The sequence below is a fragment of the Arachis hypogaea genome, chromosome 13 (assembly GCF_003086295.3).
Source record: "Arachis hypogaea cultivar Tifrunner chromosome 13, arahy.Tifrunner.gnm2.J5K5, whole genome shotgun sequence".
NCBI lineage: Eukaryota > Viridiplantae > Streptophyta > Magnoliopsida > Fabales > Fabaceae > Arachis > Arachis hypogaea.
The window spans coordinates 84,789,770-84,861,858 of NC_092048.1; the positions used below are offsets into that span (position 1 = coordinate 84,789,770).

The window sequence follows — 72,089 nt, forward strand, 5'->3', positions numbered from 1 at the left end:
CCCAAATATTCTAATGACAACCATGTACAATATTTTTTCAGTTAACACTAAACATATATTGAACCAATTTCAATATTACATATTAAAAAGGTAATATAATAGTTTATAGACTCAAGGAAATGAATGTTCATCTTCATCTTCTTTAGAAGTTGATCTATGATTTATTATCCTTTAACTAATTACTATGTTGACGGACCAGAATACCCTAAAAAAGTTTCTAAATGACTATCATCATGGTTTAAGAATATTGGACTAAGAATAACCATCTCATTTATAGGAAAATAAATATACGTCCCAATGCATCAACGTATATTACTTACATTGTTAGACTATTCACCTTTCACGTCACAAGGATTGAGAAGTTTGTCAATTGAATGCGTGGAATTGTCGTCGGTGAACGAAGATGAGGCATGGCAAACCGGTCCAACCAAATTGGACTCCATTGAAGTGGTTGTGAGAGGTGACGTACGTATGAAACGGCAACCGCAAATCTCTCCTGTATTCGGATGGATCTATCGGAGATGAAGAGGCGATGATGGTGGACGCAGTGGATTGCGGGGGGCTGCCCGGTGCGCGGGTTTGTGGGCTGTGAGAAAAAAAATTTTAGGCGAACAGCAGGCTGCTCAAACGTTGACGTAGAGGTAGGCGGCGTCGGCGATGACTAGTGTCCAGAGCGGTAACAGTCCAGCGAAAATACGAGAGAATCAATGGCTAGTTGAAGAAACACAATTCACCAATAAAAAACACGCCGTTAGAAATTAATTAATCATGCAATTACTTAAATTTAGGATTAGTTTATTTTTTTTAATTTTATTATTTACATTGTTGAACAATGTTATTGTGTATCTATACTTTTTCATAATTATTTTAAACAGGGAGAGTAGCAATATGAATCTTTCGTTTTAGAATACTGTTTAAAAAAAAAAAAGAGATACAAACAAACGAATAAAGCAGAAGACATAAATCTTATCCACATGTTTATTTGGTTCTTGCGCACTGGATCACTTATTTTATATCTGTATCAATTGTATTATCCATTGTAAGAAACGTGAAAGACATTATTTGAAAGAGTTGATAGTTAACTTGGTTTTTGAAGGTACATCCTATTTTAATTTAACTTTTAAAATTTTAATTTATTTAATTTAATTTCTTAATTTAATATTTATAATTTTCGTTAGTTCTTAATTTTATTTTTGTTACAAAATTATTAATGGAGTGTTAAGATAGACTGACAATTATCATATTAAACTTTCTAACGATTATTTGACGTAATAGTTAAATAAAATTAAGACTTTAAATACTTTTACAAAATGACAACTTAAGAAAAAACAGTTTCAATTATTACTTCAGATAATTATTAGGAAGTCTAGTACACAGGTGTCAGTCCATATCTGCATGTTAACGGTTTTGTGATAAAAACAAAGTTAGAAACTAATGTGAGTCACAAAAGTTAAGTTAAGGAACCAAATTGAGTAAATCAAAACTTTAGGAATTAAATTGAGATGCGAATGTAATTTCAAAAACTAATCTAAGTATTATCTCCTATTATTTAAATTAAAATATCTAATTCAAAATTCTTTAAAAATTGATATGAACTATTACTCTAAAATAATTAAGTTACAAGATATTTAGGCCTAACGGATTCTTTTGCTAGATATTTACCAATACTACAAATAAAGATCTTTTGCAAGTAAATGTATGACTATGATTGAAATACTAAGATATTATATATGAAAATTTGTTTGATTGTAAAGATAGTTATAAAAACAAAAATTCGATAAATACTAAGATATCTATCATTGTATTTCCGAATCCAAACGCTATTATATATAGTCCAATTTTTGGCTTCTCTACCATACATTCATAGCTACAAAACATGGAAAAGAGAGTGGCAATCATTGGGGCAGGAACGAGTGGCCTTCTTGCCTGCAAATACACTCTTGAAAAAGGGTTTAATCCAATTGTCTTTGAAGCTGAGGAAGGTGTTGGAGGCCTATGGAGGCATACAATAGAGTTTACAAAGCTTCAAACCACCATTTCAACCTACCAATTCTCTGATTTTTCATGGCATTCTTTTGCGAAAGAAGAAAGCCCAAATAGCCAGCAAATGTTACATTATCTTAACTCTTATGCTCAACATTTTTCCCTCTTTCCTTACATTAAGTTCAACTCAAAGGTCATGGAGGTAGAGTATGTAGGAGAGTCTAGTGAAGAAATGGAGATATGGGAATTATGGGGTGGTAATGGTAGGCCCTTTTTCTCTAAGGGAACATGGCATATTGCAGTCCAAGATACCAAGAACTTCTCCAGAGAGGTATGTGGATAAATAGTTTTTATATTCTAGTTTAATGTTTTTTTTTTATTTTTTGACGAAAGTAAATATGAATTTTATTGAATTATAAACAATACAATTATAGAAATAGGGATTTGAAATAAGAAATGAGTGTTATCTAACATTCTAAAGTGAAAAGCTTAATCAATTTGAGTTGATCTAGTAATTAGCTTATTAATTTACTTAAGCAGGTATTAGGGATTTAAATCGCGCCTTATGTATGTAGCAATAATCTATTGGCCATTAATCAATTCTTAAATAAAATTTAGATTTACAACAAATTAGTTGTTAGATTGCCATATTGGTATACCATGAGAAACCAAAAAGTAAAAAACTTAAATAAGTTTAGAACAAATTAAGTTAAATTTGGGAAAGAAGCAATTACTTCAAGTGATTCCCGAATTAAGCAGCCTCTACAACCTCTCTGTCCGTGATTAAAGACAAGGCGGTTTCTAGCTTTCGAAATGTTCCAGCAAAGTAAGGTAAACAGAGAAAGTTTACGCTCACCTTCCATCTCCTGTACAAGTTGCGTCTTTGCCTCTAGCCATCATTGGCCAAATAGAGGTGTGATTTTGTGCATCAGGCAAGACACTCAGTGGATTAGAGAGGCAATGCAGGGTTGATTCCTCCTCTGTTTAGCATCAAGTGCAGTTACATGCCACTAGTGTGGCTGGGAATCGTTAGCGAATGAGTTAGAGAATGGGAAGCCTCTCATGTAGTGCCCTCCACACGAAGATCTTGCTCTTGTTTGGATTCTTCAAACTCCGAACACACTTCGAGATTGGTTTTTCCTACATGATAGTGGGACAAAGCTATAGAGACATGATGGAAAAAAAAAAAAAAAAAGAACGAAAGAACTATTTAGTAATTAAATGCATTATCATACTTCCCACTTTTGTCCAAAGACCGAACCAAGCCAACTCATAGTCGCCATTAATTGGAGCTATGGCTCGGATTCGTAGGCCAATCACAGGCAAAAATAAGTTCTGTATTAAGTATTGGTTCCATGAATGCCCGTCAGCAGATAAATCCTCCACCCAGTAGACTTGAGTAGCTTCATTTGTGTTCCTTGGAAAAGTGGGAGCTTGTTTGAAAATCCATGAAACAATTAAAATTCTTTTTTTTTTTAATTTTGGAACAAGTAAAAAGGAATAACTTGATTTTCTTTGAGAATTTTTATTTTTATTTTCTTATTTATAAATCAGATAAAAAAATTAATTTTAAAATTAATTTTCACATTAAAGAATTTAATATGTCAAATATAAAAAATATTTCTATTTATATATTTTAATAATAAATAGATATTTAATAAAATATTTTTATCAAGAATAAAATTATAAAAGAAAAAAAATTAACTCATTTAAGAGTTATTCCAAACTAAAGAATTGAATTCTATTCTATTAATATGATAAAGTCATTTTAAATCATAAAATTGAGTATCAAATAGAACCAAATTATATTCTTAAAAAATAGAATTCTTTTCTCACTACAAATAGTTCTAACAAATATTGTCAATGGATTCTCGAGTACAAAAAGAGCTTGATAAAGTTAGTGCAACAACAAACTTGGAGACCCAACCTCAACAGAAGAATGATGGCTCTGCGGTGCAAGTCCACAAGGAGACACTTGGAGACAGGGGTCCATCAACGTGAGGTAGAATGATTAAACATTCCAATTATTTAATTTATTTTTTATGAATTGTGACTATTTAAATATTATTAGTTGGAATGTTAGGGGGCGTCAAATAAGATGTCTCGGGTGCACTGTAAGGAGTTGGTACGAAAATTTCAACTAACTTTTTTTATTTTGGTGGAAACTCATATTGGGTTTGAAACTATGAAAGAATTTTGGGAGAGATTAGGCTATTATCCTGTAGGGATTGTAGATGCTGTTGGACACAAGGGAGGAATTTGGTTCCTCTCTGCTAATTTAAAATTTTCTTGTAAAATTCTTTGAGCTATGAATCAATGTGTAACTTTGGAAATTGATGGTGGTGGGCGAAGATAGATCTGCAGTGCGGTTTATGGCAGCCCTCAAGCCACTAATAGAGTAGAATTATGGAGTCATCTGCTTGATATTGGTTTGTGCATTCAGGACCCGTAGGTGGTGGTTGGGAATTTTAATGATATTTTGAGTGTTCATGAGGTGAAGGGGGGGTAATTTCTATTCAAATCACAGTAGTATCTTTGCAAGTACTCTAGATTCTTGTGGTCTTTTTGATCTAACAACCTCTGGAAGACGGTTTACTTGGTTCCGTAAAATTCAAGGAAACAAAGAAATTGCAAAGAGATTGGATAGAGCTTGTTGTACTACAGAATGGCGCCTTCTTTTTCCAGAAGCTTTTGTTGAAGTTCTCAGTCGTTCCCACTCTGATCATTGTCCCCTACTTATCCGATGTCAAGGAGTTCCTATCAAGAAAGGAAACCAGCCTTTTAGATTCCAAACGGCATGGGCAACGCATCCTGATTACAAGGCCATTGTTCAGAAATATTGGGATAGTACAGACTTTGGCATCCATAGGAAGTTGTTGGGGGTCCAAGAAGTTTCGTTGGAATTCAACTCTACGGTCTTCGGCAATATTTTTATTAAAAAGAGGGAATTGGAGAGTTATTTGAATCGTATTCAACGGAAAATGGAAGCTGACGATGATCCGATTCTGAAGCACAAAGAGGAAGAATTGAGAGCTGAGTATAATATAGTTTTAGCCCAGGAAGAATTGCTTTGGTACCAGAAGTCAAGAGATCAATGGGTTCGGTATGGTGATAGAAATACTAGCTTTTTCCATATGCAAACCATCCTTAGAAGAAAATCTAACAAGGTTCATGGGTTGCTAGTCAATGATGGGTCTTGGTCTGATGATCCGGAAGTTTTGCAAAGGGAGGTTGTTCATTTCTTCAAAAATATTTTTTGTTCTACTGAGTCTGTTGAGGTTAATTGCATGGGAGAAATTCCTATGCCATCTCTTAGCCAGGATGCTTGTGATAATTTGTCTAAACCAGTAACAATGTTGGAGGTTAAAGAAGCTCTGGATAATATGAGCTCGTTCAAAGCTCCTGGGCCGGATGGTTTTCAAGTTTTTTTCTTCAAGGAATATTGGGATGTGGTGGGTCATGAGGTATGGCGTACTGTTCAGAAAGCATTCTTAGGGGAGACGTTAAGCTATTATTTGTTGGAAACTTTGATTGTTCTTATCCCTAAGTGCGACCCTCCAACTAGATTGAAGGATTTTCGGCCAATAAGCCTTTGTAATGTAATTTATAAGCTAGTGACTAAAGTGCTGGTTAATAGATTATGACCATTTTTGGATGAGATTGTTAGCCCAACTCAGGGAGGGTTTATTCATGGTAGAGGAGCACCTGATAATATTATTGTTGCCCAAGAAGTTTTTCACTTTCTTAAGCGGACAAAGTCTAGAAAAGGAGCTATGGCTTTTAAGATTGATTTAGAAAAGGCTTATGATAGAGTTGATTGGAATTTTCTTGAGCACACTCTTGAATCTTTCGGCTTTCCTTCTCTAATTATTCGGCTTGTAATGAATTGTGTTCAGGCCTCAAATCTTTCCATCCTTTGGAATGGGAATAGATTGGACAGCTTCCAACCTCGCAGAGGGCTCAGGCAAGGAGATCCAATTTCTCCATATTTATTTGTTTTGTGCATGGAGAGATTGGCGTGCTTCATTTCCAAACAAGTTGACGAGGGTATTTGGGATGGTGTGGCTGTTTCTAGAGGGGGACCTAGAGTTTCTCACTTGATGTTTGCAGATGACCTCTTCCTTTTTTGTAAAGCGAAGAAAAGTCAAGTTCAGAATGTTGTGCACACCTTGGAGTTGTTCTGTAAAGCTTCAGGTATGAAGGTTAACATTGAAAAATCTAAAGCTATTTGTTCTAGAAATATCTCTAATAGAAGGAAGGAAATTTTGTCTGGTGTTTCACATATTCCTTTTACTAGTGACCTAGGCAAATACTTGGGGGTGAACCTTAATCATCCTTGAGCTGCTAGATCTATTTTTTCAGACTCTTTAGAGAAGATCAAGAATAGGCTGGCTAGTTGGAAAGGTCGGCTCCTTAACAGAGCAGGCAGGCTTTGCTTAATTAAATATGTTGCTTCTTCTCTTCCTATTTATCAGATGCAAGTGACTCTTTTTCCTACTTCGATTTGTCAAAAGATTGATTCTGTGCTTAGAAAATTCTTGTGGAAGGGAAAGGTGGGGGAGCGTTGCTTAAATTTGGTCAAGTGGAGCAAAGTTGTCACTCCAAGAAAATATGGAGGCTTGGGAATTAGAGATACTCAATGCGTAAATTTTGCTTTACTCGGAAAGCTTGTTTGGCAATTATTGCATAATAAAGATAAGCTTTGGGTAAGAATTATGTTGGCAAAATATTTATCTGGGAGTTCTTGCTTTTCACCCAAATTTTCTAATAATGTTTCAAGCACTTGGCGAGCGATTTATAAGACAATAGAAAAGCTTCGTGATGGTTTTGATTGGTGTACAGGCAGGATATCTCAATCCTTTTAGTATCATGCTTGGCGACCATGTGGAACGCTAGCTCCTTTGGTTCCTTTTGTGCACATTTCTGATTCTCACTTGAAGTTAGAAGATGTCTGGCACCTTGGGCATTGGCGGTGGGATATTCTTTGCACAATGATTCCGAAAGAAGTTAAACTTGATTTGATGCTCTTTGATCCTATCAAGCAGGCAGGAGATAAAACAGGTTGGTTTTGGACAAACTCAAATACTCTCACCTACTCGACTAAAAGCGGGTATGAATGGCTATTGAAGAAGAAATTTGGCTGGGATGATAATGAAAATTGGCTTTGACTTTGGCGCTTGAGAATACCGGAGAAGATAAAGTGTCTGCTCTGGTTTTACCTCAACAACGGAGTTCCCACAGCTAGTTACCGGTTTCAAAGAGGTATTTCTACTTCTGATTTTTGTCAGAGATGTTATCTTGCTCTAGAAGATATTAACCACTGCTTTAGGACTTGCCAAAAATCTCGTCAGATTTGGATTAACTTAAATTTGGGAATGACCGCTGAGGACTCTAGTTTGGATTTTGTGTCTTGGATTCGTTCTAACCTCAACAAAAATGAGTTTCTCTTTGCAGCGGCCTTTTGGTGAATTTGGAGGGATAGGAACAATGACATCTTCCACCAAGATGATCCATGGAGTAAGGAGAAAATTGTTCACTTAGTTAAACATGTTGCTCGAGATTTCTCTAATGTTGTTATCAACCAAAAACATATTATTCCTTCTTCTTTGAAATATAACTGGGAACCGCCTCCAATGAATGTCTGTAAAGTGAACTGTGATGCAAGCGTTTTTGAAAATGAGCAATTAGCTGGCTTTGGATGTATTATTAGAGACAGCATGGGAATTTGGATAAAAGGTTGTTCTGCTAGTATACCTCTTTCTAGTGTTCTCTATTGTGAGCTTCATGCTATTTGGAGAGGGCTTGTTATGGCTTGGGATTGCGAGTGCAAAGAGGTCATATGTGAAACTGATAATCTTGATGCGTTTCTTCTTGTTTCGCGAGGCACAACCAGCATGATTAGGAATGATTCTGATATGCTTGACAAAATCAAAGAGATGCTCCAGCGCAATTGGACAGCTACTTTAGTGCTCATCCAGCGAACAACAAACAGAGCGGCTGATTTAATGGCTAAGACTGCTGTTTTAAACAAACAGGTGTATCTAGAGTGGTTACTGCCTCCTAATAATTTAGACATTTTATTAGAAAAGAGTATTACTCTTTTTTTTAAGTCTTTTTTCTTTGTGTCAATCACCAAAAAAAAAACTCTAAATGAATAGGATCTAAAAGCCATGGATCTTGAAAAATTCGGATATAAGCTTTCTCCAACACAATTTTTTATCGCCTATTAATCTATTATCTATTATAATATATTAAAAGAGAACTCAAAGTAATATTATGGTGAATGAATGACACGTAAAATTTTAAATTTTATATAAAATTGTCATGTCATTTATTGCAACAAGTCAATAACATAGGGAAAAGCATTATTTACTTAGAAGTACATTTATACTATTATAGAGAATAGCATCTATATAATCAATCTAGCATTAATCTTATAACTTTACGGATTAAATTATCTAATTCTATAAAAAAATATAGTATAAAGATATTAATTTATATCAATAGTCTAAATTCTAATATTGCATATCTTATTTGAAAAAAAATTTATTTAATAAAAATCTTTTTATATATCTATCTATCAATTTATTTATAATGTATAAAAAAAATTAAATAATAACACAATTAACTCTTGACATATTACATGGCTTTTAATATTGTAACATAAACAATTAATGAACTTATCATTTTATAGTTTTCACTTTTTCTATCATCACATTATTTTTTATTCTTCTTTTATAGTGTGTAGCCTTATATTTTATTTTTTTTATTCTTTATTTCTGTGTAAGTTACTCTATACTTTTAGTAGTAATATTATTTTTTTAATAAATATAAATTGATTAATAAAATCGAATATATTCTCTCATTTTATTCTCACTTTTATTCATGTTTATTATATAAATTAACATTCATTTTATACATTTTTTTTTATCTCTTCTCACGTAATCTTATGCCTCACACTCACTCTTTTCTATCTTTGCTAATGTTTTGTATAATTATTTAAAAAATTAGGTTGATTGCCATCATTCTTTATTTTAGTTTGCTAAATAATTTGCTTATTATATATTGGGTGATGCATGCCTAAAACACTATAATATATGATGTTATTATGATGTTTTTAAATCTTTTTTCTATTTTTAATCAAATTATGTTTATCAATTAGATATTATTTTTATCATCTATATATTACTTTTTTTAATAATTTATATTTTAATATTATTTAATTATAATAATAATATTAAAATTTATGATATCATGATTCATGAAAAAATAGATGTTATTTTTAATTATTAAAATATAATATTTATATTTGCATTACATTTAATTTTGCATTATAATATTTAAGTTTGTTAAATATATATTAGATAATAAACTTCTTCAAATATTAAAATGTATAACGTATTTATAATTAAATTTAAATTATTTTTTAAACTTTTGTTATTAAATAATTTTTTATATATAAAATTAGTTTATTTTAGTTCTGTGCGCGTGACGGATTTAAATTTGATATTTTATAAAAAAAAAAAAGAAGTAAAATGTGTCATAAACCTCTTTTTTTGTTGTCATCTTTCTTTTGAATAATCTTAAGAAAAAGTACAAGGAGCCAAGTTTTTATCGGTCAAAAATTGAACAACTTAATTAATAATGATTAATTTTAAATTATTTTTTCAAATTCAAAATTTGATTAATTGACATCAATGACATTTTTGAATAAAAATGTATCCTAATTTATTTTCACTTCCACTCAACATTCACTACACAAAATCACAAATCTTAATCCCTCTTCCCAATACCCCACGCTGCTGCGGTTTTGTCCTCGCGCCGCTAGTGTCGCCGCAGCACCGTCCTTGCGCGCCATCACCGGTCGTCCTTGCATCCTTCTCCGCCACCTCATCTGCCGTTTGCGCAGGAAAGACAGTCACCATCGCGCTTCTACTTCACCCTCTTCGCGTCCCATCGCGACTCCCCATCGGTCGCTCGACGCACCCTTGCAGCTCACGACTCCCCATCGCTCGCCACTCGTACCCCATGACTCTCCATCCGTCGCGACGCAACCACCACCAGGTCCCTATTCGCGAGGCGCGTTCAACTATTCCGATCCATGACGACTCCTCCACTCGTTGTAATACGCCATCGCGAGTCCCCACACTGTCCACGCAACGCCGCCCAAGACGTCGTCATCGGCCACCCTGTGGCTCTTCTTCTCCTCCTCCTATTTGGTTTTGAATGATTTTTTAACTAGTTTTTTATATTTTTTTTTTCTACATTTTGGATAATTCTTTTTATTAGTTTTGGATTATTCTTTTTTTCTATGTTTTGTATGTTTTTTTCTTAGGATTTGGATGATTCTTTTTATTAGTTTTGGATTATTCTTTTTCCTATGTTTTGCATGTTTTTTTTCTTAGGATTTAGATGACTCTTTATCTTATGTTTTGGTACTTTTTATTTTTTGGAGTTTCAAAATTTTTTTTGAAAAAAAGATTTAGTGTTTGCGTAATAAATGATAAAAAATGAATTAGAATAAGTAGAGGCAATTAATAATCATTAATTTTGTATCTTTTTAAAAAAATTTAAATAATTACTAATTGATGATAATTAATATTATTAATTAATATAGAATATAATTCAAAAATATTTATTAGCTTATTATTGACTGGACCCTCTTAATTCTCTAATATTATTGTAATTTTAATTATACAATTAGAATTAGACAAATAACCAACAACTCATGAAAAAGTTGAAAACGTATGTGCTTACGTTCATTCCTTCATCATTATGGAGGGGAAGTAATTGCATGGATAAATGCTAACTGTATATTATTTTACTCTTTTCTTCTAATACCATATTATAATGAAACGTGAAACAATTGGCCTTGGGATCAAAACAAGTAATTACATCCTACTAGCACTTAAAATATTAACAGGCGGCATGTGTATGGTACGGTGTTAAAAATATTTTTTAAATTAAAAGAGTGTGGAAAGATTGAACGCGCAACTATGCTTTAATTTCAACTTTTTGTAGATAAACCTTTTTGTAGCTAAAGGTTGATAAAATGTTGTCTTTGATTTATAACAACGTTTTGGGACTTGAGGCAACGTTTTTGGGGGCTTGCAGATGCAGCCGTTACTTTAGGTCATCGAGGCAACACTTTTTTGGTTTAAAAACAACGTTTTTAAAGACAATTCTTTAAAAACGTCGCTTATTCTTTAAAATAGACAACACTTTTGAGCTGTATTTTAGACAACACTTTACATCTATTTCTTTAGCTGTCATGCTTCATCTACTAGTAAAAAGTATTGCCTCTTCTTTTGAGTATGCAACATGTTAAAGTGTTGTCTATTGTTTAGAATATGTAACACCTTAAAAATATTTATTTGAATTTGCAATCTGTTAAAAGTGTTGCCTATCAATTTGATATGCAACTCTTGAAAGCATTGCTTATTCTTCTAAATATGCAATCCATGTAAGTGTTGCCTTTAAACTAAATATGCAACCATTAAAAAGTTATCTTTTTGGCTAAAATCAAAGGTTGTTTTTGTAGTGAAAATACAAAAGAGACATGTATAATCATTTAATTATTAGATAAATTTATACACAATAAAATTTAGAAAAGAGATAAAACCTCAGCTAAAATTCTTAAGAATTATAGGGACTTGAGATAAGGCATAGTTATCCAAATAAACAAATAAATAAAACTCCTACAATTGCACGAATTCAGACAGCAGAAAATTTTTGCTTAAGTTACAAAGTTCACTTGAGTTGAGTCATTGCCATAAACAACTATCAGCAATAATTAGAGACTCAATTAATAGTAATTAGGTAATTCTGTAAGATGCATGGATCAGTTTCCAAATCTATTTTGTCTTTGTGCAACAATGGAAAGAAGCCTGAGACCCCTTGAGTCCAGATATACTCAATCTCCACAATCCCCCTTGCATTTGTCTTTAACCCAAAGTATTTCCGCTTTTCGCCATCATCAAGCAGATGTCTCCCTAGCCATGCTGGTAAGTCTGTGCAAATATGTAACACATCATCTGCAAATTCAAGATTACAAAGAATTTAGTATCTATTTATGATCAGGATTATCCCCATATATAAGGAAAACAATGTTGTGACTTGTGAAGCCAAAGGTAGCTTACTCTTTTTCCTTTTGGTAATGTAAACATAAACCATTTTCCAGTGAAGATCACCAGCAGTTTTCATCATTATTCATTACTATGTCAAGTCATTTTGCCAACAAAATAATATTGATTTAATACTGGCAGCAGCATTTGTGATTGATGTTCTGTTACCTTTGCGCTGGTATTGTTGCTGGTATTTGACTATTTGTAGTAGCTTTGCCACAAATTTCAATCCCTCCTCTGCCTTTCGTAACAGTGTCACTGCAGCAATATTTCGTACCTCTTTTAATGCTCTTGACTTCAAGGTAGCTGCTCCTCTTAGAGCTGGAAACATTAACAATTAAGATCAGGGTCATCATTACTATCTCTTAGTTCACACTACCCATGCCAACATGAACACAAGACACATTTTGTCCTATGAGGGGCTAATTGACAATGCAACTATACTTTTGTTGATTCTTGACAGTGTCATCAAGGAGTGCAACCTGTTGTAGTTGCAGCTGTAGCGGTAAGAGTAGTGGTATCATCATGAGAGGAGACATTGACAGCTGAGCTAACCACAGAAGCTAGGTGATCTCTCTCATCCCCCATTGCCTCAGCAGCCTCGACGCACTGCATGGCCACAAATGTGGCTGCAGAGGCTATAGCCATGTCAATCTTGGCCATCCTCTCATCCTTGCTTGGTGTATATGAAGCAGCCATTGCAGCCGCAATGGCTGCCACAACAGAAGCCACTGCAACCACTGAGATGGTAGCATGCAGCTGAGCATTGTGAGTTCTTGTTTCTTCTTTCTTCTTTTCCCTTCTGTCTCCCTAGCCATGCTAGTAAGTCAGTGTAAATACCTAGCACAACATCTACAAATTCAAGATTAAAAAGAATTTAGTTAGTATATTACTATCTCAAGGATCATAAATAGAAAGCCTTGGTTCTAAAGCATATGGTCAAACAATACAAACATATTAGAAGGGAAGGCAAAAGACAACATATCCACTTATTACCTCAGTTACTACCACAAGTAACTTGCACATATATCAATGAAGCTTAGTTTTTATTATTGAGATGCATAAAATCTCTTCACAATAACAAAATTATCTTAAAGCTATAATGTTACATTAGAAAATCAAATCAATAATGATCTGACACTTGAGAATCCCACCCATCGCCTCTCTGTGAATCAAATTCTACCTTTGCTGCTTAATCTTGTTCATATTAGCTGCTTAGCCTTGTTCATATTGAGACGATAAAGATTCTTTCATGATCCTGATAACACCAAAAACTATCTTTATGCCTAAGATCAGAATTTCAAAACAGTCGCACAATCACAAAATATAAAGGGGAAACAAACAGTGAACATTGTATTGGTTGTTCTCTTGTCAAACCAATCTTTTCTTCTGTGAAGTTCACATAGTGTCACAAGGGCTTTCTTAACTCATGCTTCATCCTCTTTCTTTTGAAAACAGACAAAGAACAAACACACATAAACATTCCTTTAAATTGTTTAATAAGCACAGCCATCTGAGGACATTACACAGCCAACATAACCAAAAGGTTCAACTCAAATTAAATGACACCTATAGCATTGAAAACAAGACACTTTCAGAGCATGGTTCTTCGCTTTTTTCTTATGCTTCTGTTCATGCACTTAATACTGTGAATTATGTGATCAAATGCCAGCTTCTTCACATCTTGTCACCTAAGGTTTGATGCTCCATGAATAACAGCAGAGTTTTGCCAATATCAACAATCTGCCAAAATTCAAATAAAAAAATTATTACAGCATCACATTTTTCACAATTGCAACAATTCAATTGTCTCCACATTTATGTTTTGACCATTAACATGAATTCAAGTATACTAAGAGTTGAAGAACTTGGCAAGAAACTCCCTTGAACTTGGCAACCAAGTGATATGCTATAATCAAAGCAAAACTGAAAATGCCAAGAAAGTTGGCAATGAATCCTAAGACTTGATCATCAATCATCTCTAACTTCTTGAAGTAGACAAGCAACAGTAAAAGGAGATAAGCAAATCATCAAATACAGATGGTTAACACAATCTTAGATAAATCCACAAACAAATTAAATACAATGCCCAGTATGTGAAAAACTAAACACCAAAAGTGGTAAAATTAACATAATTGAACTCTTTATAAATATGATTCAAACAACTCCATTTGACTATGATATATAAGTCATAACACTAACACATTTTCCCCAATATTCTAAAACTACCAAATTCAAATTTCAAAAACCTTGCCTCACTATTATTATCTATCACCTGTTATGACTTTCTCTTCTTCTTGTAGCATGTTAACTCCACCACCAGAAGAATCTCTTTGAGTTAATGAAGACAAAATAACTAAAACAAGTTAGTTTCAGTTTCATACAATTAAGCCAAACCCAATATAATGGCAACACAGTGATTTAAGTTCTTTTAATAAGAAATTAAAAGAAACACTATAGAGAGAGTTGATAACATATATGATCAAATTCAAATCCAATCTCTCATGAAATAGAAGTAATTAACCATAGAGAGCGTTGATAATATAAATATAAGCATAGAAATGGAGTTTGTATGAGCCATGATTGTACCATTTATTGGACAGCTAAGACAAAAGGAGTTGGATTATAAGTTGGTCAGGTCCACTTCTGCCTGTAATTTTAACCTTAACTAAAACACGTTTAATTTCTGAGATTTTCATTGTCAAAAAATTGCATAAACTTGTACTTCACAAAAATCTCTGCATTAATAAAAATACCTGAAGATTACCATCTGCACTGCCTCCTTGCTCCATTTTGATAATGGCTTGCTGCAACTCCACCTTCCTTTCCTAATATGCATAAAAAAAATGGTTAAGCGATGTAGTGAAATGTCATATTTGCAGAGAAATATGGACAAGGCATGCCAATTAACCCTACCTTTTACTATTTGCCAAATAATCATTCAAATTTCTAATTACCTGTATATCATGAAATTTAGCTTCTTCAACAATCAATTTGGATGTTATTTCTACTACAATATTTGTACTTTTCCTCATATTTCTTGCTTAACAACTCTGCCTGTAAAATAGCAGCAAATAAGAGTTTATTCTTCCAATATCTTAAACCTAAAATTAAATCACATATTTAAAGACAAAAGCAACATACCTCACATTTATCTGTAGATGACCTTTTTGTAATCTAATTGAGTTACATGAAATTCTTGAAACATTAAGGAAAAGATAAACAAGGTCACATTTCTCACTATTTTTGCATAAGTAGCTACTTCTCCCAATTTAGAACATGGAGGAGTAGAGCAAAACTCAGCGCGAGAGAACGAAGAACAAGGTGCGAGCAAAAGAACATAGCGGAGCAGCGCGAATCTCGGCGCGAGCAGAAAAATACGACGGAGCAAAGAAGAACTCAACGCAAGCAGAAGTACACGGCGGAATAGAGTAGGACTAAGCGCGAGTAGAACAACACGGCGGAGCAGAGCTAGCAGAGTAACACAGCATGAGCAGAAGAACATGACAGAGCAGAAGAACACGGTGGAGTAGAGCAGAACTCGTCGGAGAAGAGAGACACGCAGAATGCACGCATCAGTGTTGTGAAATTGGGGAGATTGTGTTAGGATTGGGGTTGGGGATTTTGGGTTATTCATGATTTTGATTCTGAAATGTTAGTAACAGGAATGAACAAGGTTATGAATGCATATGTTGTGCTTCTTAAAATATTTAAAGGGAAGAGCAAAATTTTAATGGAAAATATTGAACTATTTTAGGCAACGATTATAATGAGAAGTCTATTAAAAATTTAAAAGCATCCTTTATGAAGGGTAATATATGAAGACCATAAGCGTTGCTTGATTAATTTACTAAAGTAACACTTTTTACATGTTTTCTAATTGATCAAAGACATTCTTATGACACGTTAGTTAATAAAGAGTTACAATAGCCTTATTTTTTTGCAATAAATTTTAGAAGTTGCTTTTGATCATTTTAGACAACATTTTTTAAGTGTTGTATGTACTACATGTTACAATAGCTCAAAAGTGTTGTAGTGTAAGTAGAGATTGAATGACAAAAACTATTAAAATAAGATTTTAAAAAAATCGAATCCGTCATTAAACTATTCTAACTACTAATTTCTTGGTTTAGAAGTTCAATTGATTTAACCAAAATAACCAATACATATATATATATATATATATATATATATATATATATATATATATATATATATATATATATATAAACCAGGAAATTAGTAGTTAAAATAGTTTGATGATGGATTCGATTTTTTTAAAACCTGGTTTTAGTAGTTTTTGTCATCCAATCCCTACTTAGTTTACTATATATATAATCTTAAAAATATATCGATTAAAAATCAAATATTTTCGACCAAAATTTTATACTTATGTAATTTTATTATCACATAATTTCTAAGACAAATCTCAAATAAAAGAAATTAAAATATTAAATAAAAACTAAAAAATTTGGACCATACCAAAATATCACCTTCTTACAGAAAATCAAAGAATTAATTCCTTCCTAAATTAATATAATGATGCATTGATACTCCAAATCTAGATCTCTCTCTAAATTGACTCAATCTACTCATTAATTTTTTACTGTCATGGTCTTTGTATTTTTATCTTTTATTCTTCTCTAAGATGCATCTTTCTCTCTTTTTCTTTCTCTTTCACTCTCTCTCCACATTATTTACTCTTATCTCATATATTATCACTATAATATTTTTGGTCTATAATAATAGTATAGCTAATAAAAAGAGTGATTATAGATCTATAGTCATCGCTTTTTACTTTAAGTCACGGTTGTTGGCCATAAATCTATGATTACAGATTTTTTTGTCACAGTTATAGCTTTCTACCTAACACTGTAGGTCACTATTTTTAACCGTGACCATAACTTACTCTATGGTCATGCATAAAATCCGTACATAGCTTGCTCTATGGTCACGGTATTTCAAACCATGACCATAAATTAATATATGGTCACACCAACTTTAAATCATGACCATATATAGCTTGATCTATGATCGCGATTTAAGCGTGACCATAGCTTACTCTATGGTCACACTGGTTTTAAATCGTGATGATCATAGTTTTAGCATGATCATAGCTTACTCTATAGTCACGCTATTTTAAAATCGTGACCATAGCCCATGACCATAACTTACTCTATTTTGTGAGATTTTTTTTAAAGCATAATCAAATCAAAAAATTATGATAATCACAAAATAAGTCTAAAAGAGACAAAATCACGTAATCTAAATAACAAAATTTATATTATAAGCTAGATATATTTTTAGTCCAAACAACACATACAAATCAAAATATATTATATTATATCTACTACATGTAACACGCAGTAAAGTTTCGTAACCAAAAAATACAGAAGACATCAAAATATTACATTTAAATAACTAAAGTATATATGAGACCTGTCCCATCTCATATATCTATCAAAAATAATATTCTTCACATCACGTCCTTCTACTAGCAAAAGAAATAAATATTTTAATCATATTCACATTCACATTCCTATACATATAGTACAAGTCTCATATTTGTCTTATTACCCCAATAGGAATCAGTCATTACTAGTTTAACTACTATTTGTATAGCACTAACTTCCAAATCTTTTGCCATATGACTCAATCCAGATAAAAGAGGAGGAATATTTCGTCGCGCCTCATTTGGTGCACTATTTGCATCAAGTGGAGGTTGTTGGACAGCTTCTATTATAACTTGCACTTGTTCTGCACTCATACCAGGATTGACTTGTTGCAACAATGCTTTAACTAAGTTTGTTAAATTATCAAACTTGTAAGTTAAGTTATTTCGATTTTTCTCCATAGTTGAAACCACTTTAGTATGTTGTTATTGCATTTGTTGGATTTGCTTTTCCTTTTTAAGAGAGGATTTTAATTTGTGACTGATCGACCATAGAAACGAACTCTACCATGTCTCTCCTTTCCAAAAATCATTTTAACTACATCATCATCAATGTATCCTGCATCTTTCAGATTTTGAAGATGCTCCTATTACACACAAATAATATCAAAATGAGTTCATGTACCCAAATGCTAAAAAAATAGCTAACATATTTTTTTAGTGTACATTTCTAAGAAACTAAACAATTCACTACAAGAAAAATATTGAGTACCGTCGGATTTACCGGCAGAATAACGAAAATAATTCGCCGGTAACTTGCGGCAGAATTAGTGGTAGAATATGATGGTTAAGATATGAAAATTTGATGTCATTTACTGTCGAAAATTATCCAATGGTAACTTTGGCGTCAAATGCTGAGCCTTCGTGCTGTGTTACCAGCGGAAAAATCCAACGGTAAATCTGACAAAAAAACTTTAGTTTTTTTATTAACCTTTTCCGATGGAAGCGCCAATTTTTTTATTTTATTCTTCAATTTATAATGGATCCTGATAAATAATAATTTATAAAAATAAAAATAGTGAAGGAATAAAATGCTACTAAACTAATTTATCTAAAAATAGTAATTTATATAGGATTTAAAATATCAAATGTAAAGAATAAAAACACGAAAGGAATAAATGTTGCTAAACTAATCAAAACAAAGCCCTAATGACTATGGAGCCTGATACTCTTTGTTGTTATAATTAAAACAAGGCCTGGTCAAGAGTCATCAACCTATCGTCATCCCTACTTGAAATAATGTAATTATATTACAGTCTAATCAAAGTTTGATAAAGAAATACTTAAGATAGAACTAAGGTTAGCGTACGTTGTAATTATATGATCTTACTAAGATAAAGTTTAAACATACAACAAGCTACTAGTTAAACTATATTTAGGTTAACCTTATTCACATTAATAATCTCCTTTCTCTAGTTCATCATTATCTTCTTCTGAGGTAATCTCTTGATCATCGAATGGGTCTTCTTCTTCTTCGTCTCCATCAACCCCCTCTTCTTCTTGAAGATTGTCGTCCTCTAGTGGTAGTGTGTCGTCATTTACCCTAAGATCAATGATGTCGTCATCCATAACAGTCGACGACCTAAAGGTAATCGGATCACGGTATCAACCACTATTTTCGAAAGAGCTGGGTCATCAATTTGGTAAGGTTCCTAACCCTCTGTTCCATCAAACTCAATGCGACCTCTTGGCTTAGTATTAACCACAACCACCCAATTAGACTCGTATGACCACAGATAAAGCAAATAGTATACCTGTTGTGCATTTTGAGGTATAATAAAAGGATCATAGTGCCTATATTTTCTGGTCAAATTTACTTCAGTCATATTGTAGTCCTTGTGCTTTCATTTTCCTTGTGGCAAACTTGAATCATACTATTCATATTTAAACATGCAGACCTTGTACGTAGTGAGAAAAAAATACCCTAATTAAATTATATTGTGTAACACACCATATTAATCAGAATGACTACCGCTTGAATCTCCATGAATCCAGACTCTAGTATTATCTATTTTATTTCCCACCGACCATTGTAAAGAATAGAACCAATATCCATTAACATTATATATCAGGTAGCTTGTGCTCTTATTCTTATGGCCCCAACTAAGTGCAACTAGTTTTCAATCTGTTATGTCAGTTAGATACATTCTGATATATTTAAACATGAAAAATTTATAATTGATTTCTTGTCATCCTAATTTCATATTTTTCAACTCATAACAAATTAAAATTACATAAATTAGGATTTAAGGTTTAACTAATCTATATTTCTTACCCAGTGAGTTACCTGGAGACAGTAACGATGCAAAAAACTTCTTTGATGTGGTGGACTTCATCATGTACGATGTAATGGCAACGACAGTGACCAACTTGGAGGAATGCATTTAGGGTTATAGTTAAAAAAAGGCAAATATAAAATAGGATACAATATAAAGAGGAAGGATGACAACCTACCCAGACGGAGGAAGGAGGCATCTCTGGAGAGCAGCGACGGCGACGACAAAATCGGCAGTGCCACAGCATCACTCCACGCAACACAAGTTGGTGGTGGCAATGACCAGTACACGCGATCTTCGGAGGCTGGTGGTGGTGGCTGGCAATAGTGGAGGGGCTGCCGGAGGTGGTTTGGGGAGGGAGATGGAGACAGAGAGAGAAAGAGAGAGCGTGTTGGTGTGATAGAGAGAGAACTATCTTTCAAAATAAGAGGGAAATGGCGCGTGATTCCAATTTAGGATCAATTTTACCGTCAGATTTACCAACAGATTAGTCGACTAATAACTTCATCGCGTGTGAGAAAACGTAACATTTCACTAAGTAAGATTTATTGGCGGAGACATCCGATGATAAATCCAACGGTACAGAACACGCCAAATTTGCTTTTCTTCCCTCCAAATATTACGAACGTATTTACCGGCAAAAAATCTAGTCCGACGTTAACGTCTTTATCGAAAAAATTTATTGCCTAATCCACTGGCAATACCGACGAATTCATTTTTGCTTGGATCTATTTTCACAATTTTTTTCAGATATGACCTATATTTCATTGCAAAGTAAAAATCCATAGATAGTGTCGTTTAGATTTTGACAACAAATACACATTAGAAACATTAAAGCCAATAAAGTAAGTTTAAAATATCTTACTTTAATTAAATCAAGCCTCCCAAACATGAACTAATTTTCGAAAATGAAGTTTAGGTACAGTCATTGGACAATTTTTTATCATCTCTCTGAATGAATTGTATGGTGTATAGTGATACTTTTTAATGTGTTTCTTAAATTGCTCCCATTACTCTCCAATAGTATCTATCACCCAATGCTAAGCATCACTCGGAATATTATATTTAGACTAAGAAGAAACAAAGAATTTAATTATTTTACCATGCATGCTAAATCCAACAATAAAAAACTTAAAATAGAGAATGATCTACCCATCTTTGCATAATTTAACATTGAAGTTTTAGTCTCACTTGGTATAGCTTGCTAGCTAGTATATAATAATGTGACCAAATTAGAGTTTCTTGCAAGTGTACCCAAGAATAGACTAAACAATTGAACATGTGTGCTTGTTGAACCTATTGGTTTGTTGTTAGACCATGTTAACTCTATCTATCCCTCCATAGCATGAATATGCTTGAGTTGGGTGGGACCATGAGCTCTCTTCTTTTTGTTATCTTCATTGGCTTCTTGTTTTGACCCTCATCTTCATTAGTTGTTATCTTTTTCATTAGCATCTTGCTTTGACCCTCTACTTCAATGCTTGCCATCTTCTTCTTTATTGACATCTTGCTTTGACCATCATCCTTATTATTTATCTTCTTTTTCATTGGCATCTTGACTTGACCATCATCTTCACTAGTTGGCCTCTTTTTGAAAGGTTATATCTTACTTTTTTTCTTCATCTTATTATTGCTATCATCCCCACATGCAGCTAATAGATGTTCCTTTTTCATTTGAAATTGTTTTAGTAATACATAAGCACTTGTGAATTGAACTTTTCTTGAATTTTTTATTGGATTCTTGTTCTTCATAGGACTTCTTTGTGATTCCATTTGGGATAGGGTCATTATCCTTCTTCTTTTGGATTTTCCTTCATTGTTCATCTTGTATCCAAAAAAGAAAAGTCAAATAAAGCATAAAGATAATTCAATTCCAAAAATGGAAAAGTCAAATAAAGTATAAGATAATTCAACTACAAAAAGAGAGATCAAATAAAGCATGAAAATAATTCAATTCCAAAAAAAGAGAAGTCAAATAAAGCATAAAAATAATTCAAACGACTAATTCACATTTTTATGAAGGAGACCGACCTCAACAAAGAGCAACAAGCACAAATCTTTTTTCCTAATCTGTTTACAAGTTTAAATTTTCACAATCCTAGATTCTAATTTTACCTTCTAGCCTAAGTCAAAATGGCCAAGCATTTTCATTTATTAACCACATAATGATGCAAAAGAGATAATAAACTAATCACTAGTACAAATTTTTTTTAAAATTTAAATGAATAAGAGTGAAAGCAAAAAATAACACATTCAATAAATCAAATTCAAGGAATGATCTCAAAGTCGACATCTATATCTTCATAAGACAAATTTAAAGTTTGACCAACATTTTCTTCATCTTAATTTGCATCTATATCTATATTTGTGTATTTTTTACAAATCAATACCAAGAATAATTCATAATATCAAATGAGTTGTGATGAAGACATCTTTAAAATTCTAGCAAAAAAGAAAACAAACAGAAAGCATGGGAACAATAATATAATTGAACAATTTTATTCTAATTTGTAGAGAGCATAAACCTCATTTTCAACAACAAATATAACTATGATAATTTTCACCAACAAAAGATTTAGCTCAAAAGATGATTTACAAATTTACAACAATAAAAAATTTAACTAAGTGATTATTTCAGCAAAACAATAAGAAATTCAAGCTCTAGTGATGATAATCAGTAACAAATTCAACTCACTAATGATTTTCAGCAACAAAAAGATTAGTTAAGTGATATTTTTAGCAACAAAGTCAAATTTTAGCAACAAAATCAACATGCAATGATGAATTACAGCAACAAAAAATTTAGCTAGGTAATTTTTCAATAATACAGCAACAGATTCAAGGTTCTGTGATGATAATTAGTAAACAATTTAAAATAGTGATGATGTTCAACAACAAAAAAAATTAGCTCAGTGATATTTTTAGCAACAAAATTGAGCAAGAAAGAACAGAAAAATTTTTTAAAACTCACTAAATCGGGGATTAGCTGCTGATGTCGACAAGGAAGCTGATGACGAGGCTCGAAGCAAGAAGATGACAACGATGTGCAGGACTTGTTGCTTCTCCCATCGACAACAACGATCGCAGGAAATGCGCGCAACTGAGTGCAAGACGGTAATGAGACAAAGAGCAACGATGAGCTTGAAGGCGAGACTGGAGTCAGTGAGAGACCAAAGATGAGAGAGATTGAGTGATAGAGCAACAGTAAGAGAGATTGAGCTTAGTGAGAGAGTGACAAGACTGAGACACTGAGGGGTCGCCAGGTGGGTACTAGAGGAAGAAGAAGGACCTTGAGGCGGTGACAAAGCGTGACGAGTTTAAGTCCGAAACGGTAAGTAGTGCAACACTAGCATTAGCCATGAGAAAGCTGAGACGACTTGAGGGATAGACTGGCAAGAAAAAGAATCAGCAAGCAAAAAAACGTTGACCAGCATCAAAGGACTAGGGCACTTCGAAGGGAGGGGTGTTGAAACGATGCTGTTTGCAATTTTTTTCATTTTATTTTTATATATTTTTAAATTAATTAGTTAGATTAAAATATGAAATTAAAAAAATAATTAAGACTAAAGTAATCCAATAAAATTATTTTTATTTGTCAAGTTACAAATTAATATCAAATTAAATAGATCTTTTTAGGTCACACAATAAAATTGTGGTCATATATCTCGTTTAGGTTACCGTTTTATAAAATTGTGACTATTGACTCTTTTAGGTCACTCTTTAAAATCGTGATCACAAATCCCTTTAGATCACGCATTAAGATTGTGAACATAGACCCATTTTAGGTCACCGTTTTATAAAATCGTGACTATAGACCTTTTTAGGTCACTCTTTAACAATGTAATCATAGATCACTTTAGGTCGTGCTACGAAACCGTGACTATAGACCCTTTAGGTCACACTTCATACCGTGATCATAGATCCTTTTAGGTCACGTACTAAAACTGTAAACATAGATCCCTTTTAGGCCACCGTTTTAAAAAACTGTGACCATAAATCCTTTTAGGTCACTCTTTGAAACCGTGACCATTAGATCTCTTTAGGTCACGGTTTGAAACCGTGACCATAGACCCCCTTTTAGGTCACTGTTTATAAAATCGTGACCACAAATCCTTTTAGGTCACTCTTTAAAACCGTGATCATAGATCACTTTAAGTCACGCTTCGAAACCGTAACCATAGACCCTTTTAGGTCACCTTTATTTAAAAAAACCATGACCAAAGGTACTTTTGTGTCACATTTTTTAATTGTGACAATAGAAAGCGTGACCTAAAACCTAAAATAATTTTATTGATCTATAGTCACCCTTCAAAACCATGGCCATAGATATCTATGATCAAGGTTTCTCAAAAATAACAGTGGCCAAAGATTTTTTTTAGGTCACGACCAAAAATCGTGACCTAGGAGGTCTATGGTCATAATTTTTAAACCTGATAAAAAAAATCATGGCCATAAACCAAAACTGTTGTAGTGTATGCATCTCACTTTTTTCTCAACATCTCTTATACTTCTGATCTACTTTTTCATTGCATCATTTCTTTTTCTAATTTAACATATTTTTTTTTGCTAAATTGCCCTTATTAAGTAAATTAATATCCCTAACTAATGAGCCTAAATTTTACTTAACTAATGCTAATTAAAGTAATTATCCTAACTAACCCCAAACCTTAAAATTAATCTAATTCAATAAATTAACATTCCTAATTAATTAACCTAAATTGTACCTAACTTATGCTAATTAAGCTAATTAAACTAACTAACTCTAAACCCTGAATTAACCTAATTCACTAATTAGCCCAATTAAAGTTTTTAAAAACAAAATAAGAAATTTACAAAAATAATTAAATTAGTTTAAATAAAAAAACAAAAGAGACTTACCTATTAGAAGAGAGGGGCAATAGTATAGTGGCAGCAGAAACAATAGTGGAGGTGGTGGCTGGTTCTGTTGAAAGAGGTGGTGGAGATCATTGAAGCATCACAAATTATTAAAAACAAAAGGGGAAAAGGAAGGGAATGAAGGGAGACATTTGTGCAACATTGAGGGACGTTCACGAGGTAATGGGCAATGACGTTCGCGAGGTAGCTAGTAGCAACATTCGCAATGTGCCTGAGGGTAGTGGCGACGACAAGGAACCACGCACACAATAGGGGGTGAGGATGAGAGAGAGCCCAACGACCTTCCAGCGAGGAAACGAACATGGTGACAGCGACTGGTGGCATGGCGTTTAGATGCTCCGATGGGTGTTGGAGGTGATAGGGAAAAGTGAGGGAGATGGGTCAATATGGCTTGTTATCTTTTAAATTAGCATTAGATTTTTAGGTGGATTAATCCGATGCTAAGCATGCTCTTTTTAAATGAAACGACGCATTTCAAAATTTTGGTTTGCATTGGAAAAATTGGATGGTAAATCCGATACTATGTTTTGGCACATACTCACTAAATTACACACCATAAGTTTTTGTGGGTTTTTCTATCAAAATAGAGGTAAATACTAAATCAGTACTCAAAAGATTCTAGCACTGACAAAATGGTACCTGATTTTTGTTATTGACAAAGTAGTTCCTAAAAAATTTTAAAACTTGACAAAAGCACCTAACCGTGAAAGGATGACATTACTGTGAATAAAAAATGCTGATGTGGTTGTTGGAAGAGAACTTCGATGATAGTAGAGAGCTCTGGTGAAGTTTTCGGTCTTCTTTTTTGTCATGACAGAAGGAGTCGCAGTGGCGAGGTGCTGCCATGGCAGAGGGGATGCTTCTTCTTCTGCTCGATGGTGGAAGGGGATGCAGTGGCGAGGTGCTGCCATGGCAGAGGGGACGCGGAAGGGACACAACGGCATGACGCAGCGGCGAGGTACTGCCATGACAGAGGGAATGCTTCTTCTTCTTTTTGTCATGGCAAAAGGGGATGTAACGGCGAGGTGCTGCCATGGCGGAGGGAACGCAGAAGGGACGCAATGGCATGACGCAGCGGCGAGGTGCTGCCATGGTAGAGGAGACACTTCTTCTTCTTCTTCTTCTTCTTCTTCTTCTTTGCCATGGCGGAAGGGGATGCAACGGCGAGATATTGCCATAGCAGAGAGGACGCGAAAGGGGACGCAGTGGCGTGTTGAAAAAGAAGAAATGGCAAACACGAAGAATGTGCAAGGTGCAGTGGCGTGCCATGGCGGTCTTCTTTTTCAGCTACCATGGCGGAAGGAGATGCTGCGTCGTGTTGAAGAAGAAGAAGCAGCAAACACAAAGAAGAAGAAGGTAGCCGAAAATGTCGCTGGAGCTCTCTGCCATCATTTGAGCTCTTTTCCGACGGTCACATCAGCGTTTTTCATTCATTTGTGACGTCATCCTTTCACGATTGGGTAATTTTGTCAAATTTTAAAATCTTTCAAGAGTTATTTTGTCAGTAACAAAAATCAAGTACAATTTTTTCTGCGTTAGAATCTTTCGGGTACCGATTTGATATTTACCTTTATATATTATCCGACAGTAACTTTTGGCGAAAAATCAATCATCAACGTTTGCATCGCCTACTTTGATGAAAATCTCGATCGTAATTATAGATGAGAATTTGGTGTGTGTGTCCAATCCACTAAGCATAAAAGGCCAAATGCGTTCTATTTGTCTTATTCTTTTTTTATTTTGTTTTTTGGTAGAAATTTTAGACATCACATCCCAGGAGTGGAAGGAGAAAATATGTAAAAAAGAAAATTGAAAATTGATTTTGCTGTATAAAGTTGAAAAGAAAAAGTAGGGTTGTTAGTTATTATGATGGTAACAATTCCATATAAACATATCTTTAAGTACATCTTGCTCATAATTATCAGAATCGAACCGGCAATCAACTCGGTCACACGATTGGGTCACTATGTTATTGGTTCAATCGATAGATCACTAATTAAACCGATTGATCCGGTCTAATTAAATATAAATATAAAATCATAAAAAAAATAAGTTTAAAATTAAAAGTTCAAAAGTATATCTTCACAAATACATTAACAAAAAATAGGTATTAATTCTTAAACATAACTAATATTGCAAAAATATATAATAAATTAGTCACTAATATAAAATATTTTCTCAATTTAAATAAAGAGAAAAAACATAACACAATAAGTAAATTAAAGTTCAATGATAATTTATGGCAACAAAAAATTTAACTACAAAGAGGATTTACAGCAACAAAATCATGTTCTGTAAAATGATTGAAATCCTCTTAGCAATGGCAGACTTGAATCAGCTGCGTCTGTTGCAAGCCTTGCTACCACCAGGCTTGAGTTGTGTTCCTCCTCATGGAACCATCCTACTTCATTCCTCAATTTAACTTTCAGTAACAAAATCAAACTGCAGTGATGAATTACAACAATAAAATCGAAACAAAAAGAAAGGGGGAATTTGTTGGAATTCACCAAATTGGGTTGCGCCAAGGAAGCTAACGACGAGGCTCCAAGCAAGAAGACGAAAAAGACCAGCCCACTGGGACCTGCTGCCTCTGCTTCCGGCGAAGGCGCGCGACTGGGTTTCGTGTGGTTCCGTTTGGTTCTGCTGCCCGTGAAGCCAGCCTAGGAAGGCGGTGACTAAGCTTGAGACGGTGAGGACACAGAGACTGAAAGAAAAGTGACACACCAGAGACGAGAGTGGCGTGAGAGAGGTGAGAGAGCTTGAGGGAAAGAGTGGCGAGAAAGAGACCCGAGAGGAGAGACGTTGAGGCTTGAGGGCAGGGGTGGGTCACTGTGGATCAGATTAGGGCATTTGGGGTTAGGGGTGGGGGTGGGGTCGAGAGAGCAGAGAGACGTGGATGGGGTTGGGGGTTAGAGGCATTAGGGTGTCATAAAAAAAAAAACAGGACCGGGTTAAATTAATCGGCCGGGTCATCGGGTTTAATGAAAACCTGCCGGGTCAAACCGGGTTTTAGTAGGTCTACTGCATATCCGGTTCAATGAGTGGCTCGGCCCGGTTCGATGACCGGGTAACCGAAATTTTGGTCGAACCAACCGGGTCGAGCCGGGTTTGATAACACTGATCCCGCTACATATTTAAGTATTTTTGGCAACTAAATTTAATCAAGTTAGTAAGTCCAATAAAAATAAGTTTTATTAGTGAGAGCGCATTAGACATACTCTAACTCTCTATTAACGTAAACATTCGTATCGTACGCTTCTTCGTATTCTTTCTTCTTCTTCGGATGTTTCCTCCTCATCGTCTTTCTCTTATGGATGCTACTGTTGATTCGTTTTTTCTCTTTTTCTCTTCATCTTAGTGATTTTGCAGTATTATATATTTTTTCTTCTTCTTTGTTTAATTTATTTCTTTTTTTCTTATTTTTATTCTTGTTAAGAGGGTAAAACAAAAAGAATTGTGAGAATGTGAAACAAGAAAAAGAAGATGAAGAAAAAAGAAGAAGATGGTGATGATGACGAAGAAGAAGAGGAAAAAAAGTTTTGAGTTATGCAAAATTTATCAGAAAATAGCAGTGAAATTTTTTAACTGTAATACAAGAAGTTTCTTAATTTTGACACCGAAATTTCTGAGGAGGTGGAGGAGGAGGAGGAGGAGGAGGAGGAGAGTTTTGAATTGTATAGAATTGATCAGAAAAATAGCACTGAAATTTTTTAACCGCGACATAGAAAATTTTTATTTTGACACCAAAATTTTTTAACCGTGACATAGAAATATAATGTACTTTTTTATTGTTAAACTAATTGTGTGATATTCAATTAAGTAGAATAAGAAGATGATGATGATAATGATGGTGATGATAATGAAGGAGCATGAGAAAAAAGAAGGAAAAGAATAAATTAAATGAAAAAAAAATGAAGACAAGGAAGAGGAAGAGGAAGAGGAAGAGGAAGAGGTGGTGGTGATGACGATGATGATAATGAAGTGAAAAATGAGGGAAAAGAAGGAAGACAAGAGGAGGAAGACGAGAAGGAGGTGGTGATGCTAGGGACGACGATGACGATAATAAAAGAGAAAGATAAGGAAAAGGAAGACCATACGCATAATAAGTAGCGCTGAATGTGAAAATGGTTATAACAACTTGATTAGACTTGATTTGATAATTCACTTAGTTGTACAATTTTTTCGTTTTAAGTATAAAGACTCTTTTTTATTACACTCATTTCTAAGTGTCACTAATATATATTTTCTCGTTTATTTATTTCTCCACAACATATATATTTTAATTAGAAATCCAACTTTAACAATTTTAGTCATTTTTAAAAATTAATTTTTGTTATAAATTTTAAATTTTAAATTTCAAACCCTAATTCTAAATCCGTATTCATTAAAATATCATTATGAGAAAAATAATTTTACAATAAAAAAATTAACTAATAATTTAAATAATAATAAAAATTTAAGGACCAATAATTTTATTTTTTATTAACTACTACTTTTAATTACCAGTCTAATATTTTTACTAACAGTCTAAGAATAAATTTTTAGTTAACATTTTTAAATATTATTCATTAATTATTAGTCAAAAATAATAAATTCTACTGATCCTCTAAAATTATCGAATAAAAAGTTAATTTCTCTATACTTATTCATTGAAATATCATTATTAAAGAAATTAGTGTACCATGCTCCAAAACAAAATTAAAAGATAGGATGTCAATTAATCTTCAAAGCATTTATCGTTGAAAGTTGGAACCCAACTTTATTATTATTATTACTTTAATTTGCTTACGCCGCTACTTGTTTAGTTTTTTGTTGACATAATAACCACGTCTCTTATAAATTTTAATTCTTTTTTTGGTATGAATATTTTCCTTTCCTGATTCCATTAGCAGACTAGCAGTGTATGATTGACTTCGCTGTTATTATTTTATTATACTTGCTTTTACTTTTAATTACTTCTTTGACCGTGTTTGATATCGGGGATAAAATCTATAATCTATAAATCCAAAGATAAAATAACTGTGTTACAAGATACTTAGGCCTAACGCATTGTTGTTACAAGATATTACCAATACTGGCAAGATCTTTTCAGAATATAAATATACAGAAAAATAGCTAAATTTTCCATAGTTGAATATGGAAAGAAGAGTGGCAATTATTGGAGCAGGAACGAGTGGCCTTCTTGCCTGCAAATACACTCTTGAAAAAGGGTTTAATCCAGTTGTCTTTGAAGCTGAGGAAGGTGTTGGAGGCCTATGGAGGCAAACTACAGAATCCACAAAGCTCCAAAACAAAAAATTAACCTATCAATTCTCTGATTTTCCATGGCATTCTTCTGTGAAAGAAGAGAACCCAAGTAGCCAGCAAGTGTTACATTATCTTAATTCTTTTGCTCAAAATTTTTCTCTCTTTTCATATATTAGGTTCAATTCAAAGGTCATAGATGTAGAGTATGTAGGAGAGTCCAGTGAAGAAATGGAGACATGGGAATTATGGGGTGGTAATGGTAAGCCCTTTTCCTCGAAAGGAACATGGCATATTACAGTGCAACATACCAAGAACTTCTCCAGAAAGGTATGCGTATATACTTTGTATAGTTTGGTCAGATTTTATAACTTAGGAAACCTAACTTTCATATAAATATTTTGTTCATGAAGCACACTGATTCAGCACCGTGCTAACAGTTCTGCAATTTTCATTTTATTCCAAGTAAGTGCAAATAGCACTATATTCCCTTCAAGTGTTTGGTGAAACTCATCCTAAGGTCTCTTTTTGTCTAATTGACACAAAGCTTTCCTAAACCCCCCTTTTAAGTGAAGTTAGTGTTATATTCAAGGAGGTGGTGTTTAGAATTATATTTTAAAATTACAAAAATATTGAGTGTACTATTGTCAAAACTTTGGGAAAGATTAATTTAACTAATAATATGAATGGTTCTAGTAGCAGATATTTCTCTTATTTAACTTGTAATTTTGGATTAAAATGATAAGTTTAGAATAATCAGTCTGGAGAGAGTCATGCCTATTATGAAATTTTAAAATATTCGAATATAATTGTTTTAATTTGGACTTTCAATAGAACGATAGTTATGATTTTAGGTTAAAAAGAAAGTCAATATGTAATGTAAGAAATAAGAAGAATTGACGAGAATTTTATTAAATATAGAGTGTAACTGAACTTCATAATATAATAATATATGTGTCTATGCAGGTGAAATCTAATACCACGTTTAGTTTGTCGAAGTATACATTGTTTTCTGTATTTGTCTAATGATTTGCAAGTTCGACTGAAATTAAATTCTTGAAAAAAAAAAGTTTTGTAGCAGAGTATACGCCTACATTATGCGCAATGGATTCTTCATTCTTGTAATATACAATACATAAAAGCTAAAGATTTAATTGAGCAGGTGTATGAGGCTGAGTTTGTTATTCTCTGCATTGGGAAATATAGTGGTGTACCTAACATTCCCCTATTCCCTCCTGGACAAGGCCCAGAAGTTTTCAAAGGCAAGGTTTTGCATTCAATGAACTACTCTGCTTTAGACAATAAGATTGCTGCTGAGTTGATTAAAGATAAGAGAGTTACAGTAATTGGTTCACAGAAATCTGCTATTGATATTGCAACTGAATGTGCACATGCAAATGGTTAGAATATGTTTGTTTTGTTGTTCATATTTTCTCACCACATCTAAAAGTGAAAAACTTCATTTTCTGTCATGTTTAGCTCAAGTAATAATAATAAGGTGAAATTTTTTGTGAATGATATCCTGGTGTAAGTATATCAATCAAACTCTTTTATAGATGTTTTCACCCTATTTTTATTCCTAGACTAAACATATCCAGAACAAAAATGCTATGCATACGTAAAAAATCAGTTATTAAATCAGTCATTATATATTTGTGTATGAATTTATGATTGTTTATTTTATTTTCAATATATATTTCATATTTTAATATATACTTTATACGAGTGACTGAATTTGATGACTGATTTTTGATATACATCTAACATAGTTTTAGATGAATTTTATATCTTTAGGCACTACAAATTACAAATCTTGTCTCTGATGTCTCTTTCATGTCATCAATTAGGAGTCAAGTATCCTTGCACAATGATCCAAAGATCTGCTCACTGGTTTTTCCCAGAACTCAACATTTTGGGAATTGATATAGAATATTTTTATGCAAATCGTTTTGCTGAGCTTTTAGTTCACAAGCCTGGAGAGTCCTTCCTACTTAGCCTTGTGGCAACTCTGCTTTCACCATTGGTAACATTCTTTTGAAAGCTGTGGCAAATACACATGTATTTAATTTTTTCTATGAACCCACTAATTTAATAGCAGTGCTGGTAAATAAGGTCTGACTAGATGTTTTCATTTGTTAGTAAATAATCATTTGATGGTTCCACTTAATTAATTAAGTTTTTTAGAGGTGGGGACTGGCGAAAGTGGCCGAATCATATCTGAGATGGAGGCTTCCAATGAAGAAGTATGGATTGGTGCCGAGTTACAGCATTCTTCAAGGAATCTCTTCGTGTCGTATTGGGGTGCTTGCTGAGAACTTTTATGACAAATTAAAAGAAGGATCCATTCTCATAAAGAAATCACAAAGCTTTGGATTTTGCAAAGAAGGTTTACTCATTAATGGAGAAGCCAAGCCACTAGAAACTGATATAGTAATTCTCGCTACAGGTTACAAAGGTGATGAAAAACTCCAAAGCATATTCAAATCACATGTGTTCCAAAAATACATCATTGGGTCAAAGTCTTCATCTGTTCCCCTCTACAGGTAACTATTAGCTCCGTTGTAAAATGGGCCTTTTATTTTTGGAAAAGGCTTTAATATGTTTATTTAGAATTTGTAAATTGTTTTAGTTGCTTCTTCCAAAAGAAGAAGTTATTTCGGTTATTTATTTATTCATTGTATTTCAAATAATTTGTTTTCTCATCAATATAGTAGATTTTCTTTTTAACAAAACAACAATTTTGATTAATTTTCTTGTCAGTTAAATGTGTATAAGTGAAATATGAACATTTTTTGTATTACTAAATCAGTATTTTATGAAGATGAACAAACACACATGATTTTAAAAATTATTGAGGATTTAGAAATTAGAGAATTGAATCATGAAAAAATGAAGTGGTTCTCTTTTATTAAAAAGGCTGAAACTAGTTTATATACACAGAGTTAATATCCTAAAATAGACTCAATTGATTTGCCCGCACAGAAACTCACACTGACAATAGCTGTCACTAACTGTATGATGAACTAACAATGATAACTGAATACATAGCATGATAAAAATTACAAAATGTTACTTTTTTAATTAATTTGTGAAAATTAAATCTCTAAAGCAGATCACTGATATCACAAGTTCTGTGATGTGTTACTTTCAGGCAGATAATTCACCCTCGAATTCCTCAATTGGCAATAATAGGATATGCTGAGAGCCTATCAAATCTATACTCCTCTGAAATGAGGTGCCAGTGGCTAGCACATTTTCTGGATGGAAACATTGAGCTTCCAACCATAACTGAAATGGAAAAGGATGTCAAGGTGTGGGATGACAATATGAAACTACATGCTGGTGAATATTATTGGAAATCGTGCATTGCAAATTGTGGCATTTGGTATAATGATCAATTGTGTAAAGACATTGGGTGTAACCACAGAAGAAAAAAGGGTCTTTTTGCGGAGTTGTTTGAACCATATGGGCCGAAAGATTATGTTGGTCTTAGTCATAAACGATGAGAACTTAGAAGGATTTTGCTATGTGAGAATCTACTATACTCAACATTTTGACCTGGCGATTCTTGGTTTTTTTTTTATTCTAGGAATTTGTTGTATGATAATGAAGTTTAGAAAAAGTATTTAGTGGCTAATGTACTGAATAATTACTGAACCCATAATGGGGTTCTTATTATGTCCAGGTCTAATGATAAGCTGGTGTGTCCATGTTGACACATTGAAGCTTGAGTGTTTCCATTTGTTTCTATGGATGTGTTGCAATTGGAGTTGGTAGCCTTCTACAAAGAAACCCTGCTTCAACACTTTCTCTTGGCACGCCAGGCCAGAACTATTTTTTGGTTTATTAGACGCCTACGGCCTATAACTCTTTTTTGGTTTGTTAGAGGCATCTCCAATAAAAATATTCAATTAAATTTTATGTACTATTCACTTCTCATTAAAAAAAAATCAATTCCATATTAAATTTTTGTGTTATAAACGGTAAGTAAAAATTAAATAATTTATTAGAGCATATTTTCGATAAAATACTTTTATTAAATTTTTATTTATAACTCACTTGTCATAAAATATAATTTTGCATCAATTTTTTTGTTATAAATGTTAAACAAGAATTAAAAATATCTCTCTTTTTCTAATATTAGAATGATAAATTATTTATACTATATAGTGTATTTTAATAAATGTTATATTATTTAGATATTGATTAGATAATATGTAAGTTAATGTTAAATTTAAAGTATTTTAATTATATTAAAGATATTTTACAAAAAATTTACTTGACAATTTGTGTATCATTCCATATAACTCTTCAACTAAAATGTAATACAAATTAAAATTTTGTTTATTGCTTTTTTTAAGAATTTGAATTCATTTATTTTTAAAAAACATATGTTTTTTGTATTTTATTTGTCATATAGTGCTTTTTGGTTTGTAAAACAGTTAAAGAAAAATGAATGAATGAATAAGAATGGAAAATATCAAACATATAATATAAAATTATAAATTAATTATATAATTATTATATATTTAAATATATCTAATAAAAAGATATACTAAATTTAAATTTAGAGAAATTTTTGACAATTGATATGAGATATTAAGAAATGAAAAATAATAAGAGTCTTACACACCATATCTAAGTAAACCAAATAGTGTAATAGTAAGAATCTTAATAGGTATAAATTGTAAAATATTAATATTTATAACTAATATTTTTTATAATTATTATTATAACATTTTTAATATATGTTTATTATATTTAATTAGTATTTTATATTTTAATTGAATAATAATAGATAAGAGATTTTTTTAATTTTTAAAAAATCTTTTATTAAAGGACAATTAACTGATTCTTATCTTTTGCCAAATTATTAGAATTGCTGATGTGACATTATTAATAAAAAAAATAACTTTAAATTCATTATAAAAAAATTAATTAGTATTAATTTTTATATATTATAAATAGATAAATAAATTATAGTGTTATTTTTTTATTTAATTAAAATAAAAATTAATTAATATAATTATTCAATAACACACGGCAAGTATATATATATATTTTTTTTCTTTTCAAAATCAAGTCCTTCTAATCAGGGCTCGATTGCCTTGGTCTTCGAATTAGAACTCATCCCTATCTTCTCCAACGAGTTCCATAATTCTTCTTTGCTTTTTTGCTTTTGACATAATAGTAAATTGGAATTCTCCACTTCCACGCATTGGAGTGTAGGATTAGAAGTGTCGACACGCAGCGAAAGTAATAAAATAATTTTATTGTTCTATTTTATATTTAAAATTTTATTGAAATAAGATGGGTTAGATATCAATACTTAAGTATCTTAGTGAATAAAATTTTGTCTTTCGATAATACGAAAGTACTGTCTATCCATATCGAAACTGATTCTTGTTGTCAATTCTTTGATCAATAGATTTAATTGAGAAATTTCTTGTAATTCCTTATACCAACAATTCTTCACTAAAAATTGAAATATTTGTGTACGTGGAGGTAAAAGAAAAACTTGTCCTTTCTTTATTTTATCATATACACATATATATAGTATGAGATTGGTCACTAATTTGTGAATCAAACTACAATTTAATTTGAAACAGAATCAGTTAGAATCTTATCCATATTTAAAACTCATCATAGAATAAATAATTAATTATTTAATATTCTCAATTTTCATATTATTATATTCATGGTGCTAGCAAAGAATATAATAATATTCCATTTGAATTGATATAATTATTTTTTTGATCTAATAAAAATAATAAATAAATAATTATTTACCAAGGATTAGAACACTCATTAGTGTGTGACCCCATAAGTTCAATACTAAGCGGGTAGTAAATTAGTCATACTAAATTTACTAATCAAGGTTGGCGTCTAGCAACGCTCCTTGACGACCCGATAGTATGAAGTAATAATATTTTTACTAAGAACCCAAGATGAACAAAAAATACAACTCCTTCCATCTTTTCAGCTCTTGGCTAACTTTTAGAGTACGGTTTGATTGTCAAACTCTAACTTGTTACCATTATTATAATGAATTATGAATGACTTAAGAAACTCATTTCTTAATTCATTCAAACCCCTTGGCCAAGGCATTGTTTATTTCATTCATTATAATCGTAGAGCTCAAACTCATTACCATAGTTGATGGATTCTATTTTGACTAATTATTAATTCTACAAGTATTTAAATCATACCCAATGTCTATTCAACTAACACCGTAGGGTATTAGGTGTTCGGAATCAAAGTATAACAAATACATTATCAATTACTATGATAGTCGTAGGTCAAAGAAAAATTCTAATATTATTTTCATCATAAGAATATCCTATTGACAAATATACGATAACTATAACTATTAGGAATTCTTAAAGTGAGTCAGTTCAATAGTTATATCTCTATATATGCCATTTATATATATAATTTAATAAATAAAATCTATTAATCTTCATCCAATGAAGACTATTATATATATTAATCTATCCAAATTACTAATGTCCCATTTTTAGTGATTCTAAGATTAAAAACAATTTAAATTAAAAGAACTCAAAAAACGTATATCTCATTATTACAATTTTTATCGTAATTATTCGTTTCTAATTTTAATTAAGGACACTATCATAAATTATAAATGTTTATTCTTATAAAAAGGAATAATAATAATAATAATAATAATAATAATAATAATAATAATAATAATAATAATAATAATTCATGATAGTATTTTGTTGGACATACATACTTATCTCCAACATGGAGGTACTCTTATATCAAATATGTTATCTTTGACTCAATGTTGTCACTTTGTTATACTTTATGTCGAATGTAAATTAATCATTTTGTCATCCAAGTGTGTTCTTAGTGTTAATAGCTATACTTATGAAGCAGCTAAAATATAGAAGTTCAGTGGGTGAATTTTACCGTTATTATAGCTTTATCTAAGACAAAGTAAGTTAGAGTGGTTTGCTCGCAAAAGGAAACCTGTTTGAAGGCATAAATGAAGAAGGGATGTGTTCAAGATTTCAACAGGCCCAACTCCAGAAAAGAAAGATTAATGATTCATATAAATCACTAATTGACTCAACAAAATTCAACGAGTAATTAATAATCCCATTATATAGAAAAGCTTATAATCATACCATTTTTAGGTTGTCTGTTTTGTGTATCTATTTGTCTTGATCCGTTGAATTTTCTTCCAAAAGTTGATTATCATTCTGACTATATCTGCCACACTTTACCACACATTTCATATAATTTCTAATCCCACGCTGAGTTCATTTTCTGCATATTTTGTCCCTATCTTATTTCTATTCACTTTTTTGTTTTCTTGAAAAAATCTCGCTCCCCATCTTTAATCCCACGTCATTCTCGAATCGTTAAGAGGCTTACACAAGTTGATACTTTATCAATCAAGCTATTCAGAAAGTAGCCTAATGAGAATAACTCCAAATCATAGTTGTAGATTCCTAAGATTCAGAATTTCTAGGTAACTCATTCTAGTGTTCAGCAAATATAGATAAAGACACTAAAAAAGAGCATGATCTATTCCCATGTTTCGATATTTTCATTTTTTTTAATCCATTTCTTGGGTAAAGTCTCCCAATCATATTAGAAAATAGATTGGTATTTTTGTTGATTAAGAAGACAGTTTGGTATTGAGACCTTCTTTCTTCGTGATTCAAATAGATACTTTTTGAAAAACATCAAACAGTTGGAAATTAAAAATTTTTACAAAATATGAAAGAAATCGAAATAACACACATGTTATATATATATATATATATATATATATATATATATATATATATATTTTTTTTTTTTTTTCTATCGAACCATACTAACGGCACAGACTAAAAAACCTCTTTTTTAAGAAACATTGGCTCTCTTCTCTCTAGTTTTCTCACCTAGTATGTATTGTTGGCAGGGTCACCACTGCCACCAACCTTGCAAGGTGGTGGTATTCCATTCTCCCCTTTTCATTTTCTTCTTTCCTAGGTAACACCCTACTACACATAAGCCTTATACTATCGTCATAAATCAGAGGTGGTGAGACATTACAACATATAAAAGCATAATATATACATAGTATTCGAAAGATAATAATATAGCTAGGAGCTTGTAAAGAAAGGATAAACAAAACAACAATCGTTGTTACACACAAAGCATTAAAGATAAGAAGTGTTGTATACAGAAACAAAAGATATATATATATATATATATATATATATATATATATATATATATATATATATATATATATATATAAGATCCAAAAGAGAAAACATAGTAAGAACTAGTCTCGACCTGCAAAGAAAAGGCTAGCTAGAATATAACATAACTAAGAACTAGTTTCGACCTGCAAAGAAAAGGCTAGCTAGAATATAACATAACTAAAAGTGTACAAAATAACATCCTGCTTCTCCAGAATATAACTCTCTAAGAGGAATATACAATATAGTATGCAAAATGCGGAGACAAGTACTACATAACAAAATAAACTCCAAAAGTAAAGCCTTCTTCACTTTGCCAAAAGGAATCTTGCACACTCAGCAAGGTACGTCATACCCTGTATCTGAAAAGACAAAAATTTCTATAACGGGTGAGAACCCGAAGGTTTCCGGTAGGGTAATAGCTCTAAATAGAGACTATGTAAAACTACATGAACCCACTAGACAATCCAAGTCTCCAAACTCACAAAGTTCAAGCCTAAGGTTTTCTCTAATCCCAACAAGGTTTATTTACTAAGTTTCAGCCTTTATCAATTATTTCTAATCTTAATTCTTTCCAACATAATATCATCATTTCTCTGAATATCATAATTATCCATCTCAGTAATTTAATTCAGTAGTAACAAACACAATTAGTAATCAATGCAAATCAAACATAATTAGAAAGCAAGTATAGCAAGTAATACAATTAGCAATTAACAGGGTATTCAGATAGGCAAACCAGATACAATATGCATACCCAAACAATAGCAAATAGATGCACATGATGCATGCCTGTCCTATTGGCCATGAGCTCACGTGTCGGCTATATTGCCAAACCCGACACAAAATCCGGCTAGCATCATCCAGATCGGTCTCTCGGTGTACATTCCGCAGAGGAATCAAACAAGTCATGGTACTATTATCTCAACAGAGAGTGTCGTCTCATCTTCTCCGGGAGGTACAAATCGTGCCACGACAATGGAGAATGATGTCTCATTTCAACGGAGAGTGCCGTCTCACCTTGCATCTGAGAGAATGTGGGAGGGATAAAACCACAATCCCTACATCACACTGCAATCATGAAATAAGTAGGATGGAACCACCATCCTTGTTCGGTGCAAGTGCCAAATCAATATGCAAGCGGAACAAAACCCACGACCTTGCCACGTAAGCGGGACAAACCTCTGACCTTGCCAATTCAGTCATCCAGACCACATTCAATCAATAATCAATACGCAAGCGGGATAAGACCACCGTCCTTGCCAATCAATAATCGTTATTAATTTCACACACGCAAGCGGAATAAGACCACCGCCCTTACCAATTCCGTCATAATCATTAACTTTAATCAGTTTCACAAGTTATTAGATTCATTAACCCAAATTCTTTATCAATTTATCAATTTCAATGTCTCGTGAGCGGGATAACACTGGCGTCCTCACCACGGGCGGGATAAACCACTGTCCTCACAACATTTTCCTCCAGCTAACTAAGGGTTTATCTGGGAATAGCTCAATTCAATTTGTTATATCTCTTTCCAGTGTATTCAATGCTTATTAATCATTCATTCAACTCCCTACGGAGGTTAGAGGAGTTTATATATAGATTGGGAAGGCTAAACAAACAAAAATCGATATTTTAGAAAATTCTGCACAGTCGTGCATACACATACCTCTTGCGTACGCATGATTTCAATTTGGGATGCACATCATGCATACGCATGCCTCGTGCGTGCGCGCAAACCCCGAATCATATAGACGCACACATGGTACATACGCGCAGAACCTACCACTACCCCAATTTTGTTTTCAAATTTATGCGTATGCACGACCTGTGCGTATGTGCAAGTTCGCATTCATGCGTACACACAACCTGTGCGTACGCGCGGGACTCAACTCTGCCAAAAACATTGCAACTCTGCATAATTCTATTTTTCATCCCCATTTTTAAACATAAATAACTTTTGCTACAAATATCAACTTTCATACGTTCTTAGACGATTTTAAAGCTCTCATCGTCAAATTTAAGTCAAGGTAAGTTTCACCCAAATCCAAACTCCGAGCATGAAGTTATGCCCCGTCGAATTTGATCAAAAACCCAAATTTTTGCACAAATTCTGCATAATGCCATTGTGCTATTTCTCAATTCATTTCATTCCAAAACCACCACAAACCATTCTAGACATCCTTATCACTAATTTATTAATTCTTAATCACTTCCTAACCATTTAAAATTTAAACCACCATTTTCAATTCAATTAACCATCTCATTAACAACATCAATTAACAAATTTAACACACATCACCCAACATCAAGCATGCCAATGCATAATCATCCAATTAAGGCCACCGGCCACAATCTCACTCAACAATTCTCAATCAACTTACCAAAATGCCTCCAATCACGGCCTTCGGCCCAATTTTCACGTCAATCGCCATAACAAGCAACTAAACCACAATTTTTGCATCCAATATCATTCATACAAATATATATTTGCTCATCAAAAACTCATTTCTCAGTTATCACATCACATCTCAAAGATCAATCATTCATCAACCAACCATCAATCATTCACACTAATCCGTTAATAATTCACTACAACAACTATTTCTATTCACAACATCAACAATCTCAATTCAACACTATCTTAGGGGCATTTAACCTAAATTTTCATGTAACTTTATATAATGTCTACCCGAAACCAAAACCCGTAGCTTATTGATGGCGATTTTTCAACTCTTAGATTTCCTCTCCGAATGGACCCATGCCTCAATTAGCACTGATAAACCCCAATTTTGTGGTTTATCTTGTGCTTAATTTAGGGAATTTTATCACCTTTTCTCACATTTATTCAATGAAATAGCATGGTTTTGTAATCTCCCTTAATTTGTGCTTAAGTATAAAAACATGCTTTTTAGGCCCTTAAATTGGTGATTTTAATTCACTTTAATTCCATTCGATGTCTTGATATGTTTGTTGAGTGATTTCAGGTTCATAAGACAAGTATTGGATGGAAGAAGTGAAGAGAAAAGCATGCAAAGTGGAGAATTCATGAAAAAATGAGCATTTGGAGGATTGAGAGCCACGCACACGCGTCATTCACGCGTACGCGTGAGTTGAAGATTTGCACGCCACGCGCACGCGTCACCCACTCGTACGCATGAGTAGGAGTTTTGGCCAGCGACGCGCACGCGTGACGCTCGGCACGTGACTCACTTAAAGTGAAAACGCTGGGGGTGATTTCTGAGCTGTCCAAGCCCAAATCTAACTCATTCCTAAGGCTATTTCATGTAGAATTCAACCTTGGGCAAAGAGAGGAGCAATTAGTTATAGCTTAGCATCATGTAGTTTAGTTTTCTAGAGATAGAAGCCCCCTATTCTCTCTAGAATTAGGGTTCTTAGGTTTAATTGCATCTTAGATCTAGGATTAATTCATGATTTGATTTACTTTTCCTTTACAACTTCTTGTTCCTTTACCTTTACTTTCCTAGTTTACTATTTTACTCCTTGTATTTGTTTACTTTATTGTTGATGTATTCTTGTTCCCTTTATTTTGCTTTAATGCAATTTATGTTTCTTATTCTTTTATTGTTAATTGAGTTGTTGTTATTGTTAATTCCTTGTAATTGGTAGTTGTAGATTTCATTCTTGTTATCTATCATTCTATCTTGCTTTCCTTCTATGCCTTCCAAGTATTTGACAAAATGCTTGGAAGGATGTTAGAGTAGATTCTTGAGCATTCTTGCCTTGGAAAGAGGAATTAGGCAATCTTGAGTAATCGATATCCAACCTATGTTGGTGATCTAGAGTTGTTAGCAAGTATTGTTTCCATTGACTCTAATCTCTTGCTAATTCAATTAGTGAGTTGATTGGGACTCTTGGATTGAGATTAGCTAGTCTTATTTGACTTTCTCCCTATGGGAAGATAACATTATACCTTCTTCCATAGTTGGAGATGACGAAATAAGATAAATTCTTGTTAATCATTGTATGACTAGGATAGAAAGCCTATGATCTCAACCCTTGCCATGAATGTCTCTCTTTATTAATTGTTCTTTTATTTGCTGTTTTAATTCTCTTGCCATTTATTTTCTTGTCCCTTTACCAAATCAAACCCCTCATTGTTCTTTCATAGCCAATAATTAATTACTTCATTGCAATTCCTTGTGAAACGACCCGAGGTTTAAATACTTCGGTTAATTTTTATTGGGGTTTGTACTTGTGACAACCAATATATTTAAATTTGATTTGAGGATTGACTATCGGTTTGGACTATGCTCACAACAAAATTATTTTGCTAAATTCCGAACCGGTACAAATTTTCACATCACTAAGCCACCGCCAAGCCTCCACCAAGCGCTCTGCAAGCAACCTAAGTGTAACATCCTTACTATCAGAATGTCATGCTTTCGGCTATGCCACTCTGATAGCGAGAATATTATGATGACTTCTATATACTTAATAATAAAATAGGATCATTTAACTCGAAACCAATTAAACTTTTCACTTGCAAAATCTAAAAATACTTTTTTTTATGTGACACCCTACCACACAGAACTTTATGCTTAAGTTGTAAATCAGAGGTGATGAGGTGTTACGACGTCTAAAAGTAATATATACCTTTTTTATCTTGTATCTTAAATGTAACACCCTAACTTTTAACACCCGATCATGATCGTACTAAAAGTCCGAGCGCTACTTACCTCTAAGCCTTTTTATTATATACTATCTTTAATTAATATTGAGCCTTCGCAAATACGAACCGAAATTTTAATTAAGAAAACGAAATAGTTTTTACTTTTAATTACTTAATCACAAAGATATATATATACATATATATATATCCACATAACATTATATACATAGACTTAGTAAAAGAATTTCAATTACAAGTCCTACCCCTGTAAAAACCAAAACAATAAATGACGAGGAAAAAATAAATTCTAACAACTCAACTTGTAAGCATAATCTTCTATGCTTTTGTAGCTCCGCACTAAACTTTCGCACCTGTAGTTGAAAGGGGTGAAAATAGGGGGTAAAAACTGGGGAGTTCTTAGTAGGACCAGGGTTAGAAGTTTTGTTCATTTTATATATACTTGGTCAGCAATAACAATCAACAAGGGATAACCTAATTCAACAATTATAGAACACGGAATTCAAATAGCCATTTAGCACACCTACAATTACAGGAAACATACTCACAAACGAATATGCACAAACAAATATGATGCATGTCTATTCCTAATGCAGGCCATGAGCTCATGTGTCGGTTGCCTACCCGCTCCCGACATTACCCGGGTTCAAGTCCCAGATATGGCTTTCTAGATGCATACAATGTGAATATAAGTCTTACGGTCAGGCGGCATACAATGTGACCTTTTTAAGTGTATTTTAATATGCTTATATTTGGAAAATAGTTCTCAGTGTGTGGGCGTCCCCACTATACATTTGACACTAAGACCCGAACAAGGTTGCATATGCTCTCATGTGGCAGATAGTCTTTTAAAGTCATTTTATCTTTGCCCTCTGCTCTCCTGTGGCAGAGATCCGCTCTCCTGTGGCAGATATTCCATTAGTTAATACATTCTCTTCTTTCCTGTGCTCTGCTCTTCTGTGGCAGAGGTTCATTAGATTCTTTTAGTCATTGCTCTCTACTCTCCTGTAACAGAGATTTCTTTATCTAATATATTCTTTTCTTTTCCTATCATTTCATAATATAATTTATCTTCGCATTATTCCCTCACCTTTCTCTAAGTGTCTTATAGAAAAGAATTATAAAGTACTTTAATTAAGTCTGCGTTCTCTAAAACTTTTAAGATCACTCTATTTGTTCTTCTCTGACTTATAATAATATTAAGAATATCTTTACTAATTAATATTCGTAATAAAATATTAACAATAATATAAATAGAATAATTTAAATGGTAAACAAATAATATTTATATATCTTTTCTTAAAACTTAGTTTAAAAATAAAGTTTTATAAAATGGGTTATTTTTATAAATAAAACCTTATTTTTAAACTTTTGTTAATTACTTTCTAAATCACAAACTTTTTAATATTCTATTTTTAACCTTAATATTTTAGAAAATTATATTTGGAACCCTCACTTATTTTTATATTTATAAAAATAACCCTGAACTTTTATAAAATATCAATTTTTATCCTTGTACTTTATTTATTATCCAAAATACCCGAAATCTTATATAATTACAAATTGTAGCTCAATTTTTATATACAAATACAAGGTTACCCTTCAAAAATAACGTTTAAATATTAATCTTCCTCTTATATTAAAACCGAAACCCTTAGCTCTTCCCTTTCAAAATATTAATCGTATTTTAGTCCGTTTTTGAGTCTTTCGGTTATCGATTTTTCTAAACTTTTAATTTAATCTTTCAACCACCAAATCTCATCAATTTCCTCAAAATACCACATCACAACAGTCAGTGGTGGAACTAGAAATTTCATAAGAGGGGGGCCAATTAAATATAAATATAACAAAAAATTAACAAAATATGATTTGTAGCATATATATCAAAAAAGTAATTATATTATATAAAAGTCAATGTTCAACTACATACTTTAAGATTTTGATATTTTTAAACTTGCTCGACGATGCTTCATGGAACTAAAATCATCAATTATCATCTCTGAAGTGAATTTTGAAGCAATTTCCTTTTTAATATATACAATCATACAATCTGCTAAAAATTCATCTTCCATCTTGTTTCGAAGCCTTGTTTTAATAATCTTCATAGCTGAAAAGGCCCGTTCAGTTGTTGCTGTTGTCACAGGAAGAGTCAAAACAAGACGAATTAATCTATCAATTAAAGGATATATATTTGATTTTCCTGTCTCTGTCAATTTTTGACACAATTCAGCAAGAGTAGACAAATTCTGAAAATCTGGAGCTTTAACCACATCAAGTTCATAATGTTGTAACTCATAATCCAATTGAATCTTTTCTTGCTCAGAAAAATCTAAAGAATAGAAATTCTTTACAAGATTGCATATGTTGCAAACACTAAATAACTTGAAAGCATCTTTAGGATCTAAAGATGTACTCAATATGAGGAGCTCGGTTGCTTGCTCACTAAATCTACTATTTAGCTCTTTCAATTGAAAATCTATCACGCTAGTAAAAATGTCAACACGATAGTGGTGTTCAACAGTGACAACATCCTTTTTACGACGAGACCGAATTATATCACTAAAAAAAGCACCCATATCAGGTATCTGAATAGCATGATCATTGCAGAAAGAACTAATTTTCTCCAAAAGTGCTCTCCAACTATTATCTCTTAACTGTTGAATCAATGACTTTGTACTAGAAACCAGATGCATAGCATTCAAAATGTCTTGAGATTTTTGTTGCAATGCTTGACAAAGTTTATCAGTGATTCCCATGATTTCTTTCATCATATGCAAAATGAAAACAAAATCAAATGATAATAAAGATTTAAGAGCACAAGTAGCATCACCACGTTGAGAATATGTAGATCCATTAGTAGCCAAATCTTCCAGAACTGAAGTTGTTGCTCCAAACATACGTAAAAGGCTACAAATTGAGTTGAAGTGAGAGCTCCACCTAGTATCTCCTGATCTTTTTAATGTGCCAATTTGATTTGCTCCCCTTCCTGTTTCAATTTGATTAGTTGCAACTAAATGGAAAATTTCAGTTGCATAAGCAGATCGTAATTCATCATTGCGTTTGCAAGAAGAGCACACAACATTGATAATATTACTCAAACTTTGGAAAAAAGCATGAACATCAACAACTTCTTTAGCCGCAGCAACAAGAGCTAGCTGTAATTGATGAGCAAAGCAATGAACATAATATGCATAAGGACATTCTTAAATAATTAAAGCTTGTAACCCTTTCCACTCTCCACGCATATTACTAGCTCCGTCATAACCTTGACCTCGAACATTTTGAATGTTGAGATTGTGATGAGATAATGCAGAACAAATCTCTTGTTTTAGAGTAGCAGAAGTAGTATCTTTGACATGAACAACATCTATTAGCCTTTCTTTGACAAATCCATGCTTATCAACAAATCTAACAACAAGTGCCATTTGTTCTCTTCTAGATTCATCTCTAGCATCATCAACAATCAAACAAAACTTTGCATTACCAATCTCATTGCGAATTTCATTTTGCACCTTTCTAGCAAAAACATGTAGAATTTCCTTTTGAATAGAAGGTGATGTGTATATTGCATTTTGAGGAGCATTATCCAAAACAACTGCATCCACTTCTTTATTGTAAGAAGCTAATAATTTTAACATTTCAAGAAAATTTCCTCGATTCTGAGACTCATGACTCTCGTCATGTCCCCTAAAAGCACAAAATTGAAACGTTAACCATCTGACAGTATCAATAGAGGCTTTAAGACGCAATCTATTGCTTAAAATTTGTTGTGAGCTTTGCTTAGCCAATACTTTGTCAATGTGACATAATTGATTAAGCAAATCTTTACAAGACTTAACAGCAATATTATGAGGAGAATTAAGAGATTTACCCACATGAGATAAAAATGCACAATCCTTTCCATTATTCACTTTTTTCCAATTGCGAAATCCTCCTGATGTGAATGGACTTAATTTTCTAGAAAATAAATAGCATGGAAGACAAAATGCAGCATTCACTTCTGGCGAATATTCTAGCCAAGAAAAACTCTTAAACCAATGAGCTTTGAAACGACGAGGATGACTTTCTAGACCAGAAAGAGGGTACTCATCCATAATAAATTGATATGGTCCAAACTTTATGTATGCTCTACGGATTTTCATCTTGTTGATTGATAGGATAATTCCAAATTTGCGGACGCTTTCTGGGATCACGCATCAATGTATCAATATTAACTTGATCTATTTCAGTCCTTGTTATTTTGGAAGCAGGGGGTTGAATATCTTGCTCAACAAGTTGTGTCACAGGTTGTTCAATAATATTTTGAACATTACTCAAAGAATCTGAAGCTGAATTTTGTTCATCATATATTCTCTCTTTTCTCTTGAAAAATGAGTGAATTGTTTTCATCTTTGACATTTTTAACTTAACTTGAACTATCTAACAAAAAAAAAAAAAACAAAAATAATTGCATATATATTATTTTCTTAAAAAAAATATTAAACCTATTGAGCAATAACAAATAATTTTAGAAACACAAATGTATAATAACCAAAAATAAAGTTATTGATTTACCTGATTATTTTTTTGTTCCAAGTCTCACCAAAAAATAATTCTATTGAGTTTTGTCCTCACTTCAATCTTTGATGAACACTGTCCATTATAAAAAAAAATAAATTAATTATTTTAAATACATAATATAAATAATACTTGACATTGTTATTAACTTAAAAAAAATTGAAATATACCTCTTTGAATCTTTGTTGTGCATTCAATAGTTAATATTTTGCTGTTCACTTCTCTTCAATGATTTTTCTTCATATGTCTTGTTTTAGTATGGAAGAAAAATTAGAATGAGAAGAGTAGAAGACCAAAAGTTTGGGAACCACTAAAAGAGAGAGAAAAGTGGCGCTGATGCCTCTGATGATTTGAAACAAATATTTGAAAAATGTACTAGAGTTACTTTAATTAATAGTATGGATTTGGGCTAGCATAATAGAACCATTTTTATTAATTATTAGAATGGGCTATTTGTTAACAAGAGCAACAATAATTCAAATATCCAATACATAGTGCAGTTTTTAGTTATTTTAATTTATAAAATTTTGTAACTTATATTTTTTTAATATTATATATAAAAAAATTTAATATTATTAATTATTACTATTTACTATTTTTTTTAAAAAACTTTGGGGGGGGGGGACCATGGCCACCTTAGGTCCCCCGTGGATCCGCCACTGACAACAGTCCCAAAACCATTAAAACAACTACAACTGAACTGTTCCTTATAGCTAAACTAACAAATCACAAGCAACAACAATAATTTAACATAAACTCATTCAAACTCAAACAATAATCAACCAAATCAACATTCACTTATCAAATTCATATTTAATTATTATAGAGTTACCAAATCCTACTTCTGTATGAAATCAAAATAACGGAAGTTTTGGAGAAATTTTCTGATCGGCTACTGAAGAAAAAAACGTCAGAAATCGTCTGTGCCTCCTGAAACTCCAATTGGATGAACTCAAGGAGAAGAGAAGCTATGTCATCGTTAATTTTTATCGAATGAAAGTAACGCTAACATATAAATGAGGAAGATACAAACACTTTTATAGAATTAAATTTTTTATTGGAGTTACAAAATTCAAAAAATCGAAGTCAGAAGGTTTACCGTGCCATGGTTTCTCTCATTCTCTCTCATGGTTCTCTCCCTTCCTTCTCGCAAGACTCACGGCCAAATGATGAAGGATAAAGGAATTAAGGGGCATGTGTCGTGTTTATATATATATATATATATATATATATATATATATATATATATGCGTACATTTGGCTTGCTTGCTTTCTTTCTTTACTATGTGTATATATATATATAATGAATATATAATGGCATATATGTATGTATAATGGCCTTCGACCACTTTCTTTTTCTTTTTTTAATAATAATAATAATAATAATAATAATAATAATAAGAATGATAATAATAATTCTTTTATCTTTTTTAAAATATCTCATTATAACAAAAATTATTTAAAAAGTCTAATAAATTTTAAATTTAAAGAATCATAAAATTTAATTTAATTACTTTTGAGAAAAAAGATTCCTTTAAAATAAAATTCTCAATAAATATAATAAATCGTAAATCACTTTTTATTTAATTTTAAAAAATCGGGTTGTTATATTAAATTCCGTTTTCTTATCTTTGCACTTTAATTATCGTGTGGGAATGCTTGATGAATCCATATTTGATTATAAATTTTGGATTGATTTGAGTAGATTTCATCATATAAAACCACACTTATTCACCTAAATAGCATGCTTTTATGTTTTCTCTCTGAATTATGTCTAATTATGAAAACATGCTATTTTGTGCTTAATTTAATAAATTTTATTCCACTTTCATTCTATTCGATGCCTTGATATTTTTGAAAGTGATTTTAGGAGTAATATGTATGAATGGCTTGATAAGAGTGGAAGAGAAGCATGCAACTGGGAGAGAACATGAAGAAAACAAAGGAGAAGCACACAGCCAAGTGTGCATACGCACAAGTCCCTATGCGTGACTTCATTACAAAGTCACGTGGCTCGCGATTTGGGAGGCTTTTTGGCCCATTTTTGAAGGCTTTGAAGCTTACAAGGAGGGGCAAGCAACCACATATATACCATATACATTACACGATACACGTGGATAGTTTTTAGGGTAGTTTTAGGTAGTTTAGGTTTAGGTTTTCTCTCAACTTTCTTAGGGTGTAATTAGGATTTTATCTACAAGTTTTTATTTTTCAATTTTGATCTTGCATCCTAACTTGTGTCTGTTGTAAGTATTTCTTAATTTTCTCTTTTATTACACTACTTGTTCTACACTTTCTTTTATTTTAATTTCCTTTATCAATACATATATGCTTCTTGCAATTTTGAGTTTTGGTTAATGAATTTGATGTTTAGTGATTTCAATATGTTTATTGAATTGCCATTGTTGATTTTGTTCCTTGGTTGTTCATAGTTTTGAGTATTTTTATAATTTTGTCATGTTTTATGATTATACCCACCATGTGTTTGATGAAATGCCAATTCTGATTATGGGGTAGATTTCCTCCCTTTGGCTTGGGAAAATGAGTATATGGGATACTAGAGTCATAATGTCCGACATTTAGTGATAATTCTTGGGTTGTTAATTGTTATTGTTTCCATTAACGCTAGCTTTTTACTAAAGTAATTAGTAAGTTAGCTAGGATTTGTGGATTAATTATGCTCACTTGACGTACTCTTCGATGTTAAGCAGCGTTGACTAGGTGAGATTATTCCATCATAATTATCATAGTTGTGGTTATGGCAAGGAAGGAATTCCATAACTCATCCCAAGTCAAGGCTCCATTTATGTTTTGAATCACATTTCTATCATTTTAAAGCATTATTTGTCTATATTACTAGATAGTTCTTTTACTCTTTTATTAGTTTATTAATTACAATTTTGATTGTTCTTTAATTCCTTTAATTGCTTGCTTCACTATTGAAAACCCCCTTGCTTTTTACAACCAAAATTGTGCGCTTTTTGTCACTAGTTCCTAGGAAAGACGACCCAAGCTTTAATTACTCTCAGTTATTTTAAATTGAATTTAAACTTTGATTGGGAGGGTTACTTGTCGGTTGGGACTATGCTATCAACGAAGAAATTGCTTTGCTAAATTTCTGAACCATCGTAATTCTCTCACATCAATGCTTCGCGCTTTTGTATCTCTGTTTTTTGCGTCTTTGAGATTTTATTCCTTGATTGGGCTTCTAGTGTATTATATTTCTTGTCTATACATTATGGTATGAGCTTTAGAATTGTCGTGGCACTTTGTCACCTTTTTCCTTACGCATAGAGGTAAGGCTTAGGGTGATAGGGTGTTACAATTTTGAAATGTTAGGGGTTTAAACAGGACAAAAACGTTGAGGACAAAAATGATATATTACTCTTAGAAGATTTACCAAATTAAATAAAATGAAAGTAAATTTTAACGGAATAAATTCCATTACGAATTTAAGATTTTTACTTATCATAAAATACTTCTAGAATGACTAGTAGATAAACTTCTGAAAAAAGACAAAAATGAGTATGATACATATATAATAAAGTATAAATTATAACTTTTTATCTCTAATATATTGAACTTCTTTAATATTTAATTTAATAAACTTTATTTTTAACTTAAAAATAAATTTTAATTTTATTCTTCAATAATATCAATTTTTTACGGTAAATAATTATTCAATTCTTTTTTAATTGCATCTAAGTAAATTACTCATGATCACATTACTTTCATTCTAAATAAATTTAGTATTTTTATTTTATTCTTAATCACATTACTTTCATTCTAAGTAAATTTATTTTTTATTAAGAGCAAAATTAAAATTATTGAAGAAAAATTAAAATTTATTAAAAAGTTAAAAATTAAGTTTAATTAAATTGAACATTAAAGAAGTTGGTATATTAGAGACAAAAAGATATAATTTATACTTTATTCACTACTAGAAAACTAGTTATTACAGACGGATATTTCCGACGGATTTTATCCCACGAAAATACAGAGGAAATTTCAGAGGAATTTTTTGTCGGAAAACCAAAAAAATGGATTAGCATAAATTACAGACAGAAAAAAAATCCGTCGATAATTCTGTCGAAAAAATTAATTTTTTTCGTGGGAAATGGTTACAGACGGAAAATCCGTCTGTAATTAAATAGACAAAACGGTGCGTTTTGTTAAATTATTACAGACGGAAAATCCATCTGTAATTTAAATTTTTCATCAGTAAATATTGAGATAACCCTAATCTTATCTCTATCCACTTGATCCATTTACACTCTACCCATATCAAATGAGCTTGTTCCTCTCTCCGTCACCGAGTTGCTTCTTCTCTCCATCACACCAGCTTCGTCCGCCGCTGTCACCGCCGCTGACGTCACAGATCTCTCTCCGTCGTACCTTGCGTCGCACGGGCTCCCTCCGCCGCCGTATCCAACCCTAACCCCAGAGCTTTGTCGCGCCTCCAACCCTAATTCCAGAACTTTGTCGCGCTTCCAACCCCTGCTTTGCCGCTCCCTCCATCGACGCTCCCTCCGTCTCAAAGCCTCCGTCGTGCTCACTCTCTCGTAAGCCTTCAAACGTCGCTCCTTCTTCCATGGCTGAAACCCGTAACGCTCTGTTTTTCCTCCTGCGTCGCCGGTCTCTGTCTCCTCCTGCGTGTGGCTGTGCTGAAGCTCCATGGGAAGGATATACAACGGATTCCATGGGTGAAGCTTAACCACAGCTACAGAAGTACCGCGAGACTCGATTGAAGTAGTACAAGAACTACGAGAACCTCTTGTTCTCGTGAGGATCTCGACAAGGTGAACACCTCAGCTGCTTCACACTTTCACTTCTGATTTAGATGAAATTATGAATACTAATTCTAATTCGTTTTTAAACTCCCTGTTTATTTATTTATTTAGCAGGAGTGTTTAGAGGTGCAGAAGGAGAAGGCCTTCTGTATTGGCACCACTTGGGGTAATGATCACCACATGTTTGATACAATGACTGTGATGTCTTTTACCTTCATTTTTATCCCTTTGTTCTACAATACATTACATTACAAGAATGTGTTTCATTTTATCCCTTTAGTTTTTCTATAAATTACTTATCTTCATATTCAGTGATGTGCAGATTCTCCTTACATGAAAAGGGTACTTTGTACTGTTCAATTTGTGTGTTTGTTCTATAACTTGAAAGCTTATAGTTACTTCTTAATGACGGTGTTTCTGTTTATTTGGTTCTTTGACTTGTATTAGTTTCAGATTAGTTTTCCTTTTGCTGATATATATGTCTGCCACTAACCTCTCTTTTTAATTTAGATCTACAACTGCAGTTGTCCTGAGGTGAGCAGAAAGTATCAGTTTTCGGCATATTTAGAAAGGTTTTGTTATTGGAGGAACTCAAGTGAAGTTTGGAAGTTTAGAAGATCAGGGGTATAATTGTGCTCAATCTACCTGTTACATAGAGCTCGTGAACTGTGTGAAGAATATTTTCATTCTTTTTCATTTAGTTTAGAAATGCAACTCATGATTAAGTTTTATTAGTTGCTTCAAGTTTCATGTTTTAGGCCTCTTATATATAGGCTTCTGATGATGGTTTTGCAATTAAAATTTTATGGATTGGTACAATCTTCAGATTCACTTCGATGTATCAACTTGATGAGCGGATAATTTATACGCTTTTTGACATTGTTTTTAGTATGTTTTTAGTAGGATCTAGTTACTTTTAGGGATGTTTTCATTATTTTTTATGTTAAATTCACATTTCTGGACTTTACTATGAGATTGTGTGCTTTTCTGTGATTTCAGGTATTTTCTGACTGAAATTGAGGGACTTGAGCAGAAATCAGATTCAGAGGTTGAAAAAGGACTGCTGATGCTGTTGGATTCTGACCTCCCTGCACTCAAAGTGGATTTTTTGGAGCTACAAAACTCGAAATGGCGCGCTTCCAATTGAGTTGGAAAGTAGACATCCAGAGCTTTCCAGCAATATATAATAGTCTATACTTTGGCCAAGAATAGACGATGTAAACTGGCGCTCAACGCCAGCTTTCTGCCCAAATCTGGCGTCCAGCGCCAGAAAAGGAGCCAAAACCAGAGTTGAACGCCCAAACTGGCACAAAAGCTGGTGTTCAACTCCAGAAAGGACCTCTACACGTGCAACACTCAAGCTCAGCCCAAGAACACACCAAGTGGCTCCGGAAGTGGATTTATGCATCAATTACTTACTCATGTAAACCCTAGTAGCTAGTTTATTATAAATAGGACATTTTACTAGTCTTTTTGACAATCTTTGGATTATATTTTGATCTATTGATCACGTTTTGGGGGCTGGCCATCTCGGCCATGCCTGGACCTTTCACTTATGTAATTTTAACGGTAGAGTTTCTACACTCCATAGATTAAGGTGTGGAGCTTTGCTGTTCCTCAAAGATTAATGCAAAGTACTACTATTTTCTATTCAATTCATCTTATTTCGCTTCTAAGATATTCATTCGCACTTCAACCTGAATGTGATAAACGTGACAATCATCATCATTCCCTATGAACGCGTGCCTGACAACCACTTCCGTTCTACCTTCGACTGAATGAGTATCTCTTAGATCTCCTAACCAGAATCTTCGTGGCGTAAGCTAGAATGATGGCGGCATCCAAGAGAATCCGGAAGGTCTAAACCTTGTCTGTGGTATTCCGTGTAGGATTCAATGATTGGATGACTGTGACGAGCTCCAAACTCGCGATTGCGGGGCGTTAGTGACAGACGCAAAAGGATAGTAAAATCCTATTCCAGCATGATCGAGAACCGACAGATGAATAGCCGTGCCGTGACAGGGTGCGTTGATCATTTTCACTGAGAGGATAAGATGAAGCTATTGACAAGGGTGATGCCTCCAGACGATTAGCCGTGCCGTGACAGGGCATTGGATCATTTTCCCGAGAGATGACCGAAAGTAGCCGTTGACAATGGTGATGTATCACATAAAGCCAGCCATGGAAAGGAGTAAGACTGATTGGATGAAGATAGCAGGAAAGCAGAGGTTCAGAGGAACGAAAGCATCTCCATTCGCTTATCTGAAATTCTCACCAATGAATTACATAAGTATTTCTATCCCTATTCTATTAATTATTATTCGAAAACACCATTATCAATTTATATCTGCCTAACTGAGATTTGCAAGGTGACCATAGCTTGCTTCATACCAACAATCTCCGTGGGATTCGACCCTTACTCACGTAAGGTATTACTTGGACGACCCAGTGCACTTGCTGGTTAGTTACACGGAGTTGTGAACCATGATCTTGGCATCATGTTTTTGGCGCCATTACCAGGGAAAGAAAGAGCAATGAACTTTACATAATTAAAGTGTAATCACGATTCCGCGTACCAAGTTTTTGGCGCCGTTGTCGGGGATTGTTTGAGTTTGGACAACTAACGGTTCATCCTGTTGCTCAGATTAGGTAATTTTCTTTTTGTTTTCTTTTCAAAAATTTTTCAAAAATATTTCAAAATTTTCTCACCTGTTTTCGAAAAAAATTTTAGATTCAAAATTTTTAAGAATGAATTCTAGTTTTTCATGAAGCATGTGAAGCCTGGCTGGCTGTAAAGCCATGTCTAAATTCTTTTGGACTGAGGCTTCCAACCATCAGCTGTTATACGACTATAGGGTATGTCAGGCATGTTATGTTTGAATTACATGCTGAAGCTTGGCTGGCCATTGGCCATGTCTAGTGTTTTGGAACGGAGCTTTCATTGAAAGCTTGGCTGGCTAGTGAGCCATGTCTAATTCCTGGACTGAAGCTTTGGACTAAGAATGCAAGATTTCTGGAATTCATATTAAAAATTTTGGAATCCTTATTTTTTCTTTTTCATATAATTTTCGAAAAAAATCCAAAAAATTTAGAAAATCATAAAAATCAAAAACATTTTTTGTGTTTCTTGTTTGAGTCATGAGTCATGTCATAAGTTTGGTGTCATTTGCATGTGCATCTTGCATTTTTCGAAAATTTCATGCATTCATAGTGTTCTTCATGATCTTCAAGTTGTTCTTGGTAAGTCTTCTTGTTTGATCTTGATGATTTTTTGTTTTGTGTTGTATGATGTTTTTCATATGCATTCTTGAATTCTTAGTGCGTAAGCATTAAAGAATTCTAAGTTTGGTGTCTTGCATGTTTTCTTTGCATTAAAAAATTTTCAAAATTGTGTCTATGATGTTCATCTTGACATTCAAAGTGTTCTTGGTGTTCATCTTGACATTCATAGCATTCTTGCATGCATTCATTGTTTTGATCCATAACTTTCATGCATTGCATCATTTTTCCTGTTTTCCTCTCTCATCATAAAAATTCAAAAAAACAAAAAAATATCTTTCCCTTTTTCTCTCATCAAATTCGAAAATTTGAGTTGACTTTTTCAAAAATTTTTAAAATCAAGTTGTTTCTTATGAGTCAAATCAAATTTTCAATTTGAAAATCTTATCTTTTTCAAAATCTTTTTCAAAAATAAAATCTTTTTCAAAATTCTTAGTTATTTTCGAAAATTCCAAAAATATTTTTCAAAAATATTTTTCCTATTTTTATATCAAATTTTCGAAAATAACATAATCAATTAATGTTTTGATTCAAAAATTTGAAGTTTGTTACTTGCTTATTAAGAAAGATTCAAACTTTAAGTTCTAGAATCATATCTTGTGATTTCTTATGAATCAAGTCATTAATTGAGATTTTAAAAATCAAATCTTTTTCAAAACTAATTTTTAAAATATCTTCTTATCTTACCTTTTTCAAAAAGTTGGTTTCAAAATATATTTTCTAACCTCCTAACTTCTTATCTTTTCAAAAATTTGTTTCAACTAACTAACTAACTTTTTGTTTGTTTTTTAACTTTTTCAAAACTACCTAACTAACTCTCTCTCTCTAATTTTCGAAAATATCTTCTCTCTTTTTCAAAAATTTCTTTTTAATTAAATAATTATTCTTATTCTTATTTTTGATTTTAAAAATTTTCGAAAAATACTAACATTTTTCAAAAACCATTTTCGAAAATCACTAACTCTTTTTCAAAAATTATTTTCGAAAATTCCTTCTCTCTCATCTTATTCTATTTATTTATTCATCTACTAACATCTCATCTCACATCTCAACCCTCCTCACAGTTGTGTTTCTTCCATTATATTACATTCTTTGTCTCCCTCTCTTCTTCCACTCACAAAGGGATCCCTATACTGTGGTATAAAGGATCTCTATTATTATTATTATTTTTCTGTGCCCTCTTCTTTGTCATATGAGCAGGAGCAAGGATAAGAACATTCTTGTGGAAGCAGATCCAGAACCTGAAAGGACTCTGAAGAGAAAACTAAGAGAAGCTAAATTACAACAATCCAGAGATAACCTTTCAGAAATTTTCGAACAGGAAGAGGAGATGGCAGCCGAAAATAATAATAATGTAAGGAAGATGCTTGGTGACTTTACTGCACCTAATTCCAATTTACATGGAAGAAGCATCTCCATTCCTGCCATTGGAGCAAACAACTTTGAGCTGAAACCTCAATTAGTTTCTCTGATGCAGCAGAACTACAAGTTTCATGGACTTCCATCTGAAGATTCTTTTCAGTTCTTAACTGAATTCTTGCAGATATGTGATACTGTTAAGACTAATGGAGTAGATCCTGAAGTCTACAGGCTCATGCTTTTCCCTTTTGCTGTAAGAGACAGAGCTAGATTATGGTTGGATTCTCAACCCAAAGACAGCCTGAACTCTTGGGATAAGCTGGTCACGGCTTTCTTAGCCAAGTACTTTCCTCCTCAAAAGCTGAGCAAGCTTAGAGCTGATGTTCAAACCTTCAGACAGAAAGAAGGTGAATCCCTCTATGAAGCTTGGGAAAGATACAAACAGTTGACCAAAAAGTGTCCTTCTGACATGCTTTCAGAATGGACCATCCTGGACATATTCTATGATGGTTTATCTGAGCTATCAAAGATGTCACTGGACACTTCTGCAGGTGGATCCATTCACCTAAGGAAAATGCCTGCAGAAGCTCAAGAACTCATTGACATGGTTGCTAATAACCAGTTCATGTACACTTCTGAGAGAAATCCTGTGAGTAATGGGACGCCTATGAAGAAGGGAGTTCTTGAAGTTGATACTCTGAATGCCATATTGGCTCAGAATAAAATATTGACTCAGCAAGTCAATATGATCTCTCAGAGTCTGAATGGAATGCAAGCTGCATCCAACAGTACTCAAGAGGCATCTTCTGAAGAAGAAGCTTATGATCCTGAGAACCATGCAATAGCAGAGGTAAATTATTTAGGTGAACCTTATGGAAACACCTATAACTCATCATGGAGAAATCATCCAAATTTCTCATGGAAGGATCAAAAGCCTCAACAAGGCTTTAATAATGGTGGAAGAAACATGTTTAGCAATAATAAATCTTTTCCATCATCCACTCAGCAACAGACAGAGAACTCTGAACAAAATACTTCTAATTTGGCAAACTTAGTCTCTGATCTGTCTAAGGCTACTGTAAGTTTCATGAATGAAACAAGATCTTTCATTAGAAATTTGGAAGCACAAGTGGGCCAGCTGAGTAAAAGGATCACTGAAATCCCTCCCAGTACTCTCCCAAGCAATACAGAAGAGAACCCAAAAGGAGAGTGCAAGGCCATTGACATAAGCACCATGGCCGAACCTACAAGGGGAGTGGAGGACGTGAATCCCAAGGAGGAAGACCTCCTGGGACGTCCAGTGATCAATAAGGAGCTTCCCTCTGAGGAACAAAAGGACTCTGAGGCTCATCTAGAGACCATAGAGATTCCATTGAACCTCCTTATGCCCTTGATGAGCTCTGATGAGTATTCCTCTTTTGAAGAGAATGAGGATGTTACTGAAGAGCAAATTGCCAAGTTTCTTGGTGCAATCATGAAGCTGAATGCCAAATTATTTGGCATTGATACTTGGAAAGTTGAACCTCCCTTGTTCATCAATGAACTAAGTGATCTGGATCAACTGACATTGCCTCAGAAAAGACAGGATCCTGGAAAGTTCATAATACCCTGTACTATAGGCACCATGATCTTTAAGGCTCTATGTGACCTTGGTTCAGGAATAAACCTCATGCCCCTCTCTGTAATAGAGAATCTGGGAATCTATGGGGTGCAAGCTGCTAAAATCTCATTAGAGATGGCAGACAGTTCAAGAAAACAGGCTTATGGACAAGTAGAGGATGTGTTAGTAAAGGTTGAAGGCCTTTACATCCCTGCTGATTTCATAGTCCTGGATACTGGAAAGGAAGAGGATGAATCCATCATCCTAGGAATACCTTTCCTGGCCACAGCAAGAGCTGTGATTGATGTTGACAAAGGTGAACTAGTCCTTCAATGGAATGAGGACTCCCTTGTGTTTAAAACTCAAGGATCTCCCTCTGCAACCATGGAGAGGAAGCATGAAAAGCTTCTCTCAAAGCAGAGTCAACCAGAGCCCCCATAGTCAAACTCTAAGTTTGGTGTTGGGAGGCCACAACCAAACTCTAAGTTTGGTGTTGAACTCCCATATCCAAACTCTAAGTTTGGTGTTGGAGAGTCTCAACAAAGCTCTGCACATCTGTGAGGCTCCATGAGAGCCCACTGTCAAGCTATTGACATTAAAGAACCGCTTGTTGGGAGGCAACCCAATTTTTATTTATCTAACTATATTTTTCTTAGTTATATGTCTTTGTAGGTTCATGATCATGTGGAGTCACAAAATAAATATAAAAATTGAAAACGGAATCAAAAACAGCAGAAGAAAAATCACACCCTGGAGGAGCATCTGTCTGGCGTTCAGCGCCAGAACAGAGCATGATTCTGGCGCTGAACGCCCAAAATGGGCAGCTTCTGGGTGCTGAACGCCAGAACAAGCATGGTTCTGGTGTTCAACGCCAGAAATGGCACACAAATGGGCGTTGAACGCCCAAAATGGCCACCAACCTGGCGCTGAACGCCCAGAGTTGTGTGCAAAGGCATTTTTACATGCCTAATGGGTGCAGGGATGTAAATCCTTGAACACCTCAGGATTTGTGGACCCCACAGGATCCACTCAAGATCTGTGGACCCCACAGGATCCACTCAGGATCTGTGGACCCCACAGGATCCCCACTACCTCCACTCACTTCTTCTCACCACTTTCTTTCACACAACCCCATAAACACTTCACCAATCACCTCAAAGTCTCTTCCCCATCACCTCTTCACCACTCACATCCATCCACTCTTCCCCATAAACCTACCTCATAAACTCCACCTACCTTCAAAAATTCAAAACCAATTTCCCACCCAAACCCACCCATATGGCCGAAACCTTTCCCCCCCTCCCTTCCCTATATAAAGCCCTCCATTCTTCATCAAATTCACACAACACACCCCTCTACACCCTTCTTGGCCGAAACACTCCCCACTATCCCTCTCCTCCATTTCTTCTTCTTCTTCATCTATTCTTTCTTTTATTGCTCAAGGGCGAGCAAAATTCTAAGTTTGGTATGGTAAAAGTATAAGCTTTTTGTTTTTCCATTACCATTGATGGCACCTAAGACCGGAGAATCCTCTAGAAAGGGGAAAGGGAAGACAAAAGCTTCCACATCCGAGTCATGGGAGATGGAAAGGTTCATCTCCAAAGCCCATCAAGACCACTTCTATGATGTTGTGGCCAAGAAGAAGGTGATCCCCGAGGTCCCTTTCAAACTCAAAAGAAATGAGTATCCGGAGATCCGACATGAAATTCAAAGAAGAGGTTGGGAAGTTCTAACAAATCCCATCCAACAAGTCGGCATCCTAATGGTTCAAGAGTTCTATGCCAATGCATGGATCACCAAGAACCATGATCAAAGTAAGAACCCGGATCCAAAGAACTATGTTACAATGGTTCGGGGGAAATACTTAGATTTTAGTCCGGAGAATGTGAGGTTGGCGTTTAACTTGCCCATGATGCAAGGAGATGAACGCCCCTACACTAGAAGGGTCAACTTTAATCAAAGGTTGGACCAAGTCCTTATGGACATATGTGTAGAAGGAGCTCAATGGAAGATTGACTCCAAAGGCAAGCCGGTTCAACTAAGAAGATTGGACCTCAAGCCTGTAGCTAGAGGATGGTTGGAGTTCATTCAATGCTCAATCATTCCCACTAGCAACCGGTCTGAAGTTACTATAGACCGGGCCATCATGATCCATAGCATCATGATTGGAGAAGAGGTGGAAGTTCATGAGATTATACCTCAAGAACTCTACAAGGTGGCTGACAAGTCCTCCACCATGGAAAGGTTAGCCTTTCCTCACCTCATTTGCCACCTATGCAATTCGGCTGGGATTGACATAGAGGGAGATATCCTCATCAAAGAGGACAAGCCCATCACTAAGAAAAAGATGGAGCAAGCAAGAGAGCCCACTCATGGAGCTCAAGAGGCGTATGAAGCTCATCACCATGAGATCCCGGAGATGCCTCAAATGCACTTTCCTCCACAAAACTATTGGGAGCAAATTAACACCTCCCTAGGAGAATTGAGTTCCAATATGGGACAACTAAGGGTGGAACATCAAGAGCACTCCATCATGCTCCATGAAATCAGAGAAGATCAAAAAGCAATGAGGGAGGAGCAACAAAGACAAGGAAGAGACATAGAAGAGCTCAAGGACATCATTGGTTCCTCAAGAAGGAAATGCCACCATCACTAAGGTGGACTCATTCCTTGTTCTTACTTTATCTGTTTTTCGTTTTCTATGTTATGTTCTTATCTATGTTTGTGTCTTCATTACATGATCATTAGTAGTTAGTAACTATGTCTTAAAAGTTATGAATGTCCTATGAATCCATCACCTCTCTTAAATAAAAAATGTTTTAATTCAAAAGAACAAGAAGTACATGAGTTTCGAATTTATCCTTGAACTTAGTTTAATTATATTGATGTGGTGACAATGCTTCTTGTTTTCTGAATGAATGCTTGAACAGTGCATATGTCTTTTGAAGTTGTTGTTTAAGAATGTTAAATATGTTAGCTCTTGAAAGAATGATGACTAGGAGATATGTTATTTGATAATCTGAAAAATCATAAAAATGATTCTTGAAGCAAGAAAAAGCAGCAAAGAACAAAGCTTGCAAAAAAAAAAATAGGCAAAAAAAAATATAGAAAAAAAAAAAAGAAAAAGCAAGCAGAAAAAGCCAAAGCTCTTAAAACCAAGAGGCAAGAGCAAAAAGCCAATAACCCTTAAAACCAAAAGGCAAGGGCAAATAAAAAGGATCCCAAGGCTTTGAGCATCAGTGGATAGGAGGGCCTAAAGGAATAAAATCCTGGTCTAAGCGGCTAAACCAAGCTGTCCCTAACCATGTGCTTGTGGCGTGTAGGTGTCAAGTGAAAACTTGAGACTGAGCGGTTAAAGTCAAGGTCCAAAGCAAAAAAAGAGTGTGCTTAAGAACCCTGGACACCTGTAATTGGGGACTTTAGCAAAGCTGAGTCACAATCTGAAAAGGTTCACCCAATTATGTGTCTGTGGCATTTATGTATCCGGTGGTAATACTGGAAAACAAAGTGCTTAGGGCCACGGCCAAGACTCATGAAATAGCTGTGTTCAAGAATCATCATACTGAACTAGGAGAATCAATAACACTATCTGAACTCTGAGTTCCTATAGATGCCAATCATTCTGAACCTCAATGGATAAAGTGAGATGCCAAAACTATTCAAGAGGCAAAAAGCTATAAGTCCCGCTCATTTGATTGAAGCTATGTTTCATTGATAGTTTGGAATTTATAGTATATTCTCTTCTTTTTATCCTATTTGATTTTTAGTTGCTTGGGGACAAGCAACAATTTAAGTTTGGTATTGTGATGAGCGGATAATTTATACGCTTTTTGACATTGTTTTTAGTATGTTTTTAGTAGGATCTAGTTACTTTTAGGGATGTTTTCATTAGTTTTTATGTTAAATTCACATTTCTGGACTTTACTATGAGATTGTGTACTTTTCTGTGATTTCAGGTATTTTCTGACTGAAATTGAGGGCTTGAGCAGAAATCAGATTCAGAGGTTGAAAAAGGACTGTTGATGCTGTTGGATTCTGACCTCCCTTCACTCACAGTGGAGTTTCTGGAGCTACAAAACTCGAAATGGCGCACTTCCAATTGCGTTGGAAAGTAGACATCCAGGGCTTTCCAGAAATATATAATAGTCCATACTTTGGCCAAGAATAGATGACGTAAACTGGCGCTCAACGCCAACTTTCTGCCCAAATCTGGCGTCCAGCGCCAGAAAAGGAGCCAAAACCAGAGTTGAACGCCCAAACTGGCACAAAAGTTGGCGTTCAACTCCAGAAAGGACCTCTACACGTGCAACACTCAAGCTCAGCCCAAGCACACACCAAGTGGGCCCCGGAAGTGGATTTATGCATCAATTACTTACTCATGTAAACCCTAGTAGCTAGTTTATTATAAATAGGACATTTTACTAGTCTTTTTGACAATCTTTGGATTATATTTTGATCTATTGATCACGTTTTGGGGGCTGGCCATCTCGGCCATGCCTGGACCTTTCACTTATGTAATTTTAACGGTAGAGTTTCTACACTCCATAGATTAAGGTGTGGAGCTCTGCTGTTCCTCAAAGATTAATGCAAAGTACTACTATTTTCTATTCAATTCATCTTATTTCGCTTCTAAGATATTCATTCGCACTTCAACTTGAATGTGATGAACGTGACAATCATCATCATTCCCTATGAACGCGTGCCTGACAACCACTTCCGTTCTACCTTCGACTGAATGAGTATCTCTTAGATCTCCTAACCAGAATCTTCGTGGCGTAAGCTAGAATGATGGCGGCATCCAAGAGAATCCGGAAGGTCTAAACCTTGTCTGTGGTATTCCGAGTAGGATTCAATGATTGGATGACTGTGACGAGCTCCAAACTCGCGATTGCGGGGCGTTAGTGACAGACGCAAAAGGATAGTAAATCCTATTCCAGCATGATCGAGAACCGACAGATGAATAGCCGTGCCGTGACAGGGTGCGTTGATCATTTTCACTGAGAGGATAAGATGAAGCTATTGACAAGGGTGATGCCTCCAGACGATTAGTCGTGCCGTGACAGGGCATTGGATCATTTTCCCGAGAGATGACCGAAAGTAGCCGTTGACAATGGTATGTATCACATAAAGCCAGCCATGGAAAGGAGTAAGACTGATTGGATGAAGATAGCAGGAAAGCAGAGGTTCAGAGGAACGAAAGCATCTCCATTCGCTTATCTGAAATTCTCACCAATGAATTACATAAGTATTTCTATCCCTATTCTATTAATTATTATTCGAAAACACCATTATCAATTTATATCTGCCTAACTGAGATTTGCAAGGTGACCATAGCTTGCTTCATACCAACAATCTCCGTGAGGGTGGATGCTCTTTCATTCTTTGGTGATACTCCCATCTACCATGAGGATAATAATTTGAATTATTTTGTAGTGGTGGTTGGTATCCCATATGATTTTCTTTCTCATCTTGTGGTTCTGAAGCATGGCTCCATGAATTGGAGAGCCCAGAATTTGAAGTTTCTTGGTGATATTCCCATCCATCATTAGAGATTGGTGATGGTGGGTGATATCCCATAGAATTTGTTTGATCATAAGATGAGTTGAACTCCATTTGAGTTTTGTAAAACACACAACCAAGGAAAATTGAAATTACTCATATCAGAGATGAGAATTTCTTAGTGAGGCAAAAACTCAAACACCTTGGTTTCACTTTGAAACAGAAAACAAAAATAAAGAAAATGCTTGATCTAGACTTCTCACCCACATAATCATTGTTGATCTAAATTAATCCCCGGCAACGGCGCCAAAAACTTGATGGGATATTTTTGTGGAAGAAACGAATTTCTCCAAAACACCCAAAACTAACCGGCAAGTGCACCGGGTCGCATCAAGTAATAAAACTCACGGGAATGAGGTCGATCCCACAGGGATTGATGGATCAAGCAACTTTAGTGGGTGATTAGTTTAGTCAAGCTAACATTTGTGTGATAATTGATGCAGCATAAAGTAAATGACAAGGAAAATTAAAGTGCTGAAAGTAAATTGGACAGTAACTTAAAGAACAAGGAAGTAAAATAGCTGAAACTTGAATTGCAAGAAATATAAATTGCATGAAAGTAAAGGGGAATGGGTGCAGGGAAATTAAATGAAAGCAGTAAATCAAAGCTTAGAACAATTGCAAGGAAATTAAAATTGCATGAAAAGTAAATTCAGATCACAGTGGCTCAAATGTAAAGTGCAGAGGAACACACGTGCAGGAAAGTAAATGAGATTTGCAGCAGGCTTAATGTAAATTGAATTGAGGAACCGAACAGAAAATGAAATGCAGCTCAATTGCAATAACTAAAGGAAAGTTGAAGATCTCAGGGGTTGGATGAGACTAGAGACCAAGTCTAGATCTCAATTCCTTCCTTGATCCAACAGTAAACAATTTGCAGAAGAAATAGAGATGAAAGCAGTAAAGAGAGTTTTAATTCCAATTGCAATTCACTGAAAGTTTGTAGAAGAAGAACAAGAGAAATCTCAAAGTGAGAATGAAATAGAATTCCTTCAATTCTCAACCCAAGATTCAAAACAAAGAAAAAAAAACTAAAGAGAGAGATCTGTATTCACAATGCTCCCTAGTGGAGCTCGCCCCCTATTCTCTCTATTCGGGCTTACTTTCTAAAATGAGAATGATGCCTTATATAGGCATTTTTACAAAATAAAAATGAAATTCAAAACAAATTACAATTAAATGAAATTCCTATTTTATCTATCTCTTGTGCCTTTGAGTGATGACAATTGGGCCCTTGCTCTTGATGGAATTGGGTTGATAGAGGCCTTGGTTGATTGCTCTTGGAGTTTGGAGAGGAACCAAAGTGAACCAAGTGAACCGGGTTGGAGTTTTGCAAAAGTTTGAGTAAAAGTTTGACCAAAAGTTTGAGGCAAACTTTTGGTCCAACTTTTCATATCAGCCCCCATGTTTTGCTGATACCCACGTTGGTGCAAAAGTTAGGGGTCTAACTTTTTCTCCAACGTTGGCCTTCCTTAGTGCACTTATGGCGCCAACGTTAGCCCAAAAGTTAGAGGCTAACGTTGGCGCAAACTTTTGCTCCCCTTTTGTGTTTTTCATGTGCCAACGTTAGCCCAAAAGTTAGAGGCTAACGTTGGCGCAAACTTTTGGTGCCCAGGGAGTGTTTTTCTCATGCCAACGTTAGCCACAAAGTTAGGGGCTAACGTTGGCGCAAACTTTTGGTGCCCAGGGAGTGTTTTTCTCATGCCAACGTTAGCCACAAAGTTAGGGGCTAACGTTGGCGCAAACTTTTGGTGCCCAGGGAGTAACTTTCATGTGCCAACGTTAGCCCAAAAGTTAGGGGCTAAGTTGGGGCTAACTTTTCACCCAAAAGTTTGTGCAAAAGTTTGAGGCTAACTTTTGGTCCAGCTTTTTGCTTCCTGGTTCATTTTCACTTATTCCATTGTCCTCTCTTTACTCCTAGCCATTCCTTCTTGCTTCAACCTTTCTCCAAGCTTTCTTCACCTATCATTAATCAACCAAACACATCAAAGCTATGTTTAAAATCATGAGATATTCATTTTTTCATAATATGTGACAATTATAGCATAAAACCTCATGAAATAGCATGAATTCATACATGGTTGATTAAATCAGAGGAAACATGAAAATCTACCCAATTGGCTTGCTTATGGCTCAAGAAAGTGCATAAAACCTATTGAAAACAAATGAAAAAGCATAGAAAAACATGACATGGTGACATGTCATCACACTACTGCAAAGGAATTGAATAAACAGACATGCAAGAGGTTATATGCAGAACCATGTTATGGATTCGGCTCACCAAGCTCTTGATGCCTGATTCTATTTCCATTGCTTATTTCATCAAACAGTTCATAACATCCATTTTCAATTATTACTTCCTTTTCCAAAAACAATAAGAAAGCAAAAATAAGCTAAATTTTTTCATGAGGTATTAAATTTGGATCCTGCATTACACATTTGATTTATATGAGTGTTTTATATTCTTCCATTTCTAGAAAAAATACAAGATTATTTATTAAAGGAGCATATAAAAACAATGACTATGATGCTTCTCCAAGATTATTTATTGTTGTTCCATTTATCTCAGTTACCTTTGAGAATATGTAGTGGTTGTTGAAGTACATAACAACTAGCATAAGGTTAATTTATCATGATATGTGTAACTGGTTTAACTCATCCGCATTGATTAAAAAGGAAGTGATAATCTGCAGCCTAAGGACTAGAATATTTTGGCCTTATGGTATGTAGAGTAAACTGATTGATAATGCTCACTGTTAAATAACTAGAACATTTTGGCCTTAAGGTATGCCTTGCATTAGATTAAATTTCTACATTCCTGTTTATTAGTTATTTTAATGAGATAGGACATCTTTACTATTAGACTTATACAATTAAGTTGACTTTTGATGGGTTTGAAAGAGATTATATATCCAACTTTACTGTTTGCCTGGTTTTCAGTTTCAAGTTGTGTGACTGAATTTCTAATGCACATATGTGATATCATGTTCTTGAGACTACACTTTAGGCTCTCATGTTTTTGCTTTTCTTCTTGTGTTGATGTTGAAAATGTAATTCTCGCAGTGGATAGAGCAAGCTTCTGAACCCAACAAGGAAGCAGTTATTAAAGCATTGCTAGGTGCAAAAGAAGCTATGCTTGAGATTAGATATCATATGCGCCTAATGGGTGAGGCTGCAGGTGTTCCTGTAAGTTCCTTTCATTGATTTGGCACTTATTATTAGGCTTCTTCTGTTTGAATGATGTTGATTATAAATTATATCTGCTGGTAGAATATCACTACTCTTTCCTTGTAATTCATGCAGATTGAACCAGAATCACAAACAAAACTTTTAGATGCTACACTGAACTTGGAAGGAGTGTTGTTGGCTGGAGTTCCAGGAACAGGAGGATTTGATGCTGTCTTTGCTGTTACTTTGGAAGATTCAAGCAGAAATGTTACAAAAACATGGAGCTCACTCAATGTTCTTACCCTTCTGGTTAAAGAAGATCCTTGTGGCGTTTCTTTAGAAAGTGCTGACCCTAGAACAAATGAAATCACTTCAGCTGTATCTTCAATTCATATTGAATAATTTATTGTAAATATTGTTTATTTTTAATACGATGAATTTGTTTATTTTGTGAAATATTATAAATATTCGAATATAAATTAGATAAAAATTTGTATTAAATTTATATTTATTTTGTATGAAAACAAATTTATTTTGTTATTAGAAAAAGTAAAAAAAATTCTATTTTACCTTACAGATGGATTTACAGACGAATTTTCTATCTGTAATCATGATTTTCCAAAGTTTAAATTAGAGACGGAAAATCTGTCGGAAAATCCGTCTGTAATTACAGACAGAAAATTCGTCTGAAAATCTGTCTGTAATTACAGACGGAAAATCTGTCTGAAAATTTGCCTGTAATTACAGACGGAAAATCCGTCTAAAAATCTGCCTGTAATTATAGACGGAAAATCCATATATGAGTTTGTCGCCTTGAGGAAATGGAGGGAGAATTTACAGAGGAAAAATCCATCGGTAACTAATAAAAATCCGTCGGTAATTTTCCGATGGAAAAAAAATCCGTCGGTAAATAATTTTCGACGGGGCTTTTACAGAGGGACAAAATCCGTCGGTAACCGAAAATCCGTCTGTAATAAAGACTAAATCTGTCTGTAAATCTGTCTGTATTTATCCATTTTCTAGTTGTGATTGTATATGTACAAGTTTTTTTATTTTCTTTTTCGAAAGTTTATATACTAGTCATTCTACAAGTATGAGTAAAAATCATAAATTCGTAATGCACTTCATTCCCGTAAAATTCACTATCATTTTACTTGATTTAGTAATTCTTTTAAGAGTAATATATTATTTTTGTCCCCAATATTTTCGTCCTATTTAAGTCCCTAACATTTCAAAATCGTCTTGATTTTCTCCCACATCAATTCAATGAATAGATCACTGACGATAGGATAACATTGAGATTTGAGACGATCTTGAATGTTAGGGACTAAAATAAGACAATTTAAATATTAGGGACAACTTTAAACTTACTCCAAATATTGAGTACAAAAACGATACTTTACTCTATTATACATTTTGTATTTTAATAAGTATTCTATACAAATAACTTTTCTAATCATTGGTTTGTTTTGTACACTTAGCATGTTATAATCCACTATTGGTAAAAAATTCTAACTCAGTGCAAAGGAGGATAGAAAAAAGTGATACTAATAAAACTTTTGGGGTGACTTTCCTTTGGAGAAATATCTTTGCATTCTTTGCTCTAGTTGTTGGCATCTCATACCCGCTATTGAGCACTGCCTCTACCACTTTTTCTCTCCTTCATCTTGAAAGCAATCCAAAAGATACATGAATTAAATTAATAGATGTATCAATTTTGTTCCTCAATTTCATTTCATAAATTCGTAATTGTTGATGTATTTCAAATAATGTTAAAATAAATAAATAAAATTTAAGAAGCACAAAAAGAGAAATTAAGCTTGATGTCACCATAATTTTTTATTTTAATTAAATAAATATTTTATTTACTAATATCTACAATATGTTGAATATTTACATTTTTAAACTATCATTACTCATCTTTGATAAAAAACTAGAAGAAAACTATTCTCAGAGCTTGAATACTCTGCACTCGAGATGTGTAATATTTTGAAAAAAAAATATCTCTGGTGCATTCAAGATTAGAAGAAACATTTTTTCTCATTATGTAATAAATATAATCTGCATCACTAAATGTCAACATTTATTTTGTGAAGGACAATATAAGTTTTGTAACACCCTAACTTTTAATACCTCATGATCACACTAAATGTCTAGGTATTTGATGACAAGTCATTTTAGGCTAGTCTTACAAGCCTTCTTCATTAGTTTTTACTTAGTTTTCATGCATTTCTTAGGTAATAAGTAAGTGTTTGGATGAGAAATTCATGCTTGTCTTGATTCAATCAAACATTGTTAATTTTATGCATTTTCATGAGATTTATGCAAAGAATTGTTTGATGCTATGAATGATGCATTATCTAGTGATTATGGCAATACTTTGATGTATTTTGTTTGGTTGATGATAGGTAAGAAGAAGCAAAGGAAGGGCAGAGAAGAAGAAGAGCAAGCAACGTTGGTGGCCAAAATTGGCTCACCAACATTGCCAAAAATGTTGCTCTTGAGACAGCATGCTGTGCCTTCTTTCAAGAATAACTTGAGCTACAAAGCGTCGAATGAGATGATTCGAAAGGCATTGGAAAGTATGAATCCAGAGCTTTCCAAGCATATATGGCACTACATGGTGGATGTAACACCCTACCATACAGAGTCTTATGCTTAAGTCATAATTCAGAGATGGGAAGGTATTACGACCTCTAAAAATTAAAATTTAGTACATATAGTAATGTGAATAAATATTATAACTAGGAGGCTTTGAAGAAAAAGGGGTAAAACAAAATCGCATCTCGAAAGCGCAACACTCTGATCGAAAACGTGACGAACAAGGATAACCAACGCGAGATTATATATATACAAAAGGAGTGTCAAAAATAGGAATATCAAAACTCATAATCCGGTTGCGAAGATAACCGGTCCGAGCATAGCAATATATACAAGTAAAATAAAATAGGAAAAACCCCATGGAAACCCGAAGAAACATATATATAAGAAAACCTATTCTCCAAAATCCCCTCTAAAAGGAGTCATCACAGTTTGTATTATTCAATGGAGATAAAAGCATCTAATCAAAACATATGAACCAAAATAGAATCCCGAGAACAAGGATCTTCGCTAATCCAGAAGTCTCCAGCATGCTTCAACGAGAAACCTCATGTCCTGCATCTGAAAACCACAAAATCCGCATGGGTGAGAACCAGAGGTTCCCAGCATGGTAACAATTCCTACATATTTAACATGTAATATCAGAGGAAAGCCGAAGGCAATCCTAGAACTTCCTCCAGATAAGATCAAAGCTTATAAACAAGCTAAATCATATATGGCAACTGACTAAAAATCCTTCAGTCTAACTAATACTTCCCTTTCCAAATCCTTGAAACCTCCCAACCACAAACAGGAGTATAATATGGCAAACACAGTTATATCAGACAAAAGATATACAATTAGGAACAGATAAGGCATTTAGGCAATTAGCAGGTAATATGCAGTCAATTAGACAATCTCAAACAATTCATATAATATGCAATATGATGAATGCCTGTCCCTAATGGCTGATGATATCATCTGTCGGTTATATAGCCAACCCGACAAGTCCTGGTAGCTAACCATTAGACTATCCCTCTGTCATGCATTTCTAACTCGAGTTATACTCAACATAATCGTGATCATAATCATGATCCATATCCAACACCCTCAATAGTGTATATTCACGGGGGCAAACTCATCCGGGGCTTTCACAGTGCCCGACCACCCTTATGACATAGGCTCAACAGAGTCTCGAGTCTCCACCTGGAGTACATGGTAGCTAGCCACTGCTTTCTTCCAGGGAAACTCGTGTCTCAGATAGTGGAAGTGCAACATTCACATTTCATTCAATAGCATATATGCATTTATACACGGCCATAATTAATAATAACACCGCCATAACACGGCCATAATCCCGCCATCCAGCTCACTGTTAAATTCATAACCATCCCATTCATATCATTTACAGCCCTTAGGCTCATGGCACATACAGCACTTCCACCGCCATCCTCTGCATCTCATATAGTCAACTTTGATCCTCATTGATCATTCATTTTTTCCCTTGCTTCACTCGGAAGTTACCACATCCCCTAGCTCTTCTTCTCATTGCTACGCATATCATAATGATTTAAATCATAAGTGGTGAGATCGGAGGCTTAGAAGTATGAAATTTGGCTTTTAAAACTCAAAAATCAACTTTGGGATGAAAACAGGGCCACGCGTACGCGTCCTTCACGCGCACGCGTGGATGGCCTTACAGTTCATCGACACGTACGCGTCATTCACGCAGACGTGTGGGTTGAAAAACATCCAAACGGCGCATACGCGTCAGCCACGCGCACGTGCGGGTGCATTTGTGCCCTTGGCACAAAACCGGCACAACTCTGGCACAACTCTCGGGAAAATGGCTGGGCAACCATTTCAGCATATCGACGCGCACGCGCACACCACGCGCACGCGTGGATGGTGCCATCTTGAAAAATGGCGCGTACGCATCAAGGACGCCTACGCGTGGGGGGTTATTCTGCTAAAAATTTTTCTAATTTAAAAGCTGCAGAGTTCACAAATTAAACCCCCAATTTTCCAACGGACATAACTTCATTGTTTTAAAACGTTTTTCGCCCGTTCTTCAAACGGCATAACCACCCCAGATCCAATTTCAGTTTTAAACAGATTTGGCATAAAACAGAGATTTGGATTTTAAGTTATGTCCCATCAAAGTATGCCCAAAAACCGCATTTTCATTCAAAATTATAAAGTGCCATTTTCAAAACAAGCCATTTGCAACCCTTTTCAAAATCAACCAAAACATGCCAATTTGATCCCTTTTTGAAATCAATCAAAATGTACCAAAATCAACATTAAGCCATCCTCAACTCACACATTAACACTATACCACAATTC

The 72,089-nt window shown here is 33.9% G+C and overlaps 3 protein-coding genes and 1 non-coding gene across 11 annotated transcripts; 2 read left to right on the forward strand and 2 right to left on the reverse strand.

The window, feature by feature from the left end:
• The first annotated feature begins 1,811 nt into the window (after positions 1-1,811).
• LOC112732317 (probable flavin-containing monooxygenase 1) lies at positions 1,812-33,941 on the forward strand. Of its 8 annotated transcripts, none has more exons than XM_072212070.1 (6): positions 1,812-2,314; positions 3,869-3,985; positions 31,138-31,237; positions 31,823-31,998; positions 32,160-32,518; positions 33,127-33,941. In XM_072212070.1, exons 1-6 carry the CDS (start codon positions 1,877-1,879, stop codon positions 33,479-33,481), a joined length of 1,545 nt encoding a protein of 514 aa, XP_072068171.1. In that variant the 5' UTR covers positions 1,812-1,876; the 3' UTR covers positions 33,482-33,941. The 8 variants fall into 8 exon arrangements, with proteins under 8 accessions (XP_072068171.1, XP_072068169.1, XP_072068172.1 ...); XM_072212068.1 differs by having other exon boundaries at positions 1,813-2,314; positions 31,138-31,375; XM_072212073.1 differs by lacking the exons at positions 1,812-2,314; positions 3,869-3,985 and adding exons at positions 29,385-30,305; positions 30,389-30,440.
• A 9,396-nt stretch (positions 33,942-43,337) lies between these two features.
• Positions 43,338-46,945, reverse strand: LOC112735082 (uncharacterized). Its single transcript, XM_029291242.1, has 3 exons — positions 46,130-46,945; positions 45,234-46,006; positions 43,338-43,374 (listed from the first exon to the last, which is right to left on the reverse strand). The coding sequence occupies exons 1-3, from the start codon at positions 46,943-46,945 to the stop codon at positions 43,338-43,340; spliced, it is 1,626 nt and encodes a 541-aa protein (XP_029147075.1).
• A 10,258-nt stretch (positions 46,946-57,203) lies between these two features.
• Positions 57,204-57,311, reverse strand: LOC112738836 (small nucleolar RNA R71). Its single transcript, XR_003169791.1, has one exon. It is a non-coding gene; the product is annotated as a small nucleolar RNA R71 (small nucleolar RNA).
• Positions 57,312-67,057: 9,746 nt separating this feature from the next.
• On the forward strand, positions 67,058-67,619 carry LOC112735083 (phosphomevalonate kinase, peroxisomal-like). The gene is made up of 2 exons (XM_025784652.2): positions 67,058-67,181; positions 67,299-67,619. The coding sequence occupies exons 1-2, from the start codon at positions 67,128-67,130 to the stop codon at positions 67,563-67,565; spliced, it is 321 nt and encodes a 106-aa protein (XP_025640437.2). The 5' UTR covers positions 67,058-67,127; the 3' UTR covers positions 67,566-67,619.
• The last annotated feature ends 4,470 nt before the right edge of the window (positions 67,620-72,089 follow it).

Coding starts and splice junctions, on each gene's coding strand:
- LOC112732317 (XM_072212068.1), top strand. CDS start 1,877: ATGGAAAAGAGAGTGGCAATCATTGGGGCAGGAACGAGTGGCCTTCTT. Junction 3,986..31,137: donor CAGGGGTCCATCAACGTGAG/GTAGAATGATTA, acceptor TTAATTGAGCAG/GTGTATGAGGCTGAGTTTGT. Junction 31,999..32,159: donor CAACTCTGCTTTCACCATTG/GTAACATTCTTT, acceptor TAAGTTTTTTAG/AGGTGGGGACTGGCGAAAGT.
- LOC112735082 (XM_029291242.1), bottom strand. CDS start 46,945: ATGGATGAGTACCCTCTTTCTGGTCTAGAAAGTCATCCTCGTCGTTTC. Junction 46,007..46,129: donor ACAATCTCAACATTCAAAAT/GTTCGAGGTCAA, acceptor CATCAATTACAG/CTAGCTCTTGTTGCTGCGGC. Junction 43,375..45,233: donor GATCCTAAAGATGCTTTCAA/GTTATTTAGTGT, acceptor CTGTAATTGTAG/GTGTGCTAAATGGCTATTTG.
- LOC112735083 (XM_025784652.2), top strand. CDS start 67,128: ATGCTTGAGATTAGATATCATATGCGCCTAATGGGTGAGGCTGCAGGT. Junction 67,182..67,298: donor GTGAGGCTGCAGGTGTTCCT/GTAAGTTCCTTT, acceptor TAATTCATGCAG/ATTGAACCAGAATCACAAAC.